The sequence below is a fragment of the Argopecten irradians genome, chromosome 8 (genome assembly GCF_041381155.1).
Source record: "Argopecten irradians isolate NY chromosome 8, Ai_NY, whole genome shotgun sequence".
In the NCBI taxonomy this organism is placed as follows: domain Eukaryota; kingdom Metazoa; phylum Mollusca; class Bivalvia; order Pectinida; family Pectinidae; genus Argopecten; species Argopecten irradians.
In genome coordinates this window covers 2,183,892-2,244,839 of record NC_091141.1, presented here as the reverse complement: position 1 = coordinate 2,244,839, position 60,948 = coordinate 2,183,892, and the positions used below count along the sequence as shown (strand labels likewise).

The 60,948-nt window shown below is 37.8% G+C and overlaps 1 protein-coding gene across 1 annotated transcript; it reads left to right on the top strand.

Annotated features, from left to right (window-relative positions):
* The first annotated feature begins 18,718 nt into the window (after positions 1 to 18,718).
* LOC138329081 (actin-like protein 6B) lies at positions 18,719 to 49,137 on the top strand. Its single transcript, XM_069275810.1, has 14 exons — positions 18,719 to 18,872; positions 21,324 to 21,400; positions 21,756 to 21,921; positions 22,479 to 22,579; positions 23,111 to 23,208; positions 23,613 to 23,707; positions 24,288 to 24,394; positions 25,701 to 25,787; positions 29,530 to 29,591; positions 30,882 to 30,996; positions 31,862 to 31,945; positions 33,033 to 33,128; positions 47,000 to 47,086; positions 47,813 to 49,137. Exons 1-14 carry the CDS (start codon positions 18,848 to 18,850, stop codon positions 47,891 to 47,893), a joined length of 1,281 nt encoding a protein of 426 aa, XP_069131911.1. The 5' UTR covers positions 18,719 to 18,847; the 3' UTR covers positions 47,894 to 49,137.
* The last annotated feature ends 11,811 nt before the right edge of the window (positions 49,138 to 60,948 follow it).

The window sequence follows — 60,948 nt, the reverse complement described above, 5'->3', positions numbered from 1 at the left end:
ATTATAGACCATAAAACCACAGAAATTTTAAAACTCAGTTGTGTATGTCATGGGGACATTTAGTTGTGTCTGTCATGGGGACATTCAGTTGTGTCTGCCATGTGGACATTCAGCTGTGTCTGCCATGGGGACCTTCAGTTGTGTCTGTCATGGGGACATTCAGTTGTGTCTGCCATGTGGACATTCAGCTGTGTCTGCCATGGGGACCTTCAGTTGTGTCTGTCATGGGGACATTCAGTTGTGTCTGTCATGGGGACATTCATTTTTGCCTGCCATGGGGACATTCAGTTGTGTCTGTCACAGGGACATTCAGTTGGGTCTGTCAAAGGGACATTCAGTTGTGTCTGTCACAAGGACATTCAGTTGTGTCTGACATGAGGACATTCAGTTGTGTCTGTCATGGGGACATTCAGTTGTGTCTGTCATAGGGACCTTCAGTTGTGTCTGTCATGGGGACATTCATTTGTGTCTGTCATGGGGACATTCAGTTGTGTCTGTCAAGAGGACATTTAGTTGTATCTGTCATGGCGATATTTAGTTGTGACTGTCATGGGGACATTCAGTTGTGTCTGTCACAGGGACATTCAGTTGTGTCTGTCACGAGGACATTCAGTTGTGTCTGTCACAGGGACATTCAGTTGTGTCTGTCACGAGGACATTCAGTTGTGTCTGTCACAGGGACATTCAGTTGTGTCTGTCACGAGGACATTCAGTTGTGTCTGTCACAGGGACATTCAGTTGTGTCTGAAATGAGGACATTCAGTTGTGTCTGTCATGGGGACATTCAGTTGTGTCTGTCATAGGGACCTTCAGTTGTGTCTGTCATGGGGACATTCATTTGTGTCTGTCATGGGGACATTCAGTTGTGTCTGTCAAGAGGACATTTAGTTGTATCTGTCATGGGGATATTCAGTTGTGTCTGTCATGGGGACATTCAGTTGTGTCTGTCATGGGGACATTCAGTTGTGTCTGTCATGGGGACATTCAGTTGTGTCTGTCATGGGGACATTCAGTTGTGTCTGTCATGGGGACATTCAGTTGTGTCTGTCATGGGGATATTTAGTTGTGTCTGTCATGGGGACATTCAGTTGTGTCTATCATGGGGACATTCAGTTGTGTCTGTCATGGGGACATTCAGTTGTGTCTGTCATGGGGACATTTAGTTGTGTCTGACATAGGGACATTCAGTTGTGTCTGTCTTGGGGACATTCAGTTGTGTCTGTCATGGGACCATTCAGTTGTGTCTGTCATGGGGACATTCAGCTGTGTCTGACATGGAGACATTCAGTTGTGTCTGCCATGGGGACATTCAGTTGTGTCTGCAATGGGGACCTTCAGTTGTGTCTGTCATGGGGACATTCATTTTTGTCTGTCATGGGGACATTCAGTTGTGTCTGTCACAGGGACATTCAGTTGTGTCTGTCACGAGGACATTCAGTTGTGTCTGTCACAGGGACATTCAGATGTGTCTGTCACGAGGACATTCAGTTGTGTCTGTCACAGGGACATTCAGTTGTGTCTGAAATGAGGACATTCAGTTGTGTCTGTCATGGGGACATTCAGTTGCGTCTGTCATAGGGACCTTCAGTTGTGTATTTCATGGGGACATTCAGTTTTGTCTATCACGAGGACATTTAGTTGTGTCTGTCATGGGGATATTTAATTGTGTCTGTCATGGTGGCATTCAGTTGTGTCTGTCATGGGGACATTCAGTTGTGTCTGTCATGGGGACATTTAGTTGTGTCTGACATGGGGACATTCAGTTGTGTCTGATATGGGGACATTCAGTTGTGTTTACCATGGGGACATTCAGTTGTGTCTGTCATGGGAATTTCATTTGTGTCTGTCATGGGGACATTTAGTTGTGTCTGACATAGGGACATTCAGTTGTGTCTGTCTTTGGGACATTCAGTTGTGTCTGTCATGGGGACATTCAGTTGTGTCTGTCATGGGGATATTCAGCTGTGTCTGACATGGGGACATTCAGTTGTGTCTGTCATAGGGAATTTCATTTGTGTCTGTCATGGGGACATTTAGCTGTGTCTGTCATGGGGAATTTCATTTGTGTCTGTCATGGGGACATTTAGCTGTGTCTGTCATGTGGATATTCATTTGAGTCTGACATGGGGACATTCAGTTGTGTCTGACATGGGGACATTCAGTTGTGTATTTCATGGGGACATTCAGTTGTGTCTGTCATGGGGACATTCAGTTGTGTCTGTCATGGGGATAATCAGCTGTGTCTGACATGGGGACATTCAGTTGTGTCTGTCATGGGGAATTTCATTTGTGTCTGTCATGGGGACATTTAGCTGTGTCTGTCATTGGGAATTTCATTTGTGTCTGTCATGGGGACATTTAACTGTGTCTGTCATGTGGACATTCAGTTGTGTCTGACATGGGGACATTCAGTTGTGTAAGTCATGGGGACATTCAGTTGTGTCTGTCATGGGGAATTTCATTTGTGTCTGACATGGGGACATTCAGTTGTGTCTGTCATGGGGACATTTAGTTGTGTCTGTCATGGGGACATTCAGTTTTGTCTATCATAGGGACATTCAGTTGTGTCTGTCATGGGGACAATCAGTTGTGTCTGTCATGGGGACATTTCAGTTGTGTCTGTCATGGGGACATTTAGTTGTGTCTGACATAGGGACATTCAGTTGTGTCTGTCTTTGGGACATTCAGTTGTGTCTGTCATGGGGACATTCAGTTGTGTCTGTCATGGGGATATTCAGCTGTGTCTGACATGGGGACATTCAGTTGTGTCTGTCATGGGGAATTTCATTTGTGTCTGTCATGGGGACATTCAGTTGTGTCTGTCATGGGGACATTCAGTTGTGTCTGTCATGGGGACATTCATTTGTAGTTGTGTCTGACATGGGGACATTCAGTTGTGTCTGTCATGGGGACATTCAGTTGTGTCTGTCATGGGGACATCAGTTGTGTCTGTCACAGGACATTCAGTTGTGTCTGTCACAGGGACATTCAGATGTGTCTGTCACAGGGACATTCAGTTGTGTCTGTCACAGTCAGTTGAAATGAGGACATTCAGTTGTATCTGTCATGGGGACATTCAGTTGTGTCTGTCATAGGGACCTTCAGTTGTGTATTTCATGGGGACATTCAGTTTTGTCTATCACGAGGACATTTAGTTGTGTCTGTCATGGGGATATTTAATTGTGTCTGTCATGGTGGCATTCAGTTGTGTCTGTCATGGGGACATTCAGTTGTGTCTGTCATGGGGACATTTAGTTGTGTCTGACATGGGGACATTCAGTTGTGTCTGATATGGGGACATTCAGTTGTGTTTACCATGGGGACATTCAGTTGTGTCTGTCATGGGAATTTCATTTGTGTCTGTCATGGGGACATTTAGTTGTGTCTGACATAGGGACATTCAGTTGCATAGGGACATTCAGTTGTGTCTGTCTTTGGGACATTCAGTTGTGTCTGTCATGGGGACATTCAGTTGTGTCTGTCATGGGGATATTCAGCTGTGTCTGACATGGGGACATTCAGTTGTGTCTGTCATGGGGAATTTCATTTGTGTCTGTCATGGGGACATTTAGCTGTGTCTGTCATGGGGAATTTCATTTGTGTCTGTCATGGGGACATTTAGCTGTGTCTGTCATGTGGATATTCATTTGAGTCTGACATGGGGACATTCAGTTGTGTCTGACATGGGGACATTCAGTTGTGTATTTCATGGGGACATTCAGTTGTGTCTGTCATGGGGACATTCAGTTGTGTCTGTCATGGGGATAATCAGCTGTGTCTGACATGGGGACATTCAGTTGTGTCTGTCATGGGGACATTCAGTTGTGTCTGTCATGGGGACATTTAGCTGTGTCTGTCATTGGGAATTTCATTTGTGTCTGTCATGGGGACATTTAACTGTGTCTGTCATAAGGACATTCAGTTGTGTCTGACATGGGGACATTCAGTTGTGTAAGTCATGGGGACATTCAGTTGTGTCTGTCATGGGGAATTTCATTTGTGTCTGACATGGGGACATTCAGTTGTGTCTGTCATGGGGACATTTAGTTGTGTCTGTCATGGGGACATTCAGTTTTGTCTATCATATGGACATTCAGTTGTGTCTGTCATGAGGACAATCAGTTGTGTCTGTCATGGGGATATTCAGTTGTGTTCATCACGGGGACATTCAGTTGTGTCTGTCATGGGGACATTCAGTTGTGTCTGTCATGGGGACATTCAGTTGTGTCTGTCATGGGGACATTCAGTTGTGTCTGTCATGGGGACATTCAGTTGTGTCAGTCATGGGAACATTCAGTTGTGTCTGTCATGGGGACATTCAGTTGTATATCATAGGGACATTCAGTTGTGTATTTCATGGAGACATTCAGTTTTGTCAGTCATGGGGATAATCAGCTGTGTCTGACATGGGGACATTCAGTTTTGTCAGTCATGGGGACATTCAGTTGTGTCTGTCATGGGGACGTTCAGTTTTGTCTATCATAGGGACATTCAGTTGTGTCTGTCATGGGGACAATCAGTTGTGTCTGTCATGGGGATATTCAGTTGTGTTCATCACGGGGACATTCAGTTGTGTCTGTCATAGGGACATTCAGTTGTGTCTGTCATGGGAACATTCAGTTGTGTCTGTCATGGGGACATTCAGTTGTATATCATAGGGACATTCAGTTGTGTATTTCATGGGGACATTCAGTTTTGTCAGTCATGGGGACAATCAGTTGTGTCAGTCATGGGGACAATCAGTTGTGTCTGTCATGGGGACAATCAGTTGTGTCAGTCATGGGGACAATCAGTTGTGTCTGTCATGGGGACATTCAGTTGTGTCTGTCATGGGGACATTCAGTTTTGTCTATCATGGGGACAATCAGTTGTGTCTGTCATGGGGACATTCAGTTGTGTCAGTCATGGGGACATTCAGTTTTGTCTATCATGGGGACAATCAGTGGTGTCTGTCATGGGCACAATCAGTTGTGTCAGTCATGGGGACAATCAGTTTTGTCTATCATAGGGACATTTAGCTGTGTCAGTCGTGGGGACAATCAGTTGTGTCAGTCATGGGGACCTTCAGTTGTGTCAGTCATGGGGACAATCAGTTGTGTCTGTCATGGGGACCTTCAGTTGTGTCAGTCATGGGGACATTCAGTTTTGTCTGTCATGGGGACAATCAGTTGTGTCTGTCATGGGGACAATCAGTTGTGTCTGTCATGGGGACAATCAGTTGTGTCTGTCATGGGGACAATCAGTTGTGTCTGTCATGGGGACCTTCAGTTGTGTCTGTCATGGGGACATTCAGTTTTGTCTATCATGGGGACAATCAGTTTTGTCAGTCATGGGGAAAATCAGTTGTGTCTGTCATGGGGACAATCAGTTGTGATTGTCATGGGGACAATCAGTTGTGTCTGTCATGGAGACATTCAGTTTTGTCTATCATGGGGACAATCAGTTGTGTCTGTCATGGGGACAATCAGTTGTGTCTGTCATGGGGACAATCAGTTGTGTCTGTCATGGGGACAATCAGTTGTGTCTGTCATGGGGACATTCAGTTGTGTCTGTCATGGGGACATTCAGTTTTGTCTATCATGGGGACAATCAGTTGTGTCTGTCATGGGGACAATCAGTTGTGTCTGTCATGGGGACATTCAGTTGTGTCTGTCATGGGGACATTCAGTTTTGTCTATCATGGGGACAATCAGTTTTGTCAGTCATGGGGACAATCAGTTGTGTCTGTCATGGGGACAATCAGTTGTGTCTGTCATGGGGACATTCAGTTTTGTCTATCATGGGGACAATCAGTTGTGTCTGTCATGGGGACAATCAGTTGTGTCTGTCATGGGGACATTCAGTTGTGTCAGTCATGGGGACATACAGTTTTGTCTATCATGGGAACAATCAGTTGTGTCTGTCATGGGGACAATCAGTTGTGTCTGTCATGGGGACCTTCAGTTGTGTCTGTCATGGGGAATTCAGTTTTGTCTATCATGGGGACAATCATTTTGTCAGTCATGGGGACAATCAGTTGTGTCTGTCATGGGGACAATCAGTTGTGTCTGTCATGGGGACCTTCAGTTGTGTCTGTCATGGGGACATTCAGTTTTGTCTATCATGGGGACATTCAGTTTTGTCTATCATGGGGACAATCAGTTGTGTCTGTCATGGGGACAATCAGTTGTGTCAGTCATGGGGACAATCAGTTGTGTCAGTCATGGGGACAATCAGTTGTGTCTGTCATGGGGGCATTTATTTGTGCCTGTCATGGGAACATTCAGTTGTGTCAGTCATGGGGACCTTCAGTTGTGTCAGTCATGGGGACAATCAGTTGTGTCTGCCATGGGGACAATCAGTTGTGTCTGTCATGGGGAAATTCAGTTGTGTCTGATATGGGGACAATAAGTTAATTGGCAAACTAATATGATTAAGACACTAGGTCTTAAATATCTTCTAAAGAATTCACAAATTCTACCTTTGTCACAAATTCCACCTTTGTCTCAAATTCCACCTTTGTCACAATTCTTCCCAGTACTACTGTACATTCTAATTTTGATGGAATTGCATACAGACTTCCATGTTGAAAATATGTTTTGTCTTTAGATATGAATCTTAAATCTCTAGACAAAACCAAATACTAAAGTTGTTGATATCAAAAAAACATCTTTTTATATCAAACTAATTAGTGACATGTATTGGTAAGAAACTTTTAATAAAGTCAAAATAAAAATTAACAAAAAAACTTTTTATAAAATGTTGTGACAGCAACTAATGCATTATGACATCATAATGAGGCACAATTGTGCACGTTCATAAATTGATCTCTGTCATGAAAATTTATATATGAACTGTATTGATATAAAAACACCATACATTTGGTATCGATTACCCCATCTACGGCAATTTAATAAAAACCATTATCTCTATTGTGAGTTTATAATAGACTTTAGATCTGGTGCTTGTCAACCAAACAAAATGACTTTAGCCGAGACAGCGAGCTATTTAGGTGAACAACTTTCTGATGGCCAGCTAATAATTGTGCCATAACATACAATTGACTTCTCGTAATCAGACTTCATTAATAAAAAAGTCAAATTTATTACTGCTGTCTTGTTTTTTTTTTTCATAATTTCATAACAGCGTTCATTACTTATTAATGCTTGACAATGGAAATCTTTTTTGGAGATTTTGTTATTTGAAAAATCACAAGCATAAATAATGTTATTTACTCCTTCATTGGGATTTAAATCTAAATTTGTTTTTGACAAATATACTATGCAATAATACACTCAGGTAAATATAAGTTCCTAATTGGCCCCGAGTCAGAGGTCTTATCTGCCAGATTATTGATTCACATATGTAGTCAATAGTTTTATCTGAAAAACTATGATGGAATGTTCATAGGCTTTATAGTCACAGATATTTTCAGCTCTTTATAGAAAATCATTTGGAAAATAAATGACATTACAGAAGAACATTCCAACAAATTCAATAATGGCTTATCATAAATAAGAAAATCCAAAAGGTTTTAGTGGCTTGTGTGGAAAATATGAAAAGCTGAGAAAATTAAACTACAATTCTCTTGTAATATTCAATAAATGAGATGGAATGAGATATAGAATGCATCAGATCTATTACCATGAATTGGGATATTTCAGCATTTTTGTATCAAAGTGGGATGGTTAAATTTTGGTGCATTTAAATTCAGCTTTTTCATGTACATGCGTTTAAAGGTGAATTTAAGAAGAACCTGAATTAGTTTAACCTGTGTTATTACCACAGACATTTAAAACAATTATTTTGATTCACCAGTTTTCACAGTGACCTTCAATCAAGACTTTCAAAATTTGTGTTGCTTTTGGAAGCTCAATTTAACACAATGTAATGCATATTGAATAGTTCTCCATTCGCATAATTGCCTAAAGAAGCAAATTTAATAAATTATAACAGTATATCTACAACAATGTTTGAAAATTATTCAGTTTTTACATTGTAGGGGGGGTTACTAGCTCACTTTAACTGGATATATTTACAAATAGGTTTGAGAACTCTCCGGTTTTTAACATTGTGGGGGGTTACTCACATGAAGGGGACAAGTAATCCTAAAATGCCAGTCCTAGTTGTAGGATTTTAACCCACATATTGTCATAAGGTCATCTCAGCAAATTTCTCGGTCAACTAACTTTAAGTATCTCTTGTTCACAATAACAAACATTCAAAAAGTTATTTCAACTTCAAACTTTAACATACGTGTAAAGAAGTTGATGAAAAAATGTACCTGCTATTTTCAATATCCTATTTACAGCTAGGGTCATTAAGGGACGGCCTCCCATGTATGCTGTGTGTTGCATATGTAAAGTGTGTGATGTATATTTTGGGAGACTCCCGTCTATTCATGTTTTGTCTTAGTAAGTCTTGTGTAATAGAGTAATTCTTGTCCTTTTTATAGTGCTATATATCTCACTTTTACACCCTACACCCAGTCACATTAAACTGACAACGGGCAAACAAGTCATCCCACTCTTTTTATGATAAGGGCTTAGCAGTAGTAGAAACTATCATTTTTAAAGACCCTGGTAAAGAGTGAACCAGTTGTAAGTATAATGTGACTGTGCAGGGAGTCGGACGACTGGTTCATCAATTGTCAGTATAATGTGACTGTATAGGGAGTGGGATGAATGGTTCACCAGTTGTCAGTATAATGTGACTGTATAGGGAGTGGGATGACTAGTTCACCAGTTGCCAGTATAATGTGACTGTATAGGGAGTGGGATGACTGGTTCACCAGTTGTCAGTATAATGTGACTGTGTAGGGAGTGGGATGACTGGTTCACCAGTTGTCAGTATAATGTGACTGTGTAAGGCGTGGGATGAATGGTTCACCAGTTGTCAGTATAATGTGACTGTGTAGGGAGTGGGATGACTGGTTCACCAGTTGTCAGTATAATGTGACTGTATAGGAAGTGGGATGACTGGTTCACCCGTTGTCAGTATAATGTGACTGTATAAGGCGTGGGATGATTGGTTCACCAGTTTTCAGTATAATATGACAGTGTAGGGAGTGGGATGACTGATTCACCAGTTGTCAATATAATGTGACTGTGTAGGGAGTGGGATGACTGGTTCACCAGTTGTCAGTATAATGTGACTGTGTAGGGAGTGGGATGACTGGTTCACCAGTTGTCAGTATAATGTGACTGTGTAGGGAGTGGGATGACTGGTTCACCAGTTGTCAGTATAATGTGACTGTGTAGGGAGTGGGATGACTGTCAGTATAATGTGACTGTGTAGGGAGTGGGATGACTGTCAGTATAATGTGACTGTGTAGGGAGTGGGATGACTGGTTCACCAGTTGTCAGTATAATGTGACTGTGTAGGGAGTGGGATGACTGATTCACCAGTTGTCAGTATAATGTGACTGTGTAGGGAGTGGGATGACTGATTCACCAGTTGTCAATATAATGTGACTGTGTAGGGAGTGGGATGACTGTCAGTATAATGTGACTGTGTAGGGAGTGGGATGACTGGTTCACCAGTTGTCAGTATAATGTGACTGTGTAGGGAGTGGGATGACTGATTCACCAGTTGTCAATATAATGTGACTGTGTAGGGAGTGGGATGACTGGTTCACCAGTTGTCAGTATAATGTGACTGTGTAGGGAGTGGGATGACTGGTTCACCAGTTGTCAGTATAATGTGACTGTGTAGGGAGTGGGATGACTGATTCACCAGTTGTCAATATAATGTGACTGTGTAGGGAGTGGGATGACTGTCAGTATAATGTGACTGTGTAGGGAGTGGGATGACTGGTTCACCAGTTGTCAGTATAATGTGACTGTGTAGGGAGTGGGATGACTGATTCACCAGTTGTCAATATAATGTGACTGTGTAGGGAGTGGGATGACTGTTCACCAGTTGTCGTCAGTATAATGTGACTGTGTAGGGAGTGGGATGACTGGTTCACCAGTTGTCAGTATAATGTGACTGTGTAGGGAGTGGGATGACTGGTTCACCAGTTGTCAGTATAATGTGACTGTGTAGGGAGAATGGGATGACTGGTTCACCAGTTGTCAATATAATGTGACTGTGTAGGGAGTGGGATGACTGATTCACCAGTTGTCAGTATAATGTGACTGTGTAGGGAGTGGAATGACTGGTTCACCAGTTGTCAGTATAATGTGACTGTGTAGGGAGTGGGATGACTGATTCACCAGTTGTCAGTATAATGTGACTGTGTAGGGAGTGGGATGACTGGTTCACCAGTTGTCAGTATAATGTGACTGTGTAGGGAGTGGGATGACTGGTTCACCAGTTGTCAGTATAATGTGACTGTGTAGGGAGTGGGATGACTGATTCACCAGTTGTCAGTATAATGTGACTGTGTAGGGAGTGGGATGACTGATTCACCAGTTGTCAGTATAATGTGACTGTGTAGGGAGTGGGATGACTGATTCACCAGTTGGCAATATAATGTGACTGTGTAGGGAGTGGGATGACTGGTTCACCAGTTGTCAGTATAATGTGACTGTGTAGGGAGTGGGATGTCTGTCAGTATAATGTGACTGTGTAGGGAGTGGGATGACTGTCAGTATAATGTGACTGTGTAGGGAGTGGGATGACTGGTTCACCAGTTGTCAATATAATGTGACTGTGTAGGGAGTGGGATGACTGATTCACCAGTTGTCAATATAATGTGACTGTGTAGGGAGTGGGATGACTGTCAGTATAATGTGACTGTGTAGGGAGTGGGATGACTGGTTCACCAGTTGTCAGTATAATGTGACTGTGTAGGGAGTGGGATGACTGGTTCACCAGTTGTCAGTATAATGTGACTGTGTAGGGAGTGGGATGACTGGTTCACCAGTTGTCAGTATAATGTGACTGTGTAGGGAGTGGGATGACTGATTCACCAGTTGTCAGTATAATGTGACTGTGTAGGGAGTGGGGATGACCAGTGTCAGTATAATGTGACTGTAGGGAGTGGAGTGGGATGACTGGTTCACCAGTTGTCAATATAATGTGACTGTGTAGGGAGTGGGATGACTGATTCACCAGTTGTCAATATAATGTGACTGTGTAGGGAGTGGGATGACTGATTCACCAGTTGTCAATATAATGTGACTGTGTAGGGAGTGGGATGACTGGTTCACCAGTTGTCAGTATAATGTGACTGTGTAGGGAGTGGGATGACTGGTTCACCAGTTGTCAGTATAATGTGACTGTGTAGGGAGTGGGATGACTGTCAGTATAATGTGACTGTGTAGGGAGTGGGATGACTGGTTCACCAGTTGTCAGTATAATGTGACTGTGTAGGGAGTGGGATGACTGGTTCACCAGTTGTCAGTATAATGTGACTGTGTAGGGAGTGGGATGACTGGTTCACCAGTTGTCAGTATAATGTGTCAGTATAATGTGACTGTGTAGGGAGTGGGATGACTGATTCACCAGTTGTCAGTATAATGTGACTGTGTAGGGAGTGGGATGACTGGTTCACCAGTTGTCAGTATAATGTGACTGTGTAGGGAGTGGGATGACTGTGTAGGGAGTGGGATGACTGTTCACCAGTTGTCAGTATAATGTGACTGTGTAGGGAGTGGGATGACTGATTCACCAGTTGTCAATATAATGTGACTGTGTAGGGAGTGGGATGACTGTCAGTATAATGTGACTGTGTAGGGAGTGGGACTGACTGAGTATAAGTTCACCAGTTGTCAGTATAATGTGACTGTGTAGGGAGTGGGATGACTGGTTCACCAGTTGTCAGTATAATGTGACTGTGTAGGGAGTGGGATGACTGGTTCACCAGTTGTCAGTATAATGTGACTGTGTAGGGAGTGGGATGACTGTTCACCAGTTGTCAGTATAATGTGACTGTGTAGGGAGTGGGATGACTGTTCACCTGTTGTCAGTATAATGTGACTGTGTAGGGAGTGGGATGACTGGTTCACCAGTTGTCAGTATAATGTGACTGTGTAGGGAGTGGGATGACTGGTTCACCAGTTGTCAGTATAATGTGACTGTGTAGGGAGTGGGATGACTGGTTCACCAGTTGTCAGTATAATGTGACTGTGTAGGGAGTGGGATGACTGGTTCACCAGTTGTCAGTATAATGTGACTGTGTAGGGAGTGGGATGACTGGTTCACCAGTTGTCAGTATAATGTGACTGTGTAGGGAGTGGGATGATGTTCACTTGTCAGTATAATGTGACGTGTAGGAGTGGGATGACTGTGTAGGGAGTGGGATGACTGGTTCACCAGTTGTCAATATAATGTGACTGTGTAGGGAGTGGGATGACTGTCAGTATAATGTGACTGTGTAGGGAGTGGGATGACTGGTTCACCAGTTGTCAGTATAATGTGACTGTGTAGGGAGTGGGATGACTGGTTCACCAGTTGTCAGTATAATGTGACTGTGTAGGGAGTGGGATGACTGGTTCACCAGTTGTCAGTATAATGTGACTGTGTAGGGAGTGGGATGACTGGTTCACCAGTTGTCAGTATAATGTGACTGTGTAGGGAGTGGGATGACTGGTTCACCAGTTGTCAGTATAATGTGACTGTGTAGGGAGTGGGATGACTGTTCACCAGTTGTCAGTATAATGTGACTGTGTAGGGAGTGGGATGACTGGTTCACCAGTTGTCAGTATAATGTGACTGTGTAGGGAGTGGGATGACTGGTTCACCAGTTGTCAGTATAATGTGACTGTGTAGGGAGTGGGATGACTGGTTCACCAGTTGTCAGTATAATGTGACTGTGTAGGGAGTGGGACGACTGGTTCACCAGTTGTCAGTATAATGTGACTGTGTAGGGAGTGGGATGACTGTCAGTTGTCAGTATAATGTGACTGTGTAGGGAGTGGGATGACTGGTTCACCAGTTGTCAGTATAATGTGACTGTGTAGGGAGTGGGATGACTGGTTCACCAGTTGTCAGTATAATGTGACTGTGTAGGGAGTGGGATGACTGGTTCACCAGTTGTCAGTATAATGTGACTGTGTAGGGAGTGGGATGACTGGTTCACCAGTTGTCAGTATAATGTGACTGTGTAGGGAGTGGGATGACTGGTTCACCAGTTGTCAGTATAATGTGACTGTGTAGGGAGTGGGATGACTGGTTCACCTGTTGTCAGTATAATGTGACTGTGTAGGGAGTGGGATGACTGGTTCACCAGTTGTCAGTATAATGTGACTGTGTAGGGAGTGGGATGACTGGTTCACCAGTTGTCAGTATAATGTGACTGTGTAGGGAGTGGGATGACTGGTTCACCAGTTGTCAGTATAATGTGACTGTGTAGGGAGTGGGATGACCAGACTGTCAGTATAATGTGACTGTGTAGGGAGTGGGATGACTGGTTCACCAGTTGTCAGTATAATGTGACTGTGTAGGGAGTGGGATGACTGGTTCACCAGTTGTCAGTATAATGTGACTGTGTAGGGAGTGGGATGACTGGTTCACCAGTTGTCAGTATAATGTGACTGTGTAGGGAGTGGGATGACTGGTTCACCAGTTGTCAGTATAATGTGACTGTGTAGGAGTGGGATGATGGTTCACCAGTTGTCAGTATAATGTGACTGTGTAGGAGTGGGATGAGTTCACCAGTTGTCAGTAAATGTGACTGTGTAGGAGTGGGATGACTGGTTCACCAGTTGTCAGTATAATGTGACTGTGTAGGGAGTGGGATGACTGGTTCACCAGTTGTCAGTATAATGTGACTGTGTAGGGAGTGGGATGAGGTTCACCAGTTGTCAGTATAATGTGACTGTGTAGGGCGTGGGATGATGGTTCACCAGTTGTCAGTATAATGTGACTGTGTAGGAGTGGGATGTAGTTCAGTGGTCAGTATAATGTGACTGTGTAGGAGTGGGATGACTGGTTCACCAGTTGTCAGTATAATGTGACTGTATAGGGAGTGGGATGACTGGTTCACCAGTTGTCAGTATAATGTGACTGTTAGGTGGATGAGTTCACAGTAGTAAGTGAATGTATAGGATGGGATGACTGTTCACCGTTGCAGTATAAATGTGACTGTATAGGGATGGGATGACTGTTCACCAGTTGTCAGTATAATGTGACTGTGTAGGGAGTGGGATGACTGGTTCACCAGTTGTCAGTATAATGTGACTGTGTAGGGAGTGGGATGACTGGTTCACCAGTTGTCAGTATAATGTGACTGTGTAGGAGTGGGATGACTGGTTCACCAGTTGTCAGTATAATGTGATGTGTAGGGAGTGGGATGACTGGTTTACCAGTTGTCAGTATAATGTGACTGTGTAGGGAGTGGGATGACTGGTTCACCAGTTGTCAGTATAATGTGACTGTAATGTAGGGCGTGGGACGAATGGTTCACCAGTTGTCAGTATAATGTGACTGTGTAGGGAATGGGATGACTAGTTCACCAGTTGTCAGTATAATGTGACTGTGTAGGGAGTGGGATGACTGGTTCACCAGTTGTCAGTATAATGTGACTGTGTAGGGAGTGGGATGACTGGTTCACCAGTTGTCAGTATAATGTGACTGTGTAGGGAGTGGGATGACTGGTTCACCAGTTGTCAGTATAATGTGACTGTATAGGGAGTGGGATGACTGGTTCACCAGTTGTCAGTATAATGTGACTGTGTAGGGAGTGGGATGATTGGTTCACCAGTTGTCAGTATAATGTGACTGTGTAGGGAGTGGGATGACTGGTTCACCAGTTGTCAGTATAATGTGACTGTATAGGGAGTGGGATGACTAGTTCACCAGTTGTCCATATAATGTGACTGTGTAGGGAGTGGGATGACTAGTTCACCAGTTGTCAGTATAATGTGACAATGTAGGGCGTGGGATGAATGGTTCACCAGTTGTCAGTATAATGTGAGTGTAGGTAGTGGGATGACTGGTTCACCAGTTGTCAGTATAATGTGACTGTGTAGGGAGTGGGATGACTAGTTCACCAGTTGTCAGTATAATGTGACTGTATAGGGACTGGTTCACCAGTAAAGGAACAAATATCCCCAAAACTGAAAAAAATATAAAAAGATATTGAATCATGACTGTCTCAGTTGCTGAAGAATTCTGGCTCCCTTTTCAGTAGAAGATTAGAGATTGGGCTGAATAAGAACAGAAATTATAAAATCAACACTATTTCAAGAACAAGAGGCCCATGGGCCTTAGCGGTCACTTGAGTTCAGATACAGAATGAAACAAAGACATGCATATAAACACTATATATTTGCCAAACAGGCCCTTGAAGTCAGTCAGAGATTTTTGAAATGTTATCCAATTTGACCCCTTTTGGCCCCACCCCTCTGGCCCCTGGGCCAGGACCAATATGGATATGATGTTAAAATGCTATCTCAGGCTAATAATTCTAACCCAGATTGACTAATTTCCTATGAAAACTAAGCAAATCATGTTCCTAAATGTGTTTTTCCTATATAAACTATAGTAAATTTGACCCCCTCCCCAGGGGAAAATCTGAGATCCCAGGGCCATGAAATTCACAAATTTTTGTAAAGGGCCTTCAGACCTTCCAATCTATTAAGAGTATCTGGTTCCATCAAATCTGTGAATTCAAAAAGAAGATTTTTGAAATTACCATTTTGACCCCTTTTGGCTCCGCCCCTCTGGCCCCTGGGGGTCGGCCATGACCAATATGGATATGATGTTAAAATGCTATTTCAGATTAATAATTCTAACCCAGTTTGACTAATTTCCTATGAAAACTAGGCAAATAATATTCATAAATGTGTTTTTCCTATATAAACTAAAGTAAACTTGACCCCCTCCCCAGGGGGAAACCTAAGACTCAAGGGTCATATAATTCACAATTTTCATAAAACACCTTCAGACCTGTCCATCTATGACGAGTATTTAATTCTACCATTTCCAGTATTTAAAGATGCTCCACTGCCGACAGAGCATTCGTCTCAGGTGACCTAAAAATGTGAACTCAATTATGATTTGATATGTACTTTGATGATGCTTATAATAAAAAAAATTAATTGATCAGAGTTACTTCCCTTCATTCCACTAGCACCGATGGAATGGAATGAAGACAAGTACATGTAACTATTACAGCTCAGTGTATGGATGACTATAGCCAGTTCACCTGTTGTCAGTTTAATGTAACCTGATGTGATCAATGTAGGGAGTAAGGACCACAGTTGAATGAATGTGGCAAATACAAATCTATAGAACCAATATAAAATAATTCAGTCAAATAAAGTCAATGCAACTATTGTGGTTGTAGGTATATTCTAAAAATTGAATTTAAATTCTCAAGTTTTCAGGCATTAATTTTCTTACCTACCAATTATTTTTAAGAATATTTATTATACAGAACTTATAATAATCATATTAGGCCATATAAAAAATGTTTGTGTTTCCGGTAACCCGATGACCCTATAAAATCAGTGCTTTTGACTCAAAAACTTTTTATTGGTTTTGCCTTCCAGCAAACATATATAAACTGTATTGATATAAAAAAAACCAACAACATACATTTGGTATCAACAACCCTATCTACAGCAATAAAATTTAAAAACCATTATCTATATGGTGAGTATATAGATTTTAGATCTGGTGCTTGTCAACCCGACAAAATGACTTTAGCCAAGACAGCGAGCTATTTAGGTGAACAACTTTCTGATGGCCAGCTAATAATTGTGCCATAACATACAATTGACTTCTCGTAATCAGACTTCATTAATTTTATGGGAATTTTCCGTTTTGACCATACACACAAGAGAATAAAGCCATAATTTCCTAACAAGGTGTTTGATAGGTATGGATGTTTGTGGAATTTATTTTCCAGTAGTCTTCTTTAAAAATATACCAGTTTTGAATAATAAGACTAATATTTTTTCTCAGAATAACAACATATGCTACCCCTACCCCTTAATTTTGAGCTACAAAATGCACCATTTTCAGCCTTTTTTGCCAAATTTAACCCCTTTATAGAAAAAGTTCTGGTATTAAACTTCTGTTAATACTTTGCATATTGACAGGGAAAGGGTTGTTCTTTCTAAGTCAGGCAAAAAAATGGGGGATTCGTGTGCTTACTTTTTTGCCTAATTTGAAAGTTTGTTATTTTTCAGTATTTTAGAGTGAAAAATAAAAGTGCTCAAGTTACCATTAAATTGAATAGTCGGGCAAGGAAAACCAGTCTAAATGCGTTCATTGGCCTTCCAAAAGTTCTCACATATTAATACGACGGCCAAGTTCTGCTTTAAAGTTTCCCAGTTCTGACCATTAAAGTAAAGAAAAATTGAAAGCATTGAAAGCGAGGCTGCGTGGAAATGTAACCACGGACATAGTGAGCTGGGAGGACGTTTTAGAATTTCCATACTTTAAATTAATTTCTTCGTACGCAGACAGATTTTGGCGAGAGATTTTATTTTTCTATTTCATAAGAAATTATACTGGATATATTCACACCATTTTTACCGACTTTAGCCATCCTTGCCCGACTGTTCACTTTAAGTGTAAAAATAAAGTGCAAAAGTGTATCATTTCACACATTAATGCTCAATATTTTAATTACCACGAACCCAGTAAAATTTTACAGCAAAAATTAGCTTGATACAGCTAAAAATACTGGTGCAGTGATGATTTAAATTTCAAAATGGCCACCAAATGGTCCATTTATTAAAATCCCCATATAAAAAAATCTACTGAAGACAGAAATGTAATTTTTTGGCAAAATTTGCAACTGGCGACTTGCTAAAGATATTGATAGATTTTATTTGAAAATCTCATAACTTCTTTGATCTGTGTCGGAACGAGACTTCAACGGAACTGAAACCTCAGATTTTAGAATACATCTTTAACGCTTGACAATGCAAATCTTTCTTGGAGATTTGTTTTTGCTATTTAAAAAATAGTGCCTACTCAAAAACTTTTTATCGGTTTTGCATTCCAGCAAACAAATTTCAAAATTATTTTTGGCAGTTCTGCACATTTTCAGATTTTTTTTTTCACACATTTTGATGAATCTGTAGATTCTAAATGTAAAACATCAATAATACCCTGGGACTTTACACTGCAAGAAACTGGGATGAAGAGGAAAATGTTATTATTAAAAAAGAAATTCTACCTAGCGACCCTATTTTTTTATTTGGCCTTAATTAAATAATTGTGTTGTGAAAAAGGCGATAGATTTCAAGTATTAGAAAAAAATGAATTTTGTTGTCCTGTCAGGAGATTTATATACATTGATCTCGACTCAGTTATTTTTATTAAGTTTATCCGAGAAGTGTTGAAGGATTCCAGAGTAGCTTCCCTTTATGGCTACTTCTAGGCCTATCCCCAGCCGAAGTTCCCACTATTTTGATACATTGGGTGAGTGCACATAGTGCAGTAAAAAATAGGTATAAAATCTTAATGAGAATAATGAAAGAAAAACAATGTAATAAATAATTATCCTCTACTTGTAGGAAAAGAAATAACCACATAGAAATAAATAGATGACAACCATTAGAAATTTACCTGATGCTTGTGATACATCGACCCATACATGATTCGAAATACGTTGCCGTCGTTGTTCCACCTCGTTCCTGTGCTGCGTGCACGTGTAACCATTTGTATGCATTCTCCCTTTGGCGCCTCAACAACTTACGTCGAAGATGTCGTAAAATATAATCAAGACTCTGTTGTTTAAAAATATGATCTCATCCAATATTATGTTTCATAAGTGTATACTTATATCTTTCTACATTTCTTGATAATTGTAGTGGTATGAAATGAGTTATTTAGGAAAAGAGCGATAAAAGATCTGGAACCATTGATGGTTAACTTCCGGCGGAAGTGCACATGTTGTTATTTTTGCCGGTGTGAGTCTTTGTTTTGTTAAATAAATCGCGATTTATAAAATACATACACAATGAGTGGAGGAGTATATGGAGGAGGTAATGTATTATAACCGTGTCTTATCTAAGAGTCTATTTTACCTTGAAAATAACATCATGGTAGGATTCTAAACACTAAGATAAGAAGTGGAACACAAACGTTCATTTGCCCGTTTTGGTTTGCCGCTTCATTTCAAGTTGATTGAAAGTAATTTCTGTTTACTGTTGGTGATTCAACCCATGATAAGCATGCAAAAGTCTTAAATCTAGTGTTTTGAAAACCGAGGAAAATGTTGTTTATTGATCTGAAGGGCGAGATATACTAGCATATTGGTTAAAATTCCCCATCTCTTGGAACAAAAAATAGTGTAATCAGACAAACACTGTGTTGGAGTTTCATTTGCGTACTTTAATATGAAATTAAGGTAAAGGCTCAGTAAAGCGCAGCTACATAATATGAATTTAAGGCAAAGCCTCAGAAGAGCGCAGCTACATGTAAAAGATTATAATATCATAACTTTATATTGTATATATTTTTCTACGAGATTAACAATAAAATATTTCACTAACATGCACATACTATCGATAGTTAGAAAGAATTCAAAATAATTCAAATGAAATAGTTCAATATAGAATCTACTTCAATCTCGTTTTTATCAGATGCTATCAAAAATACGCGCAACTGTGCCGTCATCTTTGGCGTCAGGTTTTGTGACGTCACTGCTGACGGTGCCGTGCGCTTGAGAACATACACAGTTTATATTGGAACAGTACATTTATTGCGTTGTTCTTGTATATGTGTAAATTAAAGCTACTTACAGTAATTTTAAAAGTATGCTGATAACACATTTAGTACAGAAATTTCAAATCTCGTCGTGCTGATAACGAGAATTAAAACATGGCTGCCTGCATGGAGGCGGGAGACTTTTCCCGCGGGACACAATTTCAAAGTCCAAAGGGGTACTGGAATGTATTGGATCTTTATGCTTACACACATGTTATGGTTAGTAGAGCTTCGGCCGCGCAGAGAGCTGCGCTCTTATAAAAAAGTGCACGGCATGTGAAGAGTGAAGCTCTTCTTGCTTAATTTTTATTAAAATACAGAATTTTATAAATAAAACTTTTATTACTTTAAAGTAAACCTATACTTGTAAGTTGAATATGATATAATGATCATGACTTTCTAGTATAATAAAACTTTGAATTTAAACAGAACTCAAAGATTCGGATTTGAACGTTGGTTTACTGTGTCCATGCAGTACCATGAGCATCTAGGTGCCGCTTATGCGAATTCTATGATTTTGTGCCATTTGCTGATGTAATGTGATGTCATGATTCCTTGTGCCCATCTTTACTTGATGGATATTTTGACTGCATTCCCTAGCTTTTAATTTTCAAAAGTGTTATTATTACAGTCAAACTCGGTTAATACAAACACGAAGGGACCACAAGAAAACTTCGAGTTATCCAAGTGACCAAATTAAGCCATTTCTCAAGTCAACTGGCATTCAATTTGCTTAGTATACACACATGTACTAGTTATGTGTCTTAAGTAAGGAAGGTGTCAAAATCGTATATTTACTGTGGAAACATGCAGCTTATATTTAAGTCCTTCTGGAATGGAAAATATTTTCAAAATTATTCAGATTTCAATATAAACCAAGGTAAAAAGATGATGAAATTGTGTGAACATGGATTAAGCAGTATCTCAATATTGAATACACAAAAAAATTTAAGCCATCCATGCATGCAGATCATTGATCTCAGTATATAATTTTGCTTTCTTTTCTATTTCGCTCAGTAATTTTTTTTTATATATTTCAATAAAGGATATATAAAAATAAAGGTAATAGGATTGAAATACATGTGTATTTGGCATATTGTGTCCCCTTCTTCAAATCAATATAACGGAAATTCAAAATTTTCCTTGTGAATCATAGATTAACATGCAACCTGCAAATTTATATTGGCGAATCCTATTTTTGACGCAGAGCTAGCCCTATTTTAAAATGCAATTCTACAACACTATTGATGAATGTTTTGTGGTTAGCAATATATCAACAATCGTCATATACAGGTCAGGAAGAAATATGTTAACTCGAATAGTTCAATTTCCTTTGATTTTATTTACCTAAAAGGTTGAAATCATGGCAACATGCCATATGTATCAAAACAGCCAGAGATTATATTCCGTCATCTTTGGCAACAAGATTCATGAAATCACAGCTGAAGGTGCCATGCACTTGACACAGATTATATAGCATTTTGACCATTGCATTTTTTGTGTCGCTCTTATATTTGCGTAGTTATCTAAAACTGATTACAGTAAATTCAAAATTTCTCATAATTATTTCCTGATTTAGCACACAAATTTAAATGTAACAATATTAACTTGAAAGCTCATGTTACCAGATAAGCCTTTGAACTACATGTACAGGATGCTGCAACACTGAAGACAGTAATCCTAATATGTGATAAAAATTGATGCCAATTTTTTTTTTATGTTTACAGATGAAGTTGGGGCATTGGTTTTTGATATAGGCTCATATTCCGTCCGTGCTGGATATGCAGGAGAAGATTCCCCAAAGGTATATATAATGTAGTTCTTAAAGCAGCAACAGAAAAAAAAAAGTTAAAAATTGTATATACTCAAACTTGTTAACTTAACGAGTCATGTATGATTTGGAATTATTGTTTGTTTTGAAAATTCTTAACTTTCATAATAAATTCCTAGACATTACCTTGAATACATGTACTTTCCTTTTCGATCCATGATGTAATGGTATTGAAAAAGGAAAAAAAAAGATGCTCTGTCTTAAAAGTGTTAATATCATTTCAAAAGGAAAATTGACATGATTAATTCAAAGGCAATTCCAGGAACATGTAATGAAGTATATTTTAAACGCTTTCATTTTCAATATATTCTATTGGTGATCTCTACAGGCAGAGATACCCACCCATGTGGGTGTCATTGAAGATTTGGAGGCAGCCATGGAAACAGAGGACAAAGAAATTAAACAAGCAGACAAGAAGTACTACATCGACACTACAATGCTGAAAGTGCCACGTAAAGGGATGGAAATCAGTAGTTTCCTCAAGGATGGCATGAGTATGGCTGTCAGCTGGCTAAAAATAATTTACACATTATAATAAGATAATGCATGAAAATGCACACAAAACTGTATGGCGCTATTTGTGAATATCCACCATTAGAAGTCCTTCCTGACAATGATTTTTCTATGGAAGTTTAAATCAAAAGTAATGGTATTCCAGGAAGTGAGATATAAAACAACATCAGATCACTCGAAACCATGAATGAATTCCTTTGGAATTGCTATTACTCTGGAAATTAAAAAAAAATATCATATTGTAGTTATACTATCAATATAGCAAACTGTTCATTGAATTAGTTAATACAAAATAGTCGCCAGGTTGAATTTTGAAATGGCATTACCTGGTATTTGCATCAAAAATATGAAAGCCTTTGCAAAAATTGGATGACTTGCTTAGATAAAGAGTATTATAAATATTTGATATTATAAAGAGTATCAATGAAACTAACCAAAATTTGTCAGATGAAATTACTGGTAAGCTTTTGATTTAAATAATTGGATTTGATTCGAAAGATATATTTTATCTATGGCTATTTGGTATTTTCTATGACAGTTGATAACTGGGAGATTTTTGAGAAGGTGATGGACTACACTTACTCTAAGAACATTAAATCTGAGGCTAACATGCACCCTGTGATGATGTCTGAACCAGCAGTAAGTAGCAGGATTGTTAACATTGAAGGGATCTAGTGAGAGTAACAACAAGTTATATAAACACAGCCGAGTTTCTATCTCACGTTACATCCTGAACAGAATCTTTTTGTTTCAAATGATCATAAAAGGAGTTTACTTTTACTATTAGGAAACCTATCTTCAATATTCACTACCACTAGTAATATACCCCTGGAGTATGTCTTGGTGAAACTGATGGCACTAGCAAGTATTTAGTTTAGGAGAAAAATAACCGACCAATCACAGGCCTGCAGAGACTTCCTTTGAAGATTATAGAGAGGATACCGAACATCAAAGCCATACAATACACTGTTATTCATTTATTCTGATGCACATCTAAGGACTTTAGTTACCTTCTCATCTGTTGTAACACACAGAGCCTTCAGGTTTACTACAACATATTCATTCCAAGGGTGGATATAACGACAATGATAGTAACTGCTAATAGGATTTTGATAACATCAGTATTTAAAGGAAATTTGAAGTGATATGTTATATAATGATTTTTTTCAGTGGAATAGCAGAGGAAAAAGAGAAAGATTAACAGAAATCATGTTTGAAACCTATAATGTTCCTGCTTTTTTCCTGTGTAAAAATGCAGTTTTATCAGCGTATCCTTTTCCCTAACCTATTGAGTTACCTCCCCTATTGGATGTGGTACTACATAGAAAAACAATAACTATTAAACACCTGCTTGAATTAGAGGATCATATCAAAGTATGGAAATAGAAGCTTAAGTGATTCAAAATTCCATGAGAAATGTATAAATTATAATGATGTTTGAATCAAAATGTTTTTCTTACATATTTTATATCTGTTCAGAGTTTTCTTTTAAGAAATTTTAATGAAATGTCAGCATTGCATAACATTTTGCTCTGTTTGTTTATTATCTTTTCTAGCTTTATTATTTTCAATATTATCGCGCAAAAAAATATCAGCAATGATATATAATAAAAACATTTGTAAAACGGATGAAATAAGTTTTGAAATAGTCATGTTCCTGAACACATACAAGATTTGCAAATGGACGATCTACTGGCTTGGTACTTGATAGTGGGGCAACACACACGACAGCTGTTCCTGTGTACGACGGCTATGTCATAGGTCAAGGTGAGTGACAACCATAGACTGGATGGTGCTAGCTGTTCCTGTCTATGATGTCTTTGGCATATATGTAGTTCAAAGTGAGTGATAAAATGATGTCCCATATTGTAGGACATGCTGTTTCCTTTGTATGACAGTTACAGATCATGAAACGGTCATAACTTTAAAATAGTCTAAGTTTAGACTAAGCAAATCAAAGATGATGTTACTAAAGGTTACATCATTTGTGCTTTGCTAAATTAAAACTTCATTCTAAGACCTGATCCGGGGGCCATGTATAGGATATATTACTGTATAACTTATAATTCTCTGTCAAAACAACAACATCATCAACATTTTGTATTACAGCTATTGAGATTTTTGAATATACCTTTTAAGTGTCTGTTTCATTTACCAAAATAAAACAAGCATTTTTAAGTTAAAATTGGATATGCCAAGGATAGTTTCTTGTTATTGAAAGTTTAACCTTAAAAAGTTTATATTTATATGCATACTTAACAGACTTACTCCAAACTCTAATTCAAAGATCTGCATGAAAAACACTATGAGTTGTCTCCCTTTCCATTAAAACTGTTCCATGTTGCAGCTATTGTGAAGTCACCACTGGCAGGAGATTTTATATCGCTGGAGTGTAAAAAGCTGATGGAGGAGCTAGAGATCGACGTTATACCCCCATACATGATACAGAACAAGGTAGGAAGAAATGGTGACCGATGAAAATGCATGTTGAAATACAGGGTTCGCCCTAGGATAGTTTGTGGCTTGCCACCAACATGACGCTGTCTTTTACCCATTGGTGAGGTTCTCAAATGAAATAGGGTCTCTGTATCATTTGAAGGGCTTTTGAGAGAAAAAAAAGTGGGGTTTTTATTTCTGTGCCTGAAAATGACATGGGAACGGGATAAAGGCAAACCCTGTGAATTATACAGGCAACATATTAAAATGTTATATATCAAAGAAACACAATTTAACAAAGCATGACAATTTATTGACTCGTACCCTATCCGGGCCTCAATTCACGATCTACGGCACCCAATTGCCTAGCCGAACATATCCACGGCTTATACCAATGCACCACGCGGGGACGTGGATGTGGCGTAGTGGTAGAAGGCGCAGCTATGTTTGGTGATTGGGTACCGTAGATCGTGAGTTCAAGGCCCGGATAGGGCATGAGTTAAGAAATTGTCATGCTTTGTTAAATTGTGTTTCTTTGATATTTATCAAAATATCATAAAAATAAAAAACTTGAGTGTCATTTTTGTCTTAACTACAGTATTGAACTTCATACAATTAGTTCTGTCCTACAGTATGGCACCCTCGAAGGGAAGCATTTGATATGATGATATTTGAAATGCTCCAATACCTTAAGATTATTATCAGACGTGTGATGCCTATAGCTAGAGTACTGTCTAACTCTATCGGGACTTGACTGGGCTGATCACCTCTTACGATCATCAATGATCAGTTATTTCAATCAGTGTGGAGCTCTTGTCTTTTATTCAGTGGTCATGAGTTCGTGTCCCGGTCTAGCCACTACATTTTCTCCTCTCTTGTTACACAACTGCATCAATTTATGAATGTTTGATGTGATTGTTGATCAGTAACCTTAACACTTTTAAAACCTAACTGTAATATTACATTGCATTTTAACACAAAAACCCTACTACATGGCTGTGACCATTGTGATGAAGAAAAGAATACATATTTTTTGCAATGTTACTTGTATATCAGAATAGATGTCTGAAACTTAAAGATTTTTTTTTAGATTTTTCTACAGTGATAGATTGGGGAGATTCACTTATAATATTCATTCAAGATGCAATATTAAATGTTCAAATATTAAGATGTAATGTAATTTAAAATATTTTGTTGATACTTGTACCATACTGGATTTGTTTGGAGATGGCTAATATAGGCTTACTGATGCCAAATCCATTTGCATATTATTTGCAATAAAATTTGTTGAAATGAAATAATATTACCTTGATTTGTATAACAGGAACCTGTATCTCTAATGGAAACTGCCAAATGGAAAAAGAAAGACATTCCTGAAGTAACCAAGTCCTTCCACAACTACATGGTCAAGGTAGATATTGATAAAGGAATGATTGTATGCTAAAAATGTACTTACTTTTGTATTCATTTTTTAAGTTTCTCGGTCAATGTTATATCATGAAATTTACCCATTTCAAGTTATTAGAGTATACAGACAGTTGATTCTCAAAGTGAACTTGTTGATTTGTACATGGTTCATGAATTTAAATCACAGGAGAATTTAAACTTATTTATAAAATGTCTTGTGTACATGCCTTATTATGAACTAGACTTCGGGAGTGATTTCTAGGTATTGCAGATTTTTGTATCAGTATTTATTTCTTCATGTTAATTGGAGTTTATATTATGTTACTTTTTTGTGTGACTGTGTATACATTGTATATATTTAAGCAAATGTTTGTTAGAATAAGGCACATCAATCTGTTTAGTTTTGAAAGAACCCTGCCAATTGTTCTACTCTCAATAGAAGAAATCGATTGCAACCTTAATGATGATGCAAATTCAATTAAAAAATGGTGTTAAGAAAACAAAATGTGTATCAATACAGAAAATATTATGCTAATTGGGACTTAACAACAAATATGTAGACAAACTGAACAGCTCTTTGTCACCATAAGTAGTGTACAATGTGAAAATGTAAAGCACGAACAAACTGCTCAGGGTTACCATTGATGACAGCTCTCTGTCACCATAAGTAGTGTACAATGTGAAAATGTAAAGCACGAACAAACTGCTCAGGGTTATCATTGATGATAGCTCTCTGTCACCATAAGTAGTGTACAATGTGAAAATGTAAAGCACGAAAAACTGCTCAGGGTTACCATTGATGACAGCTCTTTGTCACCATAAATAATGTACAACGTAAAAATGTAAAGCACGAAAAAAACTGCTCGGAGTTACCATTGATGACAGCTCTTTGTCACCATAAATTGTGTACAATTAGAAAATGTAAAGCACGAAAAACTGTTGACCGTTGACGACTGTCTTATCTTGGGATAAGCAAATAGCTGAAACTTCAAAAAAAGATATCCTTCCAAATTTCTAAATGAGACGTAATCGACCATTTCTGACTGAATAATCTTGTCTCACCTATTACAATTGTTTTATAAATCCTCATCTTGAATACTGTTGTATTTTATGGGGAATGCTTCTCAAAATAACATTGCCAAAATTAAAAAAATTAAAAAACGTGCTGCAAGAGTCATTTTGAATTGTGAGTTCCATACACCCTCCAGTGATATGTTTAAAAACTTAATAGGCTACCATTCAAAAAGCGAATTATGTACAACAACTCTATATTAATGTACAAAGTTCTAATTATTCTACCTCCCGATCACTTAAACAATTTCAAGTTGTCATCTGAAATGCAAACATGGACAAAAATATCATCAATACAGAATGTGTTTTACTTGCCATCTTTTAAAACAAATATATTCAAGAGATCTTATACATACAAATATACATCCTTACATCTGGAATAGTTTACCATCTTATGTACAAAACTGCAAAAAGACTTCCGTCTTTATGTGCTAAACAGTATTTTATGTTTTCGCATGCTAAGACAACATGTATTTATTTTGTTCATTTTATTAGCAGAAATTTCATATGATATGTAATAGCCTGAAGTTATTTTATATACCATACATTTATGTAAATTTTTTAACGATTATGGTGCGTGGTCAAACATGGTGGTAGCTCAGTAGACGTGGCTAGAGTTGATAATTAAGACCAACACTGAGGCTGAGCTCTCACCATGATTGCATGATCAGGTTACCGGTGATGCTAAAACACTGTGATATCTCTTGTATTTCTTTTTCATTTCATCAATATCCAGTTTTATTAGGTCATCTGACCCGAAGGGTCAGGATGACCTATTGTCATCATGCACCGTCCGTCGTCGTGCGCCGTCCGCCGTGCGTAAACTTTTCATTCAAACGACTTCTTCTCAATAACCGAAAGGCCCAGGGTACTGATATTTGGCCTGCAGCATGCTGGGACAAAGGGCTACCAAGTTTGTTCAAATGAATGACCTTGACCTTCATTCAAGGTCACAGGGGTCAAAAAGGCTAAAATCTTTAAACGACTTCTTCTCAAGACCCAGAAGGCCCAAGGTACTGATATTTTGCCTTATGCATGTTGGGATAAAGGGCTACCAAGTTTGTTCAAATGAATGACCTTGACCTTCATTCAAGGTCACAGGGGTCAAATAGGCTAAAAATCCTTTAAAAAACTTCTTCTCAAGAACCAGTAGGCCCAGGGTACTGATATTTAGCATGTTGTATGCTGGGATGAAGGGCTACCAAGTTTGTTCAAATGAATGACCATGATCTTCATTCAAGGTCACAGGGGTCAAATAGGCTAAAAATCCTTTTAACAACTTCTTGTGAATAACTAAGAAGCCTAGAGACCTGATATTGAGCCCGTAACATGCTTGAATGAAGGGCTACCAAGTTTGTTCAAATGAATGACCTTGACCTTCATTCAAGGTCACAGGGGTCAAATAGGCTAAAAATTCTTTAAACAACTTCTTGTGAATAACTAAGGGGCCTAGAGACCTGATATTGGGCCTGTGACATGCTAGGATGAAGGGCTATCAAGTTTGTTCAAATTAATGACCTTGGTCTTCATTCAAGGTCGCTGGGGGTCAAAAAGGCTGAAATCTTTAAACGATTGCTTCTCAAGAACCAAAGGGCCCAGGATACTCATATTGGGCTTGCAGCATGCTGGGATGAAGGGCTACTAAGTTTGTTCAAACGAATGACCTTTACCTTCATTCAAGGTCACAGAGGTCAGATAGGCTTAAATCTTTAAACGACTTCTTCTCAAGAACCAAAGGACCCAGGATACTCATATTGGGCTTGCAGCATGCTGGGATGAAGGACTATCAAGTTTGTTCAAATGAATGACCTTGATCTTCATTGAAGGTTACAGGGGTCAAATAGGCTTAAATCTTTAAACAACTTCTTCTCAAGAACCAAAAGGCCCAGGATACTCATATTGGGCCTGCAGCATGCTGGGATGAAGGGCTACACAGTTTGTTCAAATGAATGACCTTGACCATCATTCAAGGTCACAGGGGTCAAAAAGGTTAAAATACTTAAATGACTTCTTAAAAATAGCTAGGAGGCCTAGAGACCTGATATTGGGCCTGTGACATGCTGGGATGAAGGGCTACCAAGTTTGTTCAAATGAATGACCTTGATCTTCATTCAAGGTCACAGGGGTCAAATAGGCTAAATTCTTTAAACGACTACATTGTGTTGTGCTAATAGTCAGATGACCGTTAAGGCCCATTGGCCTCTTGTTATTTCTATTATTATTCTCCCTCCTTTTTAAATTGAACTGTGATATGTTAATTGTCATCTGTGTTCTAGTAAATATTTTATCACAAAATTTCTACATTGTGCGTTTTTACTACCCTATACCCTGTAATTGTAAATGTTGTATATATATTGTACATTTTTACTTGACCATATGTGAGACGAGTCTTTGACTCAGTATGTTAAGTCTAAATAAAGTCTATTATTATCATTAATCACATGGTAATCATTTATTGATTTCTTTATAAAACATTTCAATTAAAACAGAATTTAAATTGATGAAATAGGAAGATGATTTATTGGTGATTTTCATTATGAATTTTTGAATGGTCACTTTGGATTGGTTTAACAAAGCACACTTAAAATAAGATGTTATCTGTTAAAAGAAGTGAAAAAAAGCAACAATTCAAAAATTATTGTTAAATTGTTATTTCATTTTTTATGCTATTTCAGGATGTGTTACAAGATTTTGCTGCTTCTGCCCTACAAGTGATGGATACACCTTACGACAACAGGTCAGTGGTGTACATATCCACACATGTACTGTGATCGTTACATATACACACATGTACTGTGATCGTTACATATACATGGTACATATACACACATGTACTGTGATCGTTACATATACACACATGTACTGTGATCGTTACATATACACACATGTACTGTGATCGTTACATATACACACATGTACTGTGATCGTTACATATACACACATGTACTGTGATCGTTACATATACACACATGTACTGTGATCGTAATATATACACACATGTACTGTGATCGTTACATATACACACATGTACTGTGATCGTTACATATACACACACATGTACTGTGATCGTTACATATACACACATGTACTGTGATCGTTACATATACACACATGTACTGTGATCGTTACATATACACACATGTACTGTGATCGTTACATATACACACATGTACTGTGATCGTTACATATACACACATGTACTGTGATCGTTACATATACACACATGTACTGTGATCGTTACATATACACACATGTACTGTGATCGTTACATATACACACATGTACTGTGATCGTTACATATACACACATGTACTGTGATTGTTACATATACACACATGTACTGTGATCGTTACATATACACACATGTACTGTGATCGTTACATATACACACATGTACTGTGATCGTTACATATACACACATGTACTGTGATCGTTACATATACACACATGTACTGTGATCATTACATATACACACATGTACTGTGATCGTTACATATACACACATGTACTGTGATCATTACATATACACACATGTACTGTGATCGTTACATATACACACATACTGTGATTGTTACATATACACACATGTACTGTGATCGTTTCATATACACACATGTACTGTGATCGTTACATATACACACATGTACTGTGGTCATAACATATACACACATACTGTGATCGTTACATTCAATTTGAAATATAGAATAATGAAACAGTTGTTTAAACAGACAAATCTTAATAAAATTAATATATTTCTTTTATTGTTGATGATTTGATTATTTTAGGATTTTACAATCTAAATACAAAACTTGAAATTCATCACTTTTCAATTTACTCATAGTCTTTCTATAAGTATCACGTAATACATTTCTGCATTTTGCAAGAGTTTAGAAACTAGTATATTATATTTTCATGAATTATAAAACCATAATATTTATATCAATAGAAAGATAATTATATTTCTATCAATAGAATATAATGAACCTTGATAATGTGAATATTATAATAACTTTGTAATTCTTTTTAGTACGGCTGAGACTATGCCTACAGTCCTTTATGAGTTCCCGAACGGCTACAATCAGGACTTTGGAGCAGAGAAATTCAAATTACCAGAAGGTCTATTTGACCCCTCTGTAATCAAGGTAATCCTTTTTAGGCCAAAAAAAAATTAATTGTTAGTTTCTCAGGCCACTTTTTTAAAAAGTCAGTGCGGGCGGCGGGAATATTTTTTTATTTTTTATTTCTCTGAAAACAAATGCGGCAGATAACATTTTATTTTTTTCTCACTTGAAGGACATGAAAATCAATGAAAACACGTGTAGAAAACGTAAATTCTTACTCAGTCTTTAAGAACAGCTTTTAAATATCTCAATCGTCACTATATCCAAAGAAAACCAGTTGAAATACATAATCCTGTGAGGAAACATTCCGTTTTGAGCAAATGCTGACATCGGCAGCCATTTTGTACCGGAAATGAAAGGTGCATACTAAAATTGGAGCCAATTTCCGGGTGCGTTTTCGAATGGAAATTTTGGGCGAGTTCGAATGGAAATTTGGGGTGCGTTCGATGCGGCGGTCTCGATTTTAATTTTTAAGTTATGGCGCATAAAAAACATTGGTGCGGGGGGTAAATGTCGATGCGGCGGGGCCTGAGAAACTAAGAATTAATTTTGTTTGGCCTTATAAAAGCTCTTTTAATTTAGTTTCTAAAAATACTTCATTTATACTCTAATAGACACATAGTTTAAAATACTATAAAATACTATACAACATAACTTTTGTTGTGTCCGAGTGGTTAACATATCCCAACATATTACCACAAGCCCGCCACCTAGGGGTTGCGAGTTCGAATTCCATATGGGGTAGTTGCCAGGTACTGACTGCTGGTCGATGGTGTTTCTCTTGGTTCTCCAGCATTCCTCCACTACCTATCTCTATTCACATCCTTGAAAGACTCTGTTAATAGGACATGAAACTAATCAAACTAAACTTTTGTATATATTTCAGGACCTGCCAAGTGGAAATACCATGTTAAGTGCCGGACATGTTGTAACTACAAGTGTGGGAATGTGTGACATCGATATACGACCGGTAAGTTTATCAGTTAATTCACACATTGGCCTTGAAATTAAAATTACTTTTTGTGAGACATTCATGTAGGATCCATGATATTGCAGAGTACTATCCTCTATCTTTAATATACAGTCAATAGTCTGGATTCCATATTTGTCATGGATGAACTTTTTATTTTGTATTAGTACATCACGTGACAAAGTACTAGATTCTGATTTGCTACACACATGGCTACTATTTGCAATAGTGCCCGGGCAAGCGGGCACTATTTAAGTGGCGCGAAATTGAACATGAATGTATTGTGACATCACCATTACATTACGTCATTATAACGCTGCGCTTCGACCAAGACGTCAAGATGGCGGACAGGCTGTTGTGTGCGGGGATGGAAGCAAATGTTGCTGTTCTACAGAAGACAGTTCACTCATGTTCTATATTGATATACTTTTAATCTTCATGAAGCTGAATCCCGTTTTATAGAAACACAAATTTCCGTGACAATTCATGTGCTGTACTTTTAATGTAATAATATGGTTTGGAAATGAAGATAGCATTGCGAGATGTCACTTAGACGTGCTTCTGTTACAATAACATAAAAACAAGTCCCATCTGAGAGTGATGTACTTAACCCATTATGGCCTGTTTGAGAGGGCACTATTGCCTCATAGTATTGTCTTGTGATGGGATAGTGCCCTCGCCTTCGGCTGGGGCACTATTCCATCCCTCGACAATACTATGAGGCAATAGTGTCCTCTCAAACAGGCCATAATAGATAAGTGCTCTTTTAGATTGCCACGCTTTCTACTATTGAACCCACTCATAACTATGATGTATTCGGCTCAGGCGCTATTCCTCAACAATACTAGGAGACAATAGTGCCCTCACAACTAGACCATAAGAGATAAATATATCATGGACAGTTTTGTCTTATCATGCCAAGATACAGGCCATCTAGGCCTCTTGTATACGTATGTGAATCCACAGCAATCTCAAAAAGGATAGTTGTTTTTAAAACAATGTACATTTTATGTAATACAGTAAATACACATCTGACTGATCATTTCTCTCTGGTGTGAAGTTGTAATGATGTCTTTCCTTTCTATAGAGCTTGTACAGCAGTGTGATTGTGGTAGGAGGGAACAGTTTAATATCTGGATTTACAGACAGACTTAACCGTGACCTCGGCACAAAAACACCACCGGTGAGTAATATGTTATCTCTGGGTCAAACTGTTCAAAAGATAATTAGCTTAATCACTTGTTTAGTGAAATATTTAATTCTTATTTTTTTCCATTCAATATCTGAGAAAGGCTGTAGCATACACAGCATAAAACGCATAGTCACATGCGGTTTGATTGACAGGTAGCTATTTGTTTATTTTTGATTATATATCCTCTATGATGGTAAAAAATGAAATGCTTTCGAATATCAAAAAAAATATTGTCAAGTTTATTTGACATGGTATTATTTTATCTTGATTTGGAAATTGTTGCTAAACAGTATTTAGCCTAATCATCTTTTGAACAACTGCAGGGCCATTAAACATTAAAATTTCTGTGGAATAAGAAAATCTTAATTTGTTAGTACTCATTGGCAAGTTGGAGGCCTTGTGTAGAGATAACAACCTGTATTGTATCATCAGACAATGGTAAGGTAACAACAAGTGCTTGTTACTGATTAATTAAAATCTTATTAACAGCGAAATCTGACTTAATATAATTCACATATTATTAACGAGCAGACCTGGTTTGTCAAGTATAACTCTATGATATATCGGTCACTTTAAGTAATTTGTGTGCTGGTGGTAAGTGAAGATAAATTTAAAGCTGTAAAAAATTCCTGTATTTCACATACTTGTCATTTTATGGACGGAATACGATGTATTCTTTGTCCTCCATACATCATCTTCATTTTCATATGGGGTGCTATCACATTTTTAATCAAACTCACATTGAGGAAGCTTTTAACATTGCTGTATAACAATATATACATGTAGTTCTTTGCAAAGAAGTGCATGCTTTGGTCCTAAGTAATTTATTCATTATCAAAGATAGTGACTTATAAATTTTGTTTCAAGGCTTATACTATGAATGTTAATTAAAAGATCCCCCTCAATACCAAAATTATATACACCTCAATTGTATTTTATTGGTAGGGGAAAATTTATTGGACTTAAGGGAGATAACTCTTACTGCCTTGTATGCTAAAATAAATAAGCTATAAAAGTAGTCTTTTCCGAATATCTAAACACATATATCTGGTATACCAGTATGTCCTAGATTTCATTAAATAATTATCCAACTTTCAAATTGAGATCTATACCTGCTTAATTCAACATGCATACAAGTTCAAAGTTTACATTAATTTCCTTTGTTTAGAGCACTTCAAATTTAGTTTGGCCGTCATTGTCTGTTTGTTCTGTGCGAGCCCTGATATCTTGTAATTTTGATAAATAGATGTTTTCTCTTAAATGAATGTGTCTGTTTGAAAGAATGTTTAAGTTGGTCATGGGGCTAGATGATTGAACTTTTTATTTAAATGATAGTTTTTCTTCTTCCATATATGGTGTATGGTCATCAATACCATCATGTTTTGTCATTTAGCAAAATCACTCTAATATTTACATTTGTGCATGTTGGTCACAGTTTAAATATACTTTATTAACTAACCAAGGCCAATTGATGTCTATAACTGACACACAAATCATGACCATTATGACATCACTAATGTTGATGTGAACACGTCACCTGATCGTCAAAACGGCTGTTCCATCATATGGATTAAACCATCGTTGATAAACTGTTTTCTGTTAGCGTATATTATGAAAATCGTCTGCAAAGCTCTGGCATCTATATACCGTAGACAAAAGATTTTGTAAAAAGATAGTTTAATGATTAATTGGTCCACAATACAATAGTTTCATTCACAACTGGTTATAGTCATTACAATTAAAGAAAAAATATTTCAAAAAAGAAAATGTAGAAATGAAGATAAGAATGATACTGTAGTCTAGCTGTTGTGTAGCCTATAAGAGAGGTGGGGCTGTCTGTTGTAACACAATGTTGGAGACACGATACTACTCCACCCTCAATTAGTAGTCATTAGCGTGGGCTGGACGCTAATTAATCTTGTCTTATCGACTCTCAGCCATTTCTTTATGTGTTTGATTCAGGTTACAAGAACAAGAATTTATTTATTCTTAATTGGAACTCTTTTTATTGTCGTCCAATTTAAAATCAATTGAGGGATTTAAAAGGTCTGAAATTGTCATTTAATTTGGGTTTTTTTATAGAAAGGAATTTTATCCCATTATTGTTTGTAGATATATTTCAGCTGATCATTTTATGGCATGAAATGTATGAATACACTGTATTTCTGGCTACCAGCTATAGTCACTATGGCTTTAAATTCTGTCTATGGGGTTTTCTTGCATGTAAGATATTGCCTAATGTCTTACACTGATCTTTATTTAAACAAAAAAAATAATATAATCATTCAAATTGTGTACAGAAATTTCAATTTAATGACTAATGATTAGACCATACTGCAAACCAAATTCTACATATGATTAAATTCCACATAATTTGTAGAAGAGTAGAAGAGGTAACGCAAAAATTAATAGCCAGGAAGTGTGGCAAACATTAACTTGTAAAGCCTTAGGATTCTAATATGTGGAATTAAATCGTTTTGAAAAAGTAGTTAGCCATGAAAATGTGAAATATTGTCATCACAAAATTAAGTAGGTTTACAATACGTAATAAAAGATAAATGATGTTGTCCAATTATACATGAATAAAAAACCAAGTAGGAAAATGGAACTTTTAATTAGAAAAGTATACATTTTCTTACAATATATCCCGTACCCAGTTATTTTCCTAATTATGATATGTTTAACTTTTGCGATTTCGCAGGACATTTCTTTGATCTCGAAAATTTGATTTGCCAAAAAATACTTTGTAACCTGAAAGCTAGATTGCGAAAATTGAAAACTGCTTAGATTTAATTTTCTCCTTTCTAGTTAAATATCCAAAATATTGACCCTGCACATAAATAACCTTTTAGTATAATATTAACGCTGTATTTGTAATAAGCGCCCAGGGTGCTTAAAAATACATGTAGAAACAAACAGGGGCACTTGTTAGGGAACCAAAATGTGGACAGAAAAACTTTTTAAAATATGTTTTTTTCTGTCCTCATGGCACATTAATCTGTCACAGTTTACACATTATCATGTCATGATTCACATGTAAAAGACTCCCAAGTTCATGTAATGTGGGATACCATGTTGATGTTGGAAGATCCTGGGGATGGAGAGCATTTATAACAACTACAACTACATCTCTAGGGAGAGAGGGACGCTAATTACAGCAAATATGGTGCATCAAGATATTTGATTAAAATTTTTAAATAAAATCATAAAACAATTGGTTGGTAATATATCATATTCTTATGCCGTGATTGATTCATTTTCGCAAGGACGTACATGAGAAGGATAAGTCACACTTGGTTTTGGGCAAGTGCGGTGCAGGAGCTTTTGTGTTTGTGCACTGACCGTTACATTGGGCGAGACTGATTTTCCTTTAATATCTGCCAGCACAGCCTTTGATATAGCTTGCGGGTTCAAGGGTTACCGTCTTACTTTCTGAAGCGTGCTGTCATTTCATGAGCTGTCGTATTTTTTTAACAAAAATTTAAGATATTTCTTCTAACTTTTTCGTTCTTAAAGAAAGTAATAAACGTTGAGAAATTTAATCAACTTTACCTTAGTGTTTTGTTTGACTCGATCAGACAAGTGTTTGTTGAGAAAAATGTTTTTTATTCCTGGTTCATAGGCGTCTCGCGTGATGTTTAGTAATGTAAAGAGACAGTGACGAATCCTTCTCACTTATAAATCCTTGATTTTCGTTATAAATGAAGCTATAATTACTTTGATTTATCAAGTTTACTGTAATTACATGTATGTACGTAGATAGAAATAAAGACCCCATGTGGCGGTTTATCATTTTCAATGTTAGCAGTTCACTAAATTCTAATTATAAAAGGAATAATAGCTAATTTCTTCTACAAGCTGTCTACAGCCAATGTAAAATTTCACTATTTATCAGATATGTTACTACATTGAGAGATTTAGTGAGAAAATTGTGAACTAATTATAAGCATTTTATAAGTAATATATGTAATTCCATTGGAGAAATGACCAATTAATCATTAGAGGAGCCACAGATATTTCAGCTTAGTGTAAAATATTTGTGCCGACATTGGTATCTGTACTTAGAGTTTAAGGGGATGCCCTGCACTGTCTGTACACGTCCTTATATCTGTACTTAGAGTATAAGAGGATGCCCTGCACTGTCTGTACACGTCCTTATATCTGTACTTAAGAGTATAAGAGGATGCCCTGCACTGTCTGTACACGTCCTTATATCTGTACTTAGAGTATAAGAGGATGCCCTGCACTGTCTATACACGTCCTTATATCTGTACTTAAAGTAAAGAGGATGCCCTGCACTGTCTGTACACGTCCTTATATCTGTACTTAGAGTACCCTGCACTGTCTGTACCGTCCTTATATCTGTACTTAGAGTATAAGAGGATGCCCTGCACTGTCTGTACACGTCCTTATATCTGTACTTAGAGTGTAAGAGGATGCCCTGCACTGTCTGTACACGTCCTTATATCTGTACTTAGAGTATAAGAGGATGCCCTGCACTGTCTGTACACGTCCTTATATCTGTACTTAGAGAGTATAAGACGATGCCCTGCACTGTCTGTACACGTCCTTATATCTGTACTTAAGAGTATAAGAGGATGCCCTGCACTGTCTGTACACGTCCTTATATCTGTACTTAGAGTATAAGAGGATGCCCTGCACTGTCTGTACACGTCCTTATATCTGTACTTAGAGTGTAAGAGGATGCCCTGCACTGTCTGTACACGTCCTTATATCTGTACTTAGAGTATAAGAGGATGCCCTGCACTGTCTGTACACGTCCTTATATCTGTACTTAGAGTATAAGAGGATGCCCTGCACTGTCTGTACACGTCCTTATATCTGTACTTAGAGTATAAAGAGGATGCCCTGCACTGTCTGTACACGTCCTTATATCTGTACTTAGAGTATAAGAGGATGCCCTGCACTGTCTGTACACGTCCTTATATCTGTACTTAGAGTATAAGAGGATGCCCTGCACTGTCTGTACACGTCCTTATATCTGTACTTAGAGTATAAGAGGATGCCCTGCACTGTCTGTACACGTCCTTATATCTGTACTTAGAGTATAAGAGGATGCCCTGCACTGTCTGTACACGTCCTTATATCTGTACTTAGAGTATAAGAGGATGCCCTGCACTGTCTGTACACGTCCTTATATCTGTACTTAGAGTATAAGAGGATGCCCTGCACTGTCTGTACACGTCCTTATATCTGTACTTAGAGTATAAGAGGATGCCCTGCACTGTCTGTACACGTCCTTATATCTGTACTTAGAGTATAAGAGGATGCCCTGCACTGTCTGTACACGTCCTTATATCTGTACTTAGAGTATAAGAGGATGCCCTGCACTGTCTGTACACGTCCTTATATCTGTACTTAGAGTATAAGAGGATGCCCTGCACTGTCTGTACACGTCCTTATATCTGTACTTAGAGTATAAGAGGATGCCCTGCACTGTCTGTACACGTCCTTATATCTGTACTTAGAGTATAAGAGGATGCCCTGCACTGTCTGTACACGTCCTTATATCTGTACTTAGAGTATAAGAGGATGCCCTGCACTGTCTGTACACGTCCTTATATCTGTACTTAGAGTATAAGAGGATGCACTGTCTGTACACGTCCTTATATCTGTACTTAGAGTATAAGAGGATGCCCACTGCACTGTCTGTACACGTCCTTATATCTGTACTTAGAGTATAAGAGGATGCCCTGCACTGTCTGTACACGTCCTTATATCTGTACTTAGAGTATAAGAGGATGCCCTGCACTGTCTGTACACGTCCTTATATCTGTACTTAGAGTATAAGAGGATGCCTGCACTGTCTTACACGTCCTTATATCTGTACTTAGAGTATAAGAGGATGCCCTGCACTGTCTGTAACGTCCTTATATCTGTACTTAGAGTATAAGAGGATGCCCTGCACTGTCTGTACACGTCCTTATATCTGTACTTAGAGTATAAGAGGATGCCCTGCACTGTCTGTACACGTCCTTATATCTGTACTTAGAGTATAAGAGGATGCCCTGCACTGTCTGTACACGTCCTTATATCTGTACTTAGAGTATAAGAGGATGCCCTGCACTGTCTGTACACGTCCTTATATCTGTACTTAGAGTATAAGAGGATGCCCTGCACTGTCTGTACACGTCCTTATATCTGTACTTAGAGTGTAAGAGGATGCCCTGCACTGTCTGTACACGTCCTTATATCTGTACTTAGAGTATAAGAGGATGCCCTGCACTGTCTGTACACGTCCTTATATCTGTACTTAGAGTATAAGAGGATGCCCTGCACTGTCTGTACACGTCCTTATATCTGTACTTAGAGTATAAGAGGATGCCCTGCACTGTCTGTACACGTCCTTATATCTGTACTTAGAGTATAAGAGGATGCCCTGCACTGTCTGTACACGTCCTTATATCTGTACTTAGAGTATAAGAGGATGCCCTGCACTGTCTGTACACGTCCTTATATCTGTACTTAGAGTATAAGAGGATGCCCTGCACTGTCTGTACACGTCCTTATATCTGTACTTAGAGTATAAGAGGATGCCCTGCACTGTCTGTACACGTCCTTATATCTGTACTTAGAGTATAAGAGGATGCCCTGCACTGTCTGTACACGTCCTTATATCTGTACTTAGAGTATAAGAGGATGCCCTGCACTGTCTGTACACGTCCTTATATCTGTACTTAGAGTATAAGAGGATGCCCTGCACTGTCTGTACACGTCCTTATATCTGTACTTAGAGTATAAGAGGATGCCCTGCACTGTCTGTACACGTCCTTATATCTGTACTTAGAGTATAAGAGGATGCCCTGCACTGTCTGTACACGTCCTTATATCTGTACTTAGAGTATAAGAGGATGCCCTGCACTGTCTGTACACGTCCTTATATCTGTACTTAGAGTATAAGAGGATGCCCTGCACTGTCTGTACACGTCCTTATATCTGTACTTAGAGTATAGGACTATGTTAGTATAGAGTATAAGAGGATGCCCTGCACTGTCTGTACACGTCCTTATATCTGTACTTAGAGTATAAGAGGATGCCCTGCACTGTCTGTACACGTCCTTATATCTGTACTTAGAGTATAAGAGGATGCCCTGCACTGTCTGTACACGTCCTTATATCTGTACTTAGAGTATAAGAGGATGCCCTGCACTGTCTGTACACGTCCTTATATCTGTACTTAGAGTATAAGAGGATGCCCTGCACTGTCTGTACACGTCCTTATATCTGTACTTAGAGTATAAGAGGATGCCCTGCACTGTCTGTACACGTCCTTATATCTGTACTTAGAGTATAAGAGGATGCCCTGCACTGTCTGTACACGTCCTTATATCTGTACTTAGAGTATAAGAGGATGCCCTGCACTGTCTGTACACGTCCTTATATCTGTACTTAGAGTATAAGAGGATGCCCTGCACTGTCTGTACACGTCCTTATATCTGTACTTAGAGTATAAGAGGATGCCCCTGCACTGTCTGTACACGTCCTTATATCTGTACTTAGAGTATAAGAGGATGCCCTGCACTGTCTGTACACGTCCTTATATCTGTACTTAGAGTATAAGAGGATGCCCTGCACTGTCTGTACACGTCCTTATATCTGTACTTAGAGTATAAGAGGATGCCCTGCACTGTCTGTACACGTCCTTATATCTGTACTTAGAGTATAAGAGGATGCCCTGCACTGTCTGTACACGTCCTTATATCTGTACTTAGAGTATAAGAGGATGCCCTGCACTGTCTGTACACGTCCTTATATCTGTACTTAGAGTATAAGAGGATGCCCTGCACTGTCTGTACACGTCCTTATATCTGTACTTAGAGTATAAGAGGATGCCCTGCACTGTCTGTACACGTCCTTATATCTGTACTTAGAGTATAAGAGGATGCCCTGCACTGTCTGTACACGTCCTTATATCTGTACTTAGAGTATAAGAGGATGCCCTGCACTGTCTGTACACGTCCTTATATCTGTACTTAGAGTATAAGAGGATGCCCTGCACTGTCTGTACACGTCCTTATATCTGTACTTAGAGTATAAGAGGATGCCCTGCACTGTCTGTACACGTCCTTATATCTGTACTTAGAGTATAAGAGGATGCCCTGCACTGTCTGTACACGTCCTTATATCTGTACTTAGAGTATAAGAGGATGCCCTGCACTGTCTGTACACGTCCTTATATCTGTACTTAGAGTATAAGAGGATGCCCTGCACTGTCTGTACACGTCCTTATATCTGTACTTAGAGTATAAGAGGATGCCCTGCACTGTCTGTACACTCCTTATATCTGTACTTAGAGTATAAGAGGATGCCCTGCACTGTCTGTACACGTCCTTATATCTGTACTTAGAGTATAAGAGGATGCCCTGCACTGTCTGTACACGTCCTTATATCTGTACTTAGAGTATAAGAGGATGCCCTGCACTGTCTGTACACGTCCTTATATCTGTACTTAGAGTATAAGAGGATGCCCTGCACTGTCTGTACACGTCCTTATATCTGTACTTAGAGTATAAGAGGATGCCCTGCACTGTCTGTACACGTCCTTATATCTGTACTTAGAGTATAAGAGGATGCCCTGCACTGTCTGTACACGTCCTTATATCTGTACTTAGAGTATAAGAGGATGCCCTGCACTGTCTGTACACGTCCTTATATCTGTACTTAGAGTATAAGAGGATGTCCCTGCACTGTCTGTACACGTCCTTATATCTGTACTTAGAGTATAAGAGGATGCCCTGCACTGTCTGTACACGTCCTTATATCTGTACTTAGAGTATAAGAGGATGCCCTGCACTGTCTGTACACGTCCTTATATCTGTACTTAAGAGTATAAGAGGATGCCCTGCACTGTCTGTAAGAGGATGCCCTGCACTGTCTGTACACGTCCTTATATCTGTACTTAGAGTATAAGAGGATGTCCCACACTGTCTGTACACGTCCTTATATCTGTACTTAGAGTATAAGAGGATGCCCTGCACTGTCTGTACACGTCCTTATATCTGTACTTAGAGTATAAGAGGATGCCCTGCACTGTCTGTACACGTCCTTATATCTGTACTTAGAGTATAAGAGGATGCCCTGCACTGTCTGTACACGTCCTTATATATCTGTACTTAGAGTATAAGAGGATGCCCTGCACTGTCTGTACACGTCCTTATATCTGTACTTAGAGTATAAGAGGATGCCCTGCACTGTCTGTACACGTCCTTATATCTGTACTTAGAGTATAAGAGGATGCCCTGCACTGTCTGTACACGTCCTTATATCTGTACTTAGAGTATAAGAGGATGCCCTGCACTGTCTGTACACGTCCTTATATCTGTACTTAGAGTATAAGAGGATGCCCTGCACTGTCTGTACACGTCCTTATATCTGTACTTAGAGTATAAGAGGATGCCCTGCACTGTCTGTACACGTCCTTATATCTGTACTTAGAGTATAAGAGGATGCCCTGCACTGTCTGTACACGTCCTTATATCTGTACTTAGAGTATAAGAGGATGCCCTGCACTGTCTGTACACGTCCTTATATCTGTACTTAGAGTATAAGAGGATGCCCTGCACTGTCTGTACACGTCCTTATATCTGTACTTAGAGTATAAGAGGATGCCCTGCACTGTCTGTACACGTCCTTATATCTGTACTTAGAGTATAAGAGGATGCCCTGCACTGTCTGTACACGTCCTTATATCTGTACTTAGAGTATAAGAGGATGCCCCTGCACTGTCTGTACACGTCCTTATATCTGTACTTAGAGTATAAGAGGATGCCCTGCACTGTCTGTACACGTCCTTATATCTGTACTTAGAGTATAAGAGGATGCCCTGCACTGTCTGTACACGTCCTTATATCTGTACTTAGAGTATAAGAGGATGCCCTGCACTGTCTGTACACGTCCTTATATCTGTACTTAGAGTATAAGAGGATGCCCTGCACTGTCTGTACACGTCCTTATATCTGTACTTAGAGTATAAGAGGATGCCCTGCACTGTCTGTACACGTCCTTATATCTGTACTTAGAGTATAAGAGGATGCCCTGCACTGTCTGTACACGTCCTTATATCTGTACTTAGAGTATAAGAGGATGCCCTGCACTGTCTGTACACGTCCTTATATCTGTACTTAGAGTATAAGAGGATGCCCTGCACTGTCTGTACACGTCCTTATATCTGTACTTAGAGTATAAGAGGATGCCCTGCACTGTCTGTACACGTCCTTATATCTGTACTTAGAGTATAAGAGGATGCCCTGCACTGTCTGTACACGTCCTTATATCTGTACTTAGAGTATAAGAGGATGCCCTGCACTGTCTGTACACGTCCTTATATCTGTACTTAGAGTATAAGAGGATGCCCTGCACTGTCTGTACACGTCCTTATATCTGTACTTAGAGTATAAGAGGATGTCCCGCACTGTCTGTACACGTCCTTATATCTGTACTTAGAGTATAAGAGGATGCCCTGCACTGTCTGTACACGTCCTTATATCTGTACTTAGAGTATAAGAGGATGCCCTGCACTGTCTGTACACGTCCTTATATCTGTACTTAGAGTATAAGAGGATGTCCCGCACTGTCTGTACACGTCCTTATATCTGTACTTAGAGTATAAGAGGATGCCCTGCACTGTCTGTACACGTCCTTATATCTGTACTTAGAGTATAAGAGGATGCCCTGCACTGTCTGTACACGTCCTTATATCTGTACTTAGAGTATAAGAGGATGCCCTGCACTGTCTGTACACGTCCTTATATCTGTACTTAGAGTATAAGAGGATGCCCTGCACTGTCTGTACACGTCCTTATATCTGTACTTAGAGTATAAGAGGATGCCCTGCACTGTCTGTACACGTCCTTATATCTGTACTTAGAGTATAAGAGGATGCCCTGCACTGTCTGTACACGTCCTTATATCTGTACTTAGAGTATAAGAGGATGCCCTGCACTGTCTGTACACGTCCTTATATCTGTACTTAGAGTATAAGAGGATGCCCTGCACTGTCTGTACACGTCCTTATATCTGTACTTAAGAGTATAAGAGGATGCCCTGCACTGTCTGTACACGTCCTTATATCTGTACTTAGAGTATAAGAGGATGCCCTGCACTGTCTGTACACGTCCTTATATCTGTACTTAGAGTATAAGAGGATGCCCTGCACTGTCTGTACACGTCCTTATATCTGTACTTAGAGTATAAGAGGATGCCCTGCACTGTCTGTACACGTCCTTATATCTGTACTTAGAGTATAAGAGGATGCCCTGCACTGTCTGTACACGTCCTTATATCTGTACTTAGAGTGTAAGAGGAAGCCCTGCACTGTCTGTACACGTCCTTATATCTGTACTTAGAGTATAAGGATGCCCTGCACTGTCTGTACTTGTCCTTATCACAGTAGAACAGCAGGGATCATGGAGATTGGTGGACTGGCACCATTCTCCTATCTTGTCAAACCGAACTACTTCATGGAGTTTCATTTTTGTACAGGTAATAATAGCTTGGTTTTTTTTTCTAACATTTATTAACATCATCTACATTTCCTTGGATTAGATGATGTGTCTTTATCATGTATAGCTTCATATACCGTTGGTATTTTGAAGAACATTTCACAAAAAAAGAGGGATGCAGGATACATATATGACTGGTCTACATATTATATGCATGTTGCAGAGAACTTTATCAGAATGTAATTGATAAGGGTTTGGCAGTGGTGTGTTGTAGTATGAAGCGATGAAGCTAATTGAAATGAATTAATCATGTTTATGAGTTGTATATGGATGGTTATGACGCATCAATTTTAATTCCTTGTCACTGATATCTTCATAATACATGTATTAATGGCAGATATATGCAAAAATAAGCAGGGAATGGGCTTCTCTCTCAGACAGAAAAAAACCATTTGTGCCTCTCCTCTAAAAAAGAAAAGAAATCAGAGATAAAATAGTTTGTTTTGGAGTCCGTCTACCAAAAGCAGAACAAGGATGCAATCTTGATGTATACATAGTAAGAAAAATGACTTGAAATTAGGGACCAGAAGGTGTGGTGCTTATGTGATATTCTGCTGCAGTGTGCCATTGACAATGAGGTGTTAATTTTAAGCTCCATATGACGCAAGCATCAGACTAAAGGTCTAAGGTTTCTTCATAAAATCATGGTGCCTTTCCACAAACACACAAACTTTCACCTTCTCAAATAACAGTTGTTTTATGGCCATCAAACAATATTTACATTTCTGTTTTCTCTTTGCTATATAACCTTACCAACTGCGAAATCGTTTACAATTGCGTAAACGCAGTGGTTGCTACGCAAGAATACACACATCGGAACACTGATTTCCGCAAGTAGTGTGAACGCGCATCAGATTAGGCCTATTGTATCTGTATTGACTAATCTTCATTAGTACATCACGTGACAGAATACTGGATTCTGATTGGCTACACACATGGATACTATTTGCAATAGTGCCCGGGCAAGCGGGCACTATTGAAGTGGCGCGAAATTGAACGTGAATGTATTGTCACCATTACATTACGTCATTATAACGTTGCGCTTCGACCAAGACGACAAGATGGCGGACAGGCTGTTGTGTGCGGGGATGGATGCAAATGTTGCTTTTTTACAGAAGACAGTTCACTAATGTTCTATATTGATCTACTTTTAATTTTCATGAAGCTGAATCCCGTTTTTATAGAATCTCATATCTCTGCCACAATTTATATGTTGTACTTTTAATGTAACAACGTGGTGTGGAAATGAAGATAGCGTTGCGAGGTATCGCTTGACGTGTTTCTATTACGATGACATGAAAAACGGTCTCATGTCAGGGTGATGTACTAAACCCATTATGGCCTGGTTGAGAGGGCATTATTGCCTCATAGTATTGTTGAGGGATGGAATAGTGCCCGAGCCGAAGGCGAGGGCACTATCCCATCCCTCGACAATACTATGAGGCAATAGTGCCCTCTCAACCAGGCCATAATAGATAAATATAATACTTGTATAAATGTAATGTAAATATTAAATTATATATCAGAAAATAAAATATTTAACAAATATTGTATAAATGGGATGAAAAAAGATCAAGTTAATGTGAAACTATATTTTGTGTACTCTCTGAATTTGACAACATTTCTCGCCAAATTGAAGGCAGCTGTACATGTTCCGGGATTCCATCAATCGACCGGCTGTAACATAGTTTTATTTTATTTGAAAACTTGATTAAAATAAAATGATTGGTCGAGATGTAAATATAAGGAATGATTTTTTATTTTTTGTTGCTTACTGGTTTGTAAACTGCATTTTTGTACAGATATTTCACCACGCGTCATTTAAAATATCTGTAAAAAAATGCAGTTTACACACCAGTAAACAACAAAAAAATAAAAATCATTCCTTAAATAACGAATCAGTTCTAATTTGGAAAATGATTCATTACATTGGTACTTGGAAATATAAAAAAAAGTATGCTATTTCTCTTTTACTTTTAATAAGATATAAGACACAACGACAATTCAAATCAATTTTAGGATTTGCAATTTGTTAGACTATATTGTTTGTAAACAGTTGTGTTTATGGGAATTATTTAATTTGTTTATGGAAAAGAAAGACATGCATTTCTCTGGAATTCCCATTTCTATATAAAACTAGCTGCTTCAAAAAACATGATAGATACTGAGGTTGCTGCTCAAGTTCATCTTTCTGTCAGGCTATACCCAGGGGGAATAACTCCCCAGAAATCATAGTCACTATAAATGTATAGGATGTTTTATGGGTATGGGTGTAACATTCATGTTTAAATAGTTTAATGTATGCTCTGGTTGTTTCATTCATTCTTCATTGTTTTTCAGAGCATGAGGCTGAAAATAATATCGGCCACTGGAACGGCTGAGAGAAGATTCAGCAGCTGGATCGGAGGATCAATCCTGGCCTCTTTGGTACGTTCTCCTGTATCACCTGTACTGTATATCTGTTTTTATCAGTGTTAATGTGCAGGTTACATGACTGTCAAAGTGTTATCAGACACGCACTGACAGGAGAAGAGCCACAGTGACATTACACCCACCTGTTGAAGTCTGTCATCTTGCTGACGTTTGACAGGTGGCAATTATTTTTATTTTACAACCACCACAACACAACTTTGGATTCCTCTTCTAGTTGGTGCTCTAAATCATTTCATTGCGTCCACCTGAGACACACCATAGTCTATAAAAGTTTCTGCTCCTGATTATCGCTCAGCATTAAGGGTATGTTGCTTGTTGTCTTTAGTGGCATGCTGCAGTGATATAGCACTATAAAAAGGGCAACTGTTCTAATATACAAGAAGACACAACACGAACATACCGCAGTCTCCCAAAACACACACCACACACTTCATAAAAAAATACACACCGCATACATAGGAGGCTGTCCTTACATAACCCTACATTGTAGCTGTTGATAGGACATGGTTATGATAAACCAAACAAAACACAATCACTCTCAGTACATCATCTGATTTAATAACGGTTTTTATGTTCATGCTATTGCTATTTTCAAATACATGTATCTGGGTATAATATTGAATATGAAAATGCATATTGAATGCATCTTTGGATGACCACTGCATTTAAAAATTACTTTGATTTCCAAACGCTAATTAGATACCTTATTATTTTATACAGGGTTCATTCCAACAGATGTGGATCTCTAAGCAGGAATACGAAGAAGGGGGCCGGAGCTGTGTGGAACGCAAATGTCCTTGATGGAATGGTCAAGGTCATAATGGTTGTCATATTGTGTTGTTTTGTAACAATGGATCAAACTAAATGGATTTGAGAAAACAGAAGAAAAAGCTACAATTTGTGGCTTCTACAATGTGTTCAAAGGGTTACTTTCTTTTTGTTGTGCTTTACATAACAAATGAAAGAATGCAATTTTAGATACTGTTGAAATATATCTATGGTGCTAAATTAAACTCATTATTTTGTTGAAAGAAATCTCTCAGAAACATGATGGAAGCAAAGAACATTTCAATTAAGGCAAATCAATATCAAATTATATTAATAGTGAATTTTGTTTTGTATTCTTTTATCTTTGAACCATTTCCTATATGTTATACAGTGTGTGTTTAAAAACATTGAAAAACTTATATTCTTTCGACTTTTGTTGCAGTATCAGGAATCTCTGCACCTAGTGCTTTATCAAATTGATTATCTTAGAAATAAATTTTCAAATAAATTAAGTATAGTACAAGCCAAGGGGACCAAGAATTTATGACTTACATATAATCATACATATGTCAGTGCGTAAATATATTATCAAGTGCATAATATAATCAAAGTAAGATTTTTGACAATAAGAAAGGAAGTCATTCTTATTATTTTTTAATTTTGGTCACAAATAGAATTTAAAGTTGAACAAAGTACTTTAAAAACGATTCATAATGATTTCTGGTTTTGTAATTAAGGTGAACTGTAATTTGCAAAACACAAAAAAAACATAAAAAAAACCAGGAGATTTAAAGACTAGATTTAAAAACTACATTAAGGGGAGATAAATTTAGTTTGGACATGAAACGTGGAGAGTATACAAGGCATCATGCATCCTTAAATAAGTTATAGGTATAAACTGCTTATACCATGTTCACTAATTCACCCCTGAAAATTGTTAATGGACTGCTCCAATCTTGGAGTGAGAACAGTTCATGCATGTTTTCAGGTGTCAAATATGAGTTAATTGACCTGAACACAGGGCCCTGATGTAGTAAAGACACCAAATTGATTATCCCCTGAACACAGGGTCTTGTATATTGAATTAATCAGGATATTCTGTGTATATCCTGTGTATGATGATTGTTAATGATCGTTGGGTTGATGTATATTTCATGTCTGATTCGGTAAGTTTGTAAATGAGAGATAGTTGTGAATTTGAGTATGAATGGAAGAATGTAGATCATCGCATTTCATTTCTTTTGTAAACAAAAATAAAAAGTCAAAAGTAAAATAAATTGTGTTGTGATTCATCTGTCATTTTACCAGGGGTCAAGGGTAAGGGGCAATCTGATTAACCACTCCATTCATAAGAGGATCTGACAACATCCTATGAGGGGTCATGTTCCAATGACCTTTATAACACCTGTTCCTCAGATCAAACACCATTTCTACGACATCCTACCTCAATTGAAAATGCCATATTGTCCCAGTATCCATGTACAAATATCTTTATTGTGCTCTGTGGTCGAATTGACTATGTATATGAAAATGATTCTGGCAGCTTTTTTGAAACTGTTTCATCCCAGGACAAGATTTTGGGAACAGCAATTTGATTGGCCATTTCCAAAGGTCACCAGAATGTGACCCCTAATGGGATGTTGTCAGATCCTCTTATCAAACATAGTGATAATAAGGATTTGTATTTTAATCAGATTAGGGTCGTGGGTGAACTGTTGTCACTATAGCTGTATATCATTGTCGATTGTACTACATCCCTCATTTCAAACTCCTCAAGTTTCAGCAATAGGATTTTATGGAGCCTAGTCTGAAATATAGCTGAAATGTTCATGGCTAGCTTCCACTTGTATAAAGCATCTCAAAGAAAAGGGAAACCTCTGGCAAAGCAATATCTTGGAGAAAATAGGGATTAAGGAAATCTTGGTTCTTAATAAGTTGGCATTGATATGAGAGAAGAAAATGCAGAAAAGCAAAATATAGTACATGTACGTCTGGCTTTGAATTGAACAATGCTTGGCCAGAAATATTGTTCTAAATCATTCCAAACAACAAACCACAGGTACTAACTGTAGTTATAAGGCAGTGTTGTTTCTCCAGCTCCTAAACCTGTTACATCCTTTAAATATGGCCCTGATTGTCAAAAGGACCTAACACAAATCCAAAAATATATTCCAGGTGACAAAATACTATTATGAAGCCAGAGACTCATTATATTCAGGAGATTCTTCCTAAAAGTGCCTCCCACATAAATCCTAATGTGTATAATTAGTTCTGATAGAAAACACATTGAGAGCAATGGTCAAACAAATACATTTATCAATTGTTGTATTAGATAAATTTTATAAATCTGAAAATCTGAAATTAACTCTATCCCTTTTCTGTACTTATATATTTAACATTCATCATGGGTTTATGACTTTTAAGTAAATTTTATAATTTTAATTTGATTTTTCAATAAACTATGTGTTTGATGTGTAATTGTATGGTCAGAGTTGGTACTTGGCTCCAGCCCCCTTTGTCTGACTTGTTTATTGAAATATTGGCAATCCATCAACTCTGTGGGCCGCCAGACAGATTCTGTTGTCTGGCACATACCGATTTGATACTCTTGTTGTTTAAGTGTTTTAGTTAATATTCCTGTAATCTCGGATATTTTAGCGATAATTTTATTTTAGTGCTTTTTGAGTTTAAAAAGATTTTTGTCAAAAAAATTGTTCTGGTTGTTTTATTCTGTATATATATACATTGTAGCTTACATAGCTATTAAAGTGAATTCATCATTTAAGATGTAAAAAATTGAAACCTCAGCGTCTTTAGTATTAGCTGCTAATGGCAAAAAAGGACGAAAATGCAGATTGTTGAAAGGCTGTGTATCTCCATCACACAGCCAGGTGTAGTATAAGGTTAGATGTTCTGGTAAAACTTCTTCAAACTCTATAAACTTTGAGTAGTTCCTTGACTTGTGCATCTCGGTATGAAATAAAACAAAAACAAAAAAATAATATGTACCAACTAATGTGAGCATGTGAAATATAACCATAGGTTGATATTTCCTTAATTAATACATTTTGAAATATACAGAAAAAGTCAAAATCAGAAGGAAATCTATTTCCAACCATAAAATGTATCTGTAGAATATTTGAAAACGATTTTGACTCCAAAAACGCAGATTTTTCCAATTTCGGATATGACTATGTAAGAAGCCTATCGGAACTGTCTTGTTGCTTCTTCTTATTTAAATTCCTATGAAAATAGAGAATGTAATACTACTGTAAACTGCTTAAATTATATCAAGGCCTCTTACTACCAATCTTGTATTACAGGTTCGACCTCTCCCGCGAAATTTGGTATCTTGCGAAAATGATTTGGATTACAGTGGGTTGTGATTGTTTAGTGGCGGGCATGTTATGGAAGCTGACGTTGTATTGTGTAAGTAGTGTCAGACTTTTATTGTAGATAAAAGATTGTATCAGTGAAGCCATGATTATAACTTAACAGCCGTTTGTGACGACATAATAAAACATTAATTACAACACGGGGGAGATCTGTGACGAATAATGGGGCAGTAATTACCTGGACCCGCCACCATAAAGAAAGGTTTCTCAGTCATTTTTTTTTATTCACCAAAGTTATAATAATGTCACTAAACCGTTGACGTAAGTTTACAACTCTTTAGATAAGTACCCATCAACTTGTAAGGTCTCCATTTGCACGGTTTTGAAACAACAAAATACCATTATACGCGGCTCATTTTGCTGTTCGTTAGACAATAGACATCATTTTGGATATAACAAACATTTATGGAAGTGTCTTCGAAAGTCCAAAATGAAACTCGAGGGGCAGTTCAAAATAGTATCTGCTTCGAATTCGCTGTAACGAAGGCACTAAAGGACAATAAACACAAAGGTTATTGTGGAGGACAATAAACACAAAGGTTATTGTGGAGGACAATAAAGACAAAGGTTATTGTGGAGGACAATAAAGACAAAGGTTATTGTGGAGGACAATAAACACAAAGGTTATTGTGGAGGACAATAAACACAAAGGTTATTGTGGAGGACAATAAACACAAAGGTTATTGTGGAGGACAATAAAGACAAAGGTTATTGTGGAGGACAATAAACACAAAGGTTATTGTGGAGGACAATAAACACAAAGGTTATTGTGGAGGACAATAAAGACAAAGGTTATTGTGGAGGACAATAAAGACAAAGGTTATTGTGGAGGACAATAAACACAAAGGTTATTGTGGAGGACAATAAACACAAAGGTTATTGTGGAGGACAATAAACACAAAGGTTATTGTGGAGGACAATAAACACAAAGGTTATTGTGGAGGACAATAAAACAAAGGTTTTGTGGAGGACAAAATAAAACAAAGGTTATTGTGGAGGACAATAAACACAAAGGTTAAAGGTACAATAAAAAAAGGTTATTGTGGAGGACAATAAACACAAAGGTTATTGTGGAGGACAATAAAGGGTTATGTGGAGGACATAAAACAAAGGTTATTGTGGAGGACAATAAACACAAAGGTTATTGTGGAGGACAATAAAGACAAAGGTTATTGTGGAGGACAATAAACACAAAGGTTATGTGGAGGACAATAAACACAAAGGTTATTGTGGAGGACAATAAAACACAAAGGTTATTGTGGAGGACAATAAACACAAAGGTTATTGTGGAGGACAATAAACACAAAGGTTATTGTGGAGGACAATAAAGACAAAGGTTATTGTGGAGGACAATAAACACAAAGGTTATTGTGGAGGACAATAAACACAAAGGTTAGAGGACAATAAAGACAAAGGTTATTGTGGAGGACAATAAACACAAAGGTTATTGTGGAGGACAATAAACACAAAGGTTATTGTGGAGGACAATAAACACAAAGGTTATTGTGGAGGACAATAAACACAAAGGTTATTGTGGAGGACAATAAAGACAAAGGTTATTGTGGAGGACAATAAACACAAAGGTTATTGTGGAGGACAATAAACACAAAGGTTATTGTGGAGGACAATAAACACAAAGGTTATTGTGGAGGACAATAAAGACAAAGGTTATTGTGGAGGACAATAAAGACAAAGGTTATTGTGGAGGACAATAAACACAAAGGTTATTGTGGGGGACAATAAACACAAAGGTTATTGTGGAGGACAACAAAGACAAAGGTTATTGTGGAGGACAATAAACACAAAGGTTATTGTGGAGGACAATAAACACAAAGGTTATTGTGGAGGACAATAAACACAAAGGTTATTGTGGAGGACAATAAACACAAAGGTTATTGTGGGAGACAATAAACACAAAGGTTAGAGGACAATAAACACAAAGGTTATTGTGGAGGACAATAAACACAAAGGTTATTGTGGAGGACAATAAACACAAAGGTTATTGTGGAGGACAATAAAGACAAAGGTTATTGTGGAGGACAATAAAGACAAAGGTTATTGTGGAGGACAATAAACACAAAGGTTATTGTGGAGGACAATAAAGACAAAGGTTATTGTGGAGGACAATAAACACAAAGGTTATTGTGGAGGACAATAAACACAAAGGTTATTGTGGAGGACAATAAAACAAAGGTTAAAGGTTATGTGGAGGTACAATAAACACAAAGGTTATTGTGGAGGACAATAAACACAAAGGTTATTGTGGAGGACAATAAAACAAAGGTTATTGTGGAGGACAATAAAGACAAAGGTTATTGTGGAGGACAATAAAACAAGGTTATTGTGAGGTAGGACAATAAAACACAAAGGTTATTGTGGAGGACAATAAAGACAAAGGTTATTGTGGAGGACAATAAAACAAAGGTTATTGTGGAGGACAATAAAGACAAAGGTTATTGTGGAGGACAATAAACACAAAGGTTATTGTGGAGGACAATAACACAAAGGTTATTGTGGAGGACAATAAAGACAAAGGTTATTGTGGAGGACAATAAAGACAAAGGTTATTGTGGAGGACAATAAAGACAAAGGTTATTGTGGAGGACAATAAAGACAAAGGTTATTGTGGAGGACAATAAAGACAAAGGTTATTGTGGAGGACAATAAACACAAAGGTTATTGTGGAGGACAATAAACACAAAGGTTATTGTGGAGGACAATAAAGACAAAGGTTATTGTGGAGGACAATAAAGACAAAGGTTATTGTGGAGGACAATAAAGACAAAGGTTATTGTGGAGGACAATAAAGACAAAGGTTATTGTGGAGGACAATAAAGACAAAAGGTTATTGGAGGACAATAAACACAAGGTTATTGTGGACAATAAACACAAAGGTTATTGTGGAGGAGGACAATAAAACAAAGGTTATTGTGGAGGACAATAAACACAAAGGTTATTGTGGAGGACAATAAAACAAAGGTTATTGTGGAGGACAATAAAACAAAGGTTATTGGGAGGACAATAAAACAAAGGTTATTGTGGAGGACAATAAACACAAAGGTTATTGTGGAGGACAATAAAACAAAGGTTATTGTGGAGGACAATAAAACAAAGGTTATTGTGGAGGACAATAAAGACAAAGGTTATTGTGGAGGACAATAAAGACAAAGGTTATTGTGGAGGACAATAAAGACAAAGGTTATTGTGGAGGACAATAAAGACAAAGGTTATTGTGGAGGACAATAAACACAAAAGGTTATTGTGGAGGACAATAAACACAAAGGTTATTGTGGAGGACAATAAAACAAAGGTTATTGTGGGAATACAAAGGTAAGACACAAAGGTTATTGTGGAGGACAATAAAGACAAAGGTTATTGTGGAGGACAATAAACACAAAGGTTATTGTGGAGGACAATAAACAAAGGTTATTGTGGAGGACAATAAACACAAAGGTTATTGTGGAGGACAATAAACACAAAGGTTATTGTGGAGGACAATAAACACAAAGGTTATTGTGAAGGACAATAAACACAAAGGTTATTGTGGAGGACAATAAAGACAAAGGTTATTGTGGAGGACAATAAAGACAAAGGTTATTGTGGAGGACAACAAAGACAAAGGTTATTGTGGAGGACAATAAACACAAAGGTTATTGTGGAGGACAATAAACACAAAGGTTATTGTGGAGGACAATAAACACAAAGGTTATTGTGGAGGACAATAAACACAAAGGTTATTGTGGAGGACAATAAAAACACAAAGGTTATTGTGGAGGACAATAAAGACAAAGGTTATTGTGGAGGACAATAAACACAAAGGTTATTGTGGAGGACAATAAAGACAAAGGTTATTGTGGAGGACAATAAACACAAAGGTTATTGTGGAGGACAATAAACACAAAGGTTATTGTGGAGGACAATAAACACAAAGGTTATTGTGGAGGACAATAAAGACAAAGGTTATTGTGGAGGACAATAAACACAAAGGTTATTGTGGAGGACAATAAAGACAAAGGTTATTGTGGAGGACAATAAAGACAAAGGTTATTGTGGAGGACAATAAACACAAAGGTTATTGTGGAGGACAATAAACACAAAGGTTAGAGGACAATAAACACAAAGGTTATTGTGGAGGACAATAAAGACAAAGGTTATTGTGGAGGACAATAAACACAAAGGTTATTGTGGAGGACAATAAAGACAAAGGTTATTGTGGAGGACAATAAAGACAAAGGTTATTGTGGAGGACAATAAAGACAAAGGTTATTGTGGAGGACAATAAAGACAAAGGTTATTGTGGAGGACAATAAAGACAAAGGTTATTGTGGAGGACAATAAAGACAAAGGTTATTGTGGAGGACAATAAAGACAAAGGTTATTGTGGAGGACAATAAAGACAAAGGTTATTGTGGAGGACAATAAAGACAAAGGTTATTGTGGAGGACAATAAAGACAAAGGTTATTGTGGAGGACAATAAACACAAAGGTTATTGTGGAGGACAATAAAGACAAAGGTTATTGTGGAGGACAATAAACACAAAGGTTATTGTGGAGGACAATAAAGACAAAGGTTATTGTGGAGGACAATAAAGACAAAGGTTATTGTGGAGGACAATAAAGACAAAGGTTATTGTGGAGGACAATAAAGACAAAGGTTATTGTGGAGGACAAAAACAAGGTTATTGTGGAGGACAATAAACACAAAGGTTATTGTGGAGGACAATAAACAAAGGTTATTGTGGAGGACAATAAAACAAAAGGTTATTGTGGAGGACAATAAAGACAAAGGTTATTGTGGAGGACAATAAACACAAAGGTTATTGTGGAGGACAATAAAGACAAAGGTTATTGTGGAGGACAATAAAGACAAAGGTTATTGTGGAGGACAATAAAGACAAAGGTTATTGTGGAGGACAATAAAGACAAAGGTTATTGTGGAGGACAATAAACACAAAGGTTATTGTGGAGGACAATAAAGACAAAGGTTATTGTGGAGGACAATAAAGACAAAGGTTATTGTGGAGGACAATAAAGACAAAGGTTATTGTGGAGGACAATAAAGACAAAGGTTATTGTGGAGGACAATAAACACAAAGGTTATTGTGGAGGACAATAAAGACAAAGGTTATTGTGGAGGACAATAAACACAAAGGTTATTGTGGAGGACAATAAACACAAAGGTTATTTGTGGAGGACAATAAACACAAAGGTTAGGGGACAATAAAACAAAGGTTATTGTGGAGGACAATAAAGACAAAGGTGTTGTGGAGGACAATAAACACAAAGGTTATTGTGGAGGACAAAAAAGACAAAGGTTATTGTGGAGGACAATAAAGACAAAGGTTATTGTGGAGGACAATAAAGACAAAGGTTATTGTGGAGGACAATAAAGACAAAGGTTATTGTGGAGGACAATAAAGACAAAGGTTATTGTGGAGGACAATAAACACAAAGGTTATTGTGAGGACAATAAAACAAAGGTTATTGTGGAGGACAAAGGTTATTGTGGAGGACAATAAAACAAAGGTTATTGTGGAGGACAACAAAGACAAAGGTTATTGTGGAGGACAATAAACACAAAGGTTATTGTGGAGGACAATAAACACAAAGGTTATTGTGGAGGACAATAAAGACAAAGGTTATTGTGGAGGACAATAAAGACAAAGGTTATTGTGAGGACAAACAAAGACACAAAGGTTATTGTGGAGGACAATAAAGACAAAGGTTATTGTGGAGGACAATAAAACAAAGGTTATTGTGGAGGACAATAACATAAACAAAGGTTATTGTGGAGGACAATAAAGACAAAGGTTATTGTGGAGGACAATAAAGACAAAGGTTATTGTGGAGGACAATAAAGACAAAGGTTATTGTGGAGGACAATAAAGACAAAGGTTATTGTGGAGGACAATAAAGACAAAGGTTATTGTGGAGGACAATAAACACAAAGGTTATTGTGGAGGACAATAAACACAAAGGTTATTGTGGAGGACAATAAAGACAAAGGTTATTGTGGAGGACAATAAACACAAAGGTTATTGTGGAGGACAATAAACACAAAGGTTATTGTGGAGGACAATAAAGACAAAGGTTATTGTGGAGGACAATAAACACAAAGGTTATTGTGGAGGACAATAAACACAAAGGTTATTGTGGAGGACAATAAACACAAAGGTTATTGTGGAGGACAATAAAGACAAAGGTTAGAGGACAATAAACACAAAGGTTATTGTGGAGGACAATAAAGACAAAGGTTATTGTGGAGGAGACACTCAAAACCAATGATAGGGAAAGAGAATAACACACTAGGGATGATATGGAAGAGCAAAACAGCTTCACCTGAACAGCAGACGTATTCACCTAAAGGTACGGTAACTGAAGGCAACAACTCTACCACAACAGAAAAGAAAACAACAAAATATGACGTAAAACACCATGGAAACAAAATACAGGACAACAATACAGCATCATCATTATGGCTGGAAAAGTAACAGCAATGACGCTTCAAAAGAAAGAGACGTATTTGATACCAACGCCACCTTGACAACGGTAGCTTATGAGTAGAATGCAAATAAACGAGGTCTGAAGCACAAAAATGCCGAAAACCTACAGGGACAACTTAGATAAGATATTAAAATCTCATAAACGACTGCTGAAAATGAAACGGATTGAAACTTCAGGACAATGACAACCACCAATGGAAAAGGCCCACCAGCAATGGCAGCTGACACGAAACACGAAATCTGTAAAGACACATCTAAACGACAAGAGTAAACATCTTAAAGGGACAATTCATTCTACGAGAACACTAAAATTTGTATATATATAGGAAAACCCCCAGTTCTAATGGAAATTAGATCAGTCGGTTTTACTGTGATATGTCAGAAAATCCCATGGTGGTGAAATGCGTGTGAAATGTTCAAACTCACTCGCTGTCCGCCATTACACATTGTGGTCGAATATCTTGTATGCCGAACCCAGTCCCATGCTCGTAGAGTAATGCTACCTTTGTCTAGAACAGCTCAAATCGCTCTGACAGAAGTGTGTTTACCTTATTAGGTGAATTGTCTTGCCTAAAAAATTATTATATCACCTCCACAATGGTTATGTAGTTCATTTGTTTAACGTGCGTGACTTTGGCTCGGATATTGGTACAGCGTACATATTGCACCTGCTTAATCGTATTGATCAACGATTTGTAATTACAACGGTATCAATTAAAATACTAAACAATGACGTGGAATTTGTCAATATCTTATGTTATATGTTTCATAAGAAATGTAGAACAATACATTTATGCCATATTTTGCTTCTTGGTTATGTAAAAGAATTAGCCTGAGTGAATTGTCCCTTTAACAAAACATGTTTATAAAGCTCCAAACGAGCAAAATAATGCACGTCAGTTGAATATTAATTACAGAAGCTGTATTCCAGAAAGGTTTGAAAAGGTCAACGGTTGCTTATAGCCATGATGTATATGACGTAATTGATGATTTGTTAAAGTTTCCTAATGAGCAACATCAAAGTGAAGGAATGTCCGAAGGTACGGTTTAGAAAAAATATATTTACAAATTGCTACAGATTTCTGTTTACGCCGTTTATAAACACACTTTGGCTTCCCAAAAGCATAACAATTAGTTTAGAATGTCTGTTTGAATAAATATAATTAACAGAAATACGCTCAGTGACGAAAATCGCCACTCCTTGATATTTCGTCAGTACTTGTGGTAATCCTAACACCACATTCACGCCCCCTATTCTCCAGATTCGATGCTTATTCCTCGTTCCGCCCTCTTGTACCTTCATTAGAACATCATTCTGTGGTTTTAATCCTGGATGGTATATCCAACCATCTATGACTTCTGAATCTCGTTGCGGGATTTCCAGGGAACCCCTAAACCTGCAACCGACACGCTCTGCTGAGAAAATCAGTTTCAGTCTCTTACTTTGTACTTTGCACTTGGAAACGTGATCTCTGTAAGTGATCCTTGACCTCGGAAACGCTACTCCTACTTAACACGTAGCCTGTATTTAATTATAATTAATGTTTCGTTATATAGAGGGGTTTCCCCTTAAGATTATTGGTATTGAAAATTGAAAGCATTCTTTGATACAAGTAGGTACATAATTATTGTATATTTGATGTCAACCCATTTTCCTCCAAATCATTTTTAAGCACAATCGTGCCCGCTATTCTTATCTTCCGTTATATAATATCTAAATTCTGCACTGATTACTATTAGCATACTGATATGGCTTTGTATGTGATGATCCGATTTTCTTGACAAAATTCTGCATAACTAATCCAAATACAGGACTCTAAACAAACAATGAAAATAAGAAAGTGTTTTATCAATATTTGTATTGACCTTCAAGATATTTCGTGCAATTATAACATTAATACTCAACACAGTTTACAAGTCCCACCATAGTGAAAGGCAATTTTTATATAATCTTATATGAATGAAGACAATGTATTTTCCTTGTACAGAGTAGCAATGGTAGGCGTAATTTTATTTTTAGATCATAAAAATAAAAATGTCTCACAAAAGTCGTTCTTGTTTTGTCATTTCTGCGGGCGACAGGCTAACTATTACTAATGAAGGACTGTAATGTCATTTGTCTCAAAGTAGTGCTTCTCCCTTTGTTTGATTTGATTTAAAGATAACACAAAAAATATGGCCATTTTGACAGTGACAGACGAGTAAAATGCCCGATGTGTAAATTGTGTCGGAATAAGATGTCACATGACTGAAAGGGACTAAAACACTTGTCAATCATATTACTTGTTTTACGAAATTACGTTTGAATAAATGCATATTGATAGCAAGTAAAGTGCTTTTACCAAGCCCCTTTTCTTGCACAGAGATCGATTCGAAATTTTAATCAAGCTACTTGTCAAAAGCACGTGTTCTGGGATGCATGCTGCTAATTTTACTTCCGGTTTTCGGACTTTTCCTTCCAGCAGCAGTCATTATGTGTACGCGATCACCTCGCACTCCCTTGACTATTTAACAGAAGTAGCAATTTGTAGAATAAAATGGTTTTAAACATTTGTACAAAGTCGGATGAAGCTTATTGGCTTTGTGTTGAGTGTATTTCGTGTTTTGACGCAATTTCAACTGCAAGTTTGAACAGTTGCCAGCACAGAGAGAGGCTGGAGAGCATTGGTACCGGTAGGTTAGCTTGTTATATTAATTAGTTCCTTAGCTTAGAACATTGGGACTCCAAAACTTTTTTCTGGTTTTTGTAGAAAGAACACGTGTTTTAAGATTCCAGACCGGCTTCCATACTCTACTTGGCTCAAGTTAGGAGAGGTTTGTAGAAGTTTGCGCCGTGATAAACGATGTACGGTACACACAGAAACCTAGCTCGGACGGCAAGGAGTTAGACAATTATCCATTATTTTGTTAAATTGTCAAAACCAATTACCACAATCTTGATGTGTGGAACTTTTTGTGAAACATACACATTTTGGTAATGGGAGAAGCCGTATGGTGGGTGTAATCTGGTTAGACACCACATTCTCCTTTCTTACCTGCTGCTTGGAAAGAGCTGAATAACTCTCTAACAATTTCCGTCAATTTTGATAAGCTTGACTTCTCGTCATCTGATTATAATGCGAAATATTCTGATAGATTTGAATTGATTTGATATCCTCTTTGCCTATCATTGGTTAGATCATTTTGATAG

What these genes read in the sequence shown, in the direction of transcription:
- LOC138329081 (XM_069275810.1), top strand. Translation starts at nt 18,848, where the DNA reads ATGAGTGGAGGAGTATATGGAGGAG. An exon ending in TGATGATGTCTGAACCAGCA is followed by an intron (nt 22,580 to 23,110) that starts GTAAGTAGCAGG and finishes GATTTTTTTCAG; the next exon opens with TGGAATAGCAGAGGAAAAAG. An exon ending in TCCACAACTACATGGTCAAG is followed by an intron (nt 25,788 to 29,529) that starts GTAGATATTGAT and finishes ATGCTATTTCAG; the next exon opens with GATGTGTTACAAGATTTTGC.